The 67,857-nt window shown below is 55.9% G+C and overlaps 4 protein-coding genes and 1 long non-coding RNA gene across 16 annotated transcripts in view; 2 read left to right on the top strand and 3 right to left on the bottom strand.

Annotated features, from left to right (window-relative positions):
• Nucleotides 1-11,289, bottom strand: part of PLA2G6 (phospholipase A2 group VI) — a 56,948-nt gene extending 45,659 nt beyond the window's left edge. The window contains exons 1-2 of one of the 8 annotated variants that reach the window (XM_040490851.1): nt 11,198-11,289; nt 1-238 (exon numbers count right to left, since the gene is read on the bottom strand). The exon at nt 1-238 is cut by the window's left edge and continues 16 nt beyond it. In XM_040490851.1, coding sequence (XP_040346785.1) covers nt 1-193 — 193 coding nt within the window. In that variant the 5' untranslated portion in view covers nt 194-238; nt 11,198-11,289. Of the gene's footprint in view, nt 239-338; nt 369-4,269; nt 4,569-11,197 lie in introns of those variants that run through there. The other 7 variants (XM_040490854.1, XM_040490855.1, XM_040490853.1 and 4 more) reach the window with 7 other exon arrangements.
• Nucleotides 11,290-21,262: 9,973 nt separating this feature from the next.
• On the top strand, nt 21,263-32,505 carry MAFF (MAF bZIP transcription factor F). 4 transcript variants are annotated; one of them, XM_040490846.1, is made up of 4 exons: nt 21,982-22,233; nt 27,378-27,614; nt 30,443-30,508; nt 30,773-32,505. In XM_040490846.1, the coding sequence occupies exons 3-4, from the start codon at nt 30,473-30,475 to the stop codon at nt 31,223-31,225; spliced, it is 489 nt and encodes a 162-aa protein (XP_040346780.1). In that variant the 5' UTR covers nt 21,982-22,233; nt 27,378-27,614; nt 30,443-30,472; the 3' UTR covers nt 31,226-32,505. The 4 variants fall into 4 exon arrangements, with proteins under 4 accessions (XP_040346781.1, XP_040346780.1, XP_040346779.1 ...); XM_040490847.1 differs by lacking the exons at nt 21,982-22,233; nt 27,378-27,614 and adding an exon at nt 21,263-21,361; XM_040490845.1 differs by lacking the exon at nt 27,378-27,614 and having other exon boundaries at nt 21,985-22,233.
• On the bottom strand, nt 22,037-22,963 carry LOC121041005 (basic proline-rich protein-like). Its single transcript, XM_040491827.1, has 2 exons — nt 22,879-22,963; nt 22,037-22,578 (listed from the first exon to the last, which is right to left on the bottom strand). The coding sequence occupies exons 1-2, from the start codon at nt 22,961-22,963 to the stop codon at nt 22,037-22,039; spliced, it is 627 nt and encodes a 208-aa protein (XP_040347761.1).
• A 737-nt stretch (nt 32,506-33,242) lies between the features above and the next one.
• LOC121040356 (uncharacterized) lies at nt 33,243-34,284 on the top strand. The gene is made up of 2 exons (XR_005795243.1): nt 33,243-33,449; nt 33,968-34,284. It is a non-coding gene; the product is annotated as an uncharacterized LOC121040356 (long non-coding RNA).
• Nucleotides 34,084-58,910, bottom strand: TMEM184B (transmembrane protein 184B). 2 transcript variants are annotated; one of them, XM_040490844.1, is made up of 9 exons: nt 58,626-58,910; nt 57,014-57,179; nt 44,769-44,859; nt 44,214-44,289; nt 41,052-41,143; nt 39,912-40,081; nt 39,274-39,468; nt 37,454-37,474; nt 34,084-36,601 (listed from the first exon to the last, which is right to left on the bottom strand). In XM_040490844.1, exons 1-9 carry the CDS (start codon nt 58,815-58,817, stop codon nt 36,360-36,362), a joined length of 1,245 nt encoding a protein of 414 aa, XP_040346778.1. In that variant the 5' UTR covers nt 58,818-58,910; the 3' UTR covers nt 34,084-36,359. The 2 variants fall into 2 exon arrangements, with proteins under 2 accessions (XP_040346778.1, XP_040346777.1); XM_040490843.1 differs by lacking the exon at nt 37,454-37,474 and having other exon boundaries at nt 58,626-58,874.
• Nucleotides 58,911-67,857: the final 8,947 nt, after the last annotated feature.

Here is a 67,857-nt window from a genome sequence, read left to right as displayed (position 1 = left end):
AGTTCCTGGGGTTGACCAGGACGCAGTCCCATGTGCGGCTGGGAAAGTTCTGGAACAGAACCAGCTGCCCTTCCTCCCGAATCCGGCCACTCGAGACGTAGTCCGCCACAGCCACCTCCTTCACCCGGAACGGGTTCGAGAACAAGTTGGTGACGCTATTGAGGGTGTTGACCAGGCGCCCAAAGAACTGCATCTTCCGCGGGGCAGGTGGGGAGGCCCTGCCACCTGCCCCCTCGGTCTGGAAGAAAACGGGGTCTCTGGTCAGCTGGGCTCGGTCTCCCATGCCCACCTCACCAAGGGTAGCAGTTTCCTGCACAGGCTCCCAGATCGCTCCCCACCAGTGCTGCTGGTTCTGGGCCTGGAGGGACCTGGAAAGGAGGGAGAGAAAGAGAAATGACACTGGGTAGGGGGTCAGAAGGCCTGATGGGAAGCTGCCACCACACCCAGGGGGCCAGACCCCTCCTGCTTCCTGACCAGTTTCCCCAACGAGGCCTCAGTTTCCTCGTCTGTAGTGTGGAGCCGTGTCACTCAACGAGGCGGCAGACAAAGGGGCGCCTGGGTGGCTCAGTCGGTTAAGTGTCCGACTCTTGATGTCGGCTCGGGTCATGATCTCACAGTTCGCGAGTTCGAGCCCCATGTCGGGCTCTGCACTGACAGCATGGAGTCGGCTTGGGATTCTCTCTCTCAATCTCTCTCTTTCTCTCTCTCTCTCTCAAAATAAATAAATAAACTTAAAAAAAAAAAAAAGAAGATGGCAGACATGAATACACATAGACGATACTGCTCTGTCCAGATGGAGGGGTTCTTGCTACCTGAGGTTCAGAGTCAGGATTTGAGCATTCAGAAAGCTTGCCATGAGTCATTTCAATTCTGCAAACGAAGCCAGCGTCCCGTCTCTACAAGAAGCCGCAAGGGGACCAGGATCGTCCCACACTCCATCGGGGGTGGGGGGACTGGAAGCGTTGGTCTCCAAGTGCCTCGGCTTCCCAAGTGCCTCGGCAATGAACGTGAACGTCAAGACTTACACACCACAAACGTGTGTTTGGATGGAAACACATTTACGTGTCAGATTCAAAGGGTCACGGTTTCTGCCGTGGAAACTGTTCCCAGTTGGGACGACAGAATCAGACGTCTCACTGTTGCCTAGGCTCCCAGAAAGCATACTGCGTTCCTGGGGCAGGGCCACCAAAGCTGGGTGACATTTAGCTACAGGCTGCCCTCTGGCTCCGGGTCGGGAGTGTGGGCACCCCGGGGGAGGGTGGACATGTGAACGGACACTGGCCACACTCTGGCCCAGCTCTTGAGGAGAGGATCGAGCTTGGGGATAAAAAGAACAAGAAGGTGACGATAATTACACCAGGGGATGTTTACTGAGCCCTGACTGACTGGGCCACAGGCCCTGAGCCAAGCATCTTACGTGACTGTCTCATTCCATTCTGAGAAAACCACACGAGGCAGGGTGCCGGAGCAAAACTGTGTTCAAATCCTTACCAGCTGTGTGTCCTCGGGCAAGTCACTTAACCTCTCTGTGTCTCAGTGTCCTTATGTGCACCGTGAGAACCGTAACGGTGCCCAGTAACAGAACCTGCAGACAGCGAACGTTCAATAAACGTTATTAGTCCTCTTTACTCCGATCGCCCTCCCTCTGACAGATAAGGAAACTGAGGCTCGGAGACCGTGCTTGCAGAGTTTTGAAAGTGCTCTAGAGCTGTGCAGCAGCCTTCCTCTTATGATCAGTAATAAGATGTGGCGGGAGCAGGCTGTGAGCCTCAGTGTCCCCTTTAAAGTGAGGACAGTGCTCACCTCTCGTGTGCTCTGAGGTTAAATGAAAACTTCCTTAAGAATGTTTAGACCTGGGGCGCCTGGGTGGCGCAGTCGGTTAAGCGTCCGACTTCAGCCAGGTCACGATCTCGCGGTCCGTGAGTTCAAGCCCCGCATCGGGCTCTGGGCTGATGGCTCAGAGCCTGGAGCCTGTTTCCGATTCTGTGTCTCCCTCTCTCTCTGCCCCTCGCCCGTTCATGCTCTGTCTCTCTCTGTCCCAAAAATAAATAAAAAACGTTGGAAAAAAAATTTAAAAAATAAAAAAATAAAAAAAAAAAAAAGAATGTTTAGACCTGTGCCAAGGTCCTTCTTTCTCCTGCCCTTGGGAGCGGAAAGGACAGAGGTGCTGTGGGGGGGGGGGGGCCCGCGCCCCCCCCCATAGCCAGAGGAGACGGGAGGGACCCCAAAAGACGGCATGGGAAATTGTCCCTGGAAAAGACGCCTCCGAGACAGAAGGCGTGGCACACGCATCAGTGTGCGCGGCAACAATGTTTGTTTTCACCCAGAAACGGAAGTAACTTCTACACCCAACATTACAGGAATCGTAAATTCCGCCGTGTTTACTCCAGAGAGCCCCTGGAGTCACGAGAGACAGTGATGGTGACCGTTACAGCTCAGGAAGCACGCGGTGGTGTTACAGGCTCTGTGGCGTCGAGTCCTCGACGCTCCCTGTGCTGTCTGTGAACTGCAAACTTGACCGCAAGGCCCCTGCCTCTCTGCGCCGCCTCTCCCGGTCGGTCCCACCCACTGGGCTCCAAACCTCACAAGGTTCCAGAAAGCAGGGCTGTCTCGCACTGCCTTGCCTGTCCACTGTTGAGCTGTCTATCTGCTATGTCCTTCCTCTTCTTGATCCTCCTGCCTGACATCACACCAGCCAGACCAAACACTCATGTGCCTCTCGGTGCTCTCTGGCCCTGGGTCAAGAACTTGACATATATTCATCTTTAATCTGCACCACCACCCTATGAAATTGTTACCATTATCATCCTCGTTGCACCTATGAGAAAATCAAGGAACAGAGAGGTAAAGCAATGGGCCCAAGGTCACACAGCGAGTGGGTGAAGGACAAGAGTTAGAGCCACACACGCTGGCTCTAGAGAGAGTCTGAGCTTCTTAAGGACAGGTGCTTGGTCTTTTCGCCAACGTGCACTCACCCCTGGCACAGGCGTGGCCCACAGCAAGCCTGTGAAAACATAATTTAACTGAGTAAAAATTATGCAACAACCACGACGGAAGGGATAGAAAAATACCAAAATACTAAGGGGAGATGAGGATATTGGGTTCATGGGCCATTTTCTCCCCCTTTTTCCTATTTGTCAAATGGAATGGAAAAGGATTTTGTGTGTGTGATGATTCTATTTTTTTAAAGAAAGTAGGAGTGCAGGCTGAGCCCCTGGGGCCCACAGCTGGGGATATGGGGACCCACGGGGGTCAGGACCAGCTTAGAAAATCAACACAGGGGCGCCTGGGTGGTTCAGTCAGTTAAGCCTCTGATTTCAGCTCAGGTCACGATCCCGCGGTTCGTGAGTTCGAGCCCCGCGTCGAGCTCTGTGCTGACAGCTCAGAGCCTGGAGCCTGCTTTGGATGCTGTGTCTCCCTCTCTCTCTGCCCCTCCCCTACTCATGCTCTGTCTCTCCCTCTCTCTCAAAAATAAACATTTTTTAAAAAGAGAAAAAAAAAAGAAAAAAGAAAAGCAGCACAGAGGCTTCCCAGAGAGCAGGCGGGTGGCACCAGGAGAGGGGCTCAGAGGCAGTGGGTACAGTCCAGAGCACCAGCGCCCATGAGCCCACTGGAGGTTGAGGGGAGAGTCACCACGGGCGACCAGCTGGATGGAAAAGCAGACATCCGGCCCCAGAGGAGAAGACGCCTTCCTCAGGCTGGTGGCCGGGCTGGTGGCCGGGCTGCCTCCCACATGCTGACGACAGCCTGGCCACAGAAAGGACAGGTCTGGCCATCACCCGGAGGCTTCCAGGGTGGGCGTGAGGGTGAAATGACACAATGGAGGGAAAGCGTCCCAGACGCTGGCCGACCGTGGGCACACAAACAGGGGCCATTGTTTATCACAAGGTAGAAGAAAGGAAATGAAACCCCTGGGCCACATCCTGGAACAATCATAACAGACCAGCCCGGAAAGCAGCAAGTGAGAAGCAGACAGAGCGCATGCCTGTGCTTCCCTCTTGCTTCGCTTCTGCGCTCTCCCTCCCATCCTGCCCCTGACCTTGGAGCCCACGTTGTTTCCAGCGAGGCTGCAGGGGGGAGCACGCGGCTGCAGCGGGGGGCACGCGGGGCTGGGGAGCAGGCTGCCATGGGAACAGCGCCCCCCCCACCCCCCTCACCCCTGCCTTCCTTCCCGCTCTGGCTTCTCACAGCTACTTGCCCTTGACCTCCCTCCCCAGATCATCAACACTCGCTTTCATCTGCTGACACCCGGTCTCTATGGCTCCTCACCTGGGCTTGCTCCCTGCACGTAGGTGGTGGCGCAGGGGACACCAAGGTCATCTGGCAGGGACTGTCCGCTCCTGGGCACCTAAGGCTCTGAGCAGCTCTCAGATGCCACACGCAGAAAAGCAAGAGCTTTTGTGGTGAGGGGGACGCTGACAGTCCCGCCTCTGCACTCCTGCGATTTCCGGGTGTCACCTACGTCTTCCCTTCAGTGAGGCCGGATTTCTCTGGCCTCTTCTCCTTATTTTTGCTGACCCATCCCCTGTCAAAGGCCCAGCCCGCCTGCTTGGTTTCTTCAGGGAAGACTCAGAGAGTCTTCTTCTGCTGGGTGAGGCGCCCCTAGGGGAGAGGACCTGTCAGGCAGGAAGGACGCGTCCTAGTGTCCCCATTTTAGAGATAAAGTAACTGAGGCCCTCGGAGGCCTCAGACTGTGGGTGTGGGAAGGGCAAGTTCAAGTGGGACATACCGATGTCCGCCAAAAAAGAAAACAAAACAAAAAAAGAAACAGTACTGGGGTCACAGGCAGATTGGAACCAACGGGTGGCGTCTCTGGTGAGTTCCCCGGAAGCGGCCGGTTGGGTTCATAAAATGAGCAGCCCCGGGGGGACCCAAGCCCAGTCTCTGTCCCCTGGTGGGGGGGTGGGGGGGGGGAAGAGTCAGGAAAGGAGGACTGCAGGACGTGATTCTTGAGCTGAACTTTGCAGGGGGGCCCCGGGTGAAAGGCCACCCCACAGACGGAGCACAAGAGAACCTGTGGGAAGATAGGGAGACGGCCCGTATGACGTGTCCGGGGACGAGCACCTTCACGGGGCCTGGGCGGTGTGGATGGGCACCACGGGCACTGCTGGATCAACATGAAGACTGGTCGCCACGGAGCCACTCTGCCAGCATCTAATTTAAAGCCGTGCTCGGGGGACGCCTGGGGGGGCGGGGGGCAGGCTCAGTGGGTTGAGCCTCCGACTCTTCGTTTCGACTCGGGTCACCATCTCACGGTTTGGGAGTTTGAGCCCCACGTCAGGCTCCCCCGCTGTCAGCGCAGAGCCTGCTTGGGATTCTCTCTCCCTCTCTCTGCCCCTACCCTGCTCGCTCTCTTCTCTCTAAATTAATTAATTAGCTTGCAGACGACACAGCTGAAGAAGTGCCATAAGGAACAGGGAGCACGTGGGCTGGTTACAGCGGTGGTTGTGGAGAACTCCGTCCCCAAATGTCTGGTTCCACCTCTGCCGGGAAGTCCCCGAGGGACCCCAGGCAGGGGTCAAGCAAGGGAGGAAGTGCAAAGCCGCCAGGTCCTGGGCCCCGTCCCCCGTCCTCCTCCTTGGGACAGTTCTCTCTTTCAGAGACAGGGGTGGCCCCGCGTTTTCAAACTGTCTACCTGTCCTACCTGGATCGTCCTCTCCCTGCCCCCGCCACCACTCTCATCTCTGTCACAGCTTCTGCTTGTCCTTCAAGGCCCAGCTGCCCCCTGTGGAGACTCAGGGTGCCACACAGGTCCCCCCTGCAACACTCCCAGCTTGCACTATATCCTTTCGCTGCCCGTGCGACACGAAAGCCAGGTCGGCCTGTCCAGCCCTACAGCCCCTCTGTGCCTACCGCAGGATGCAGATCGGATGCCCCCACCTGCCCACAGACTTCCCACCACCTTCCAGAGGCAGCCCAATTTCCGGGCCAGGGAGGCAAGTGCCCACAGGAGCTGGCCGAGCCCACCTCCTGCACCCCTCCTCCAGCCACGCTGCACCAGAGACCTCCTGGAACATGCCCCCCCCACCCCAGGCCTCCCCGCACCTGCACACACACCCCTGCCTAGACTGTGTTCCCCTGCTTTCCTCCTCGGCCTCATGGTACGCTCGCACCGTCAGACAAACGAAAAAACCCTCCGCGTCCTTCAAGAACCGGCTCACAGGACACCGCATCTAAAAGTCATACCCTAAGCCTCCCCTACTCTCAGCCCTGCGGACACCCTCACACAGCCCAGCGGCTCCCCCAAAGGAGCCTTTCTCCCGTGATGATGACGGTGCATCTGTTGGCTTGGGTTGCTACCCTCTATTTTTTTTACCCAAGCACATGGCACGCTGCTCCCAATGAATAGTGGATCTTTAATACATGGTTCGGGGCGCCTGGGTGGCTCAGTCGGCTGGGCGTCCGACTTCGGCTCAGGTCACGAGCACGGGCACCTGCTGGGCTTCCCGAGTGGCACCGAGCTTTGGTCTGGAAAGTCTGGCCTTATACACCTGAAGCTGAGCTCATTCCGAGTCTAAGCAGGGGACCTCTTTAAGCCCTCTGCTTCCTTCTGGACGAAGCCCAGCCAGAGGCCCGGGACAGCTGCCCGGGAGAGGTGCGTGACAGGATCCCACAGGCAGCCGGGCCAGGAAGCTGACCTCACAGGCCTGGCCTCGTGGGGGATCCTGGGAGCACACACAGGACCGCTCGAGTTGTAAATCAGGCTTCCCGAGCCCCGGCTGCTTAGGACAGGATGTCCCATGATTGGAACAATTGGCACGGGCCAGCGATCCCTCCTGTGCGGCTGATGTGTCCCCCCGGTCCACTGCCCGGGCAGGGTGGTCAGGGCACCGAGCCCAGGCCGAGCACCACCTTCCTTCCTTCGGCCCCGCCGGCCGCACCTCTCAACACGTGAGCGCACCGCCTCATGAGGCCCTCTCACGAGACCACCCCACTTTATGGCTGGCAAACACGTCCCACCTCTGTTGGCTGTCCCAAAGCTCACGAACACCCGAGAAGGAAGGAAGGTGCGGGTGCTGTCCCTGTCTGGCACACAGGGAAACCGAGGCCCAGAGAAAAGAAGTGGGAGGTACTGCCTGGTGGCTGGACTCATGGCTTCTTCTCCTTTTATTTAATTTTTTAAATTTTAAAGTAGGCTTCACGCCCCAGGCGGAGCCCAACACGGGGCTTGAACTCATGACCCTGAGATCCACACCCGAGCTGAGATCAAGAGTCGGAAGCTTAACCGCCTGAGCCACCCAGGCAGGTGGCCCTTGGTGGCTTCTTCTTTGGACTCCTGAACTGCGGTACGCACAGGGCCTGCAAACAGTCGGTGCTCCATTAGTGCATGAGACAAGACTGGATGTAAGTAGGGGTAGGTCAAATGTCCTTTCTTTCCATCCCCCCTTTGGACCGCCAAAGCTGCCTCCAAACCAAAAGGTTCCTTCAGATGTTCTCTTTGATCCCAGCGCATCCCAAACTCCTGATGTGAACGAGGAACAAGGAGAGCTGGCTCCCGTCCCTCAGGAAACAACCCTGCCACGTGCACTCAGCACCCACGGGGCACCCAGCACCTCACCATGTGGCTGAGGCAATCATCGCATTTAATCTTCACGACTCTCCTAAGAGAAGGTGTACTTCTATCCACGTTGCACACGGGAAACCGAGGCACAGGACGTTATGTAACTTGCCAGGCTCTGCACCCAAGGGGTCGGCCGCTGGCACGCCATCCATCTCGTCATCCTCAAACTGCCTTCAAGGAGAAAGCCTGAACGGAAAGTGGCCGCGTGGCTCGACAGTCAACCTCTTGTCCTCCGAAAGCTAAGGCTCACGTCTGAAAACGCAGCGCCATTCACACGCGCCAGAGGCAAACGCCCTTCAAGGGAGGAGAAGGTTTCTTTTTTCATTTGCTCTGCTTGGCTGGACCACAGCTGACAGCGGGCTGCCCCAGATGTGTTGCTGGGGCTCCCAAGGACGGGAGACACCGATCGCCTGAAGAGATCTTTGGGCTCGTGCCTAGGTACAGGGTGGCCCATTTTATGAATCACTCTATAAATATTTATCGAGGCCCTACTCTGTGGCAGGCATTGTTCTAACAGCAGAGATTCCGCTGGTGTGAGCAACATAGACAAAAACCCCTGCCGTCCTAGAACTTCTATTTTAGAGAGAGCTATAAAAAAAAAAAAAAAAAGATAAATGGGCAACACAGATACGTTGGTTTTAGGTGCTACTTAGATGCTGAGAAGAAAAGTCAACCAAAGAAGGGGGATAGGAAGTGTGGGGGTAGAGACTGAAATTTTGGACAGGGTGACCGGGGAAGTCCTGACGAAGGACGTGACCTTGAATAAAGACTAAAAGGAAATGAGGGCAGAAATGGTACGGACACCCAGGTGCAGAGTTTTCCAAGCAGAAGGAAGAGCGAGTGCAAAGGCCCTGGGGCTGCAGCATGCCTGATGAGTTCCGGGCACAGCAAGGGAGCCAATGAGGTCAGCGGGGTAATGGAGCGCCAGGCATGTACAAGTGAGAGGAGAAGCCATTGCAAGGCCTGGAGTAAAGGAGCAACATTAACAGATCACTGGCTGGACGGCAGGGTGTAGAGAGGCTTCAAGGATAACCTCACAGCCCTGGTCTAAGCAACTGAAGAAGAATACTGCCATTTTCTGGGGCACCTGGGTGGCTCGGTTGGTTCAGTGTCCCCCTTCGGCTTAGCGGTCTGTGAATTAGAGCCCCGCGTCGGACTCTGTGCTGACAGCTCAGAGCCTGGAGCCCGCTTCGGATTCTGTGTCTCCTTCTCTCTCTGTCCCTCCCCCACTCGTGCTCTGTCTCTCTCGGTCTCACAAATAAATTTAGAAAAAAAACAAAAAACAAAACAAAACAAAACAATATCGTTAAAAAAGAAAGAACGGGCACCTGGGTGGCTCAGTGGGTTAAGCGTCCGACTTCGGCTCAGGTCATGATCTCACAGTATGTGGGTTTGAGCCCCGTGTCGGGCTCTGCGCTGACAGTGTGGAAGCCTGCTCGGGATTCTCTCTCTCTTCCTCGCTCTCTGCCCCTCCCCTGCTCACACTGTCTCTGTCTCTCTCAAAATAAATAAATAAACTTAAATTAAAAAAAGAAAAGAAAAGAAAAGAAAAAAGAATACTGCCATTTCCTAAAGATAGGAAAGTAAGGGGCAGGGACGAAGGGAAGATTTTGGGGGAAGGTGGGGCAGGGCCGAAGGGGACGCGGGAGATGAATGTCAGGAGCTTAATTCTGAATGCTTTTAACTTGGAAAGGCCTCCATTTGAGGTGTTGAGCAAGCCAGGTGAGTCTATCATCCAGGGGAAAGACCTAGACTGGACTGGAGACATAAATTTGGGAGTTGTCAGAGTAGAGATGGTGCTTAAAGCGATGAGACCGGATGAGATCGCCCGCAAAAATGAAGACGGATCAAAAAAGACAAGAGGCATTTAAGGCACGGGTCTATTAAAATGTTCTCCCAGGAGCCACCCTCTATGAAGTGAAGCTCGTAACACAGTCCCTTCACTACACCCCCTCACCCCGTTCATACACACCCAGCACATGTTTGCAGACCCACACACAGCACTTCCTCTCTCTTGGTGACGTCATTCTGCTGAGTGAAAAGGAAATTCTCCTTTGAGGATGCTATCCCTTAACGAGAAAGCAATCCACAGGAGGGAGAAAAAGTGCCCTGGGCCCTGAGACAACACTAGTGACCCTTGCCCAGCAGGGCAATCACCCGGGCGTTATAAAGTACGGTATTCAGGGTGGGACTCCAGTCTCCTCTCAACACCTGGTGCCTCTCTTCCTTACGTGAAATAGGAATGACATTGGCTACGTCAAGAGGAGCCCAGAACGCAATAAACAGTCCATAAGTAGTTGTTCAATAAATGAGGAATGAACGGATGGTAAAAGCAGCAACACACAAAAGAGCCTAACTCACAGCAGATGAGCCATAAATACGGCCAAATGCTAAATGAAAGACAATGTTCCTCCTACTTGCCTTTCCTCCTTGCTTTTTGTCTTTTTATCCCTTTCCCTTTCCCGCCTACGACACAATAGCCAACCCATGCATTTGCACAGGACCGTGCCGATTACGAAGCTTCATCTGCTACATTTTCTCAAAACGTCAACCTCACGGCAGCCTTCTGAGGGCAGGAAATACAATCCCCCTTTCACAGATAAGGAAACTGAGACTTGGGACAGAAAACAGCCTCCACGCTCCAGGAACATTTTAAAGCAGAGACAATAACAGAAACACTGCGTTCAGCGCAAGGGTGGGGCGTCTGTGTTGCCAACCCAAACCTGCCTAACATCCTGTTGGGTGGGTGAAAGGGCAGGTGAGGGAAAGACCCAGAAGCTCAGGGGAAGGGAAGGTATTTGTTTATGCGTAGTCCACTAAAAAAAAAAAAAGAAAAAAATGGGCACAGATCCCTGAGCCCTGTGCCCTCCTTGTCCCACACTCACGGGCCTGCCCATCTCAGTTGCATGGTCACACAGGTCATGCACTCCCTGTCACCAGATGTCAGGGCATCTCTGGGAGCAGGAGCTGGACACGGATTGGTGGGTTGGGAGACCCTGGGTGAGGAAGCTATGGGGAACCTGGTGGGGAGCAGGGACGGATGAAATCTGGAGACACAGGAGAGACAACAAGCAAGGAGAAGCGAGTCAGAAATGGGGGAGAGTAAAATGGACAACAAGGGAGACACAAATGGAGAAAGGCAGAAAAGAGGTGAGGTGAGGGATCAAGTGGGAATACAGAGGCAGAAAAGTGGGGAGCACTGACAAAGGCACAGGAAGGAAACGGGTCGATCAACGCGGCCCAGAGTGAAAGCTGAGGGCATTGAGAGGCACCGGAGCTGGAGGGAGACGGGGAAGGCCTCACTAAGGAAGTCAGGATAGAGGAGAGACACATCAAGGAGACCGGGGTACTAATGACGGACCCAGGGTCGAAGGTGGCGACCCAGGGGGTGGGGGTGTCACAAGCTCGAGATGAGACAAGAGCTGTCACAGATGGAAGTTGGGGACGCTGAGGGATCCCAGGGCGGAAGTTGCGGGCACTCAGGGGGTCACACGAGGGCCAATGGAGGACACGACTAAAAACCGGGGAACACAAAGGAGGTCCGAAGGAGGGTCCGGGTGGAGACCACCGAAATTGGGGCGCGGAGGAGGTTTGGGAAGGGCCCTCAAGGCCCGCCTCCCCTGGGCCGTCACTCACCTCGGCTTACTCAGCACATCTACTTCCTCCTACTTCCGCAAACAAACGTGCCCGAGGCCACGTGACGGTCCGACCACGGCCCTCCGCCAATCACCGAAACCCTTACCCGGGCCGCCGCTGCGGCCCCGCCCCCGCGCCGCGAGGGGGTGGTGCGAGGAAGGCGGGGGCGGGGCTCCGCCATGTTTTATAACTGCCCAATGGAAGGGGCTCCCAGCGCCAAGGAAGGCCGGGCTCTGGGTTGGAGCCAATCCTCCGCGGCGCGGCGCGGCCACGTCTGTGCGGGGCGGAAGGTCCCCGCGCCGGCTCGTTGGTGGACATGTTGATGAGGGGCAGGAGTCTCCGCCTTCTCCGCCTTTCGCCTCCGGAAAGGGTCCGGAGGTCTGGAGTCTGAACCTAGTGTCAGGGAGACGTAGGGCGTCGCGGGGAGGAACTTGCTTTGGTTTTGCCGGGGGACCCCCAGATTGAGCAAATAAAAATATGAGACGTTCAGTTAAATTTGAATTTTGGCTCAACCACCAATACTTTTTCAGTTTAAATAAAAAAACACTAAGTGCATTTGTGCTAAAAAAAATATACATATATATACACGAATATATACATGTATATGTATGTGTGTGTGTGTGTGTGTGTGTATTCGTTGTTATCTGGCAGCCCTATAGCAAGCTAATCTCGGGAAATATCTTTTAGTAGAAACTTGAGCAAATGACTTGGTCTCTGTGGACTCCTCATCCTTAATAAGGATGTTGTGACCTGGAGATAAATTAATCTCTGTGCCTGCACATAGTGGAATTTCAACAAATGGTCGTTGTTATGATTAGTAATGCTGAGAAAGGGACACAGAAGAGAAGAGAGGAGCCTGGGTTGTAGTGACAGATTTGCTTGTGACCAAGCAGATCACGTGAACTAATACCCATTACAAAATAATTTGACTTCACATCCATCATCTCTGAATTGTAGTTTCTTTTCTTTCTTTTTCTTTCTTTCTTTCTTTCTTTTTCTTTTTTGTTTTTTTGTTTGTTTGTTTTTGAGTTTATTTATTCATTTTGAGAGAGACAGTGCAAGCAGGGGAATGGCAGAGAGAGGATCCGAAGGATCCGAAGCAGCCTCTGCACTGACAGTAGTGAGTCCTACGCCGGGCTTGAACCCACAAAACATGAGATCATGACCTGAGCCCAAGTTGGACGCTCAGTCGACTAAGCCACCCAGGTGCCCCTGCAGTTCCTCTGGTTTGCATTTTACAGGTGAAGAAAATGTCCCTAAACCACAATTTGAATTTTGCTCAAGAGTTTCAGCTTTGAGTCGAGAGAACCAGGTGAAGACTCAGACTTCTCACTGCAAATATTTTGCTCTCCACGCCCCACACAAGTGGAGTTAGGGCGATGGTTATCAGGAAGCTTGCAAAAGGCCAGGCATTCCTCCCTCTGCGGAGTAATCTGACCCAAGAAAACATGTAGGTTCAGCGGGACGAGTCCCATTCTTCAGCAAACACCCACTCGGGTATTCAAAGTGGGTCTGAAAGACAAGTTTGACAACGCAGACGCACAACCGAACCTGAAATGCAGAAAAGGCCAGGGGAGGCCGGATCAATTGTTCGAAACCCTCAGAGATCCATGAAAGAAATTCACAAAGTAGAATCTCAGGGCCTGATGAAATCGAGTGCCCCTCCTCTAGGTATTTCCGGTGAAAACTGTTAAAGGAGTGGCTAAAGCAGGAGATGAAGTATAGGGGATGATTAGGTAGCACTGAATGCTGAAGCAATGGGAGGGCCGGGGGCAAATGAGTAGGCAAGGGAACACACTCCGTTGGGTTTCTGTTGGATTTTGCATTGGGGCCGTTCAAGTCCAAGAACTTCTCTTGAGGGGCTGTGCTAGAAACATCTCGGTGGGGCTGGCAGCTGCAAACATCGCAGAGCAAAAGGTCTGCTTTCTAGGAGCCCAGAAGCCAGAGAATCAGGCTAGACCAAGTCCTCTGCCTCGGAGTGGGATGGAAATGTAACTGAAATTTACCAAATGGTGCAGTTTTCCACCCTTACCTTGTCTGATCCTCACAACAATGCTGAGAAGTAGTTACTATTATCCTCCACTTTATTGTGTTTTTTAAATGTTCGTTTATTTATTGTGAGAGGGAGAGAGCACACACGTGAGCAGGGAAGGGGCGGAGAGAGAGGGGGAGAGAGAGAATCTCTCTGAGCTGTCAGCGCAGAGCCTGACACAGGGCTGGATCCCATGAATTGTGAGATGGAGACCTGAGTGGAATTTAAGACCCAGGAAGCTTAACCAGCTGAGCCACCCAGGCGCGCCCCCTACTCTGTTGTTGCAGAAACCTAGGTTCTGCAGTGCGAAATGATCTCCCAAGTCACGGGTCAATAAAAGGCAGAAGCAGAATCAGGACCTTGTCTTCTCTTTTCTTTCCCTACTCTGTAGACGTCCCCACTGGGTGCCAAGTAATGTTCTTGCTGCTGAGGAAACCACACTGAACAAAATAGGTAAAAACCTCTGCCCTTGTGCTGTTTGCAGTCTTGTGGTGGGAAGACAGATGATAAGATAAAGCCAAACACGGAGTGCGTTTTGCTAGAGTCTTCGGGTGAAGTGTCACGATGTTATTAGCATCTTTCCAAATACCTTGCATGTTGAATCTGGGGTTGTGTATGTGAGTGCCGTCGTGTTAGTCCCTCCCTTTTCTGTGTGTTTGAACATTTTTATAATTAAAAAGCTAGGGAAGGGGCACCTGGGGGGGTCAGTCGGTTGAGGGTCTGACTCTTGATTTCGGGTCGTGGTCCCAGGGTCGTGGGATCGAGCCCCGCTTCAAAACTTTGGCTTTCACTTGGCGGGGAAATGGGGAGCCACGGGAGCGTTTTTTGAGCACAGTGACCTGATTGGATTTACATTTTAACAGATCATTATCTGTTCGGGCAAGATTAGACCATAAGGGGCAAAGCAGAGACTGGGAGGCCGGTGAGGAGGCTGTTATAGAAATTGGGGTGAGAGACGACGGTATGGCCCGTTATCCCATCCGATCACCACGACCGCAGAATCATTACGGTTGGGGTTTGTGTCATGGCAGAACGCGTAAGGTGTAGAGGGCATTGCAAGAAGGCATTGGTGAGGTCTGTCCAGTGGGAAGCTTTGTGAGATGATTCTTGAACGGGGGCGGGCAAAATAACCCCCCTACCACCTGGTCCTCCGAAGTTTTGTTGGAACTCAGCTACATCATTCATTCACACGCCTATGCTTTCTACAACGGCAGAATTTTGAGTAATTGTGACAGAAACCATAGGGCCCACAATGCCTGAAATATTTCTCCCTGGCCCTTTACAGAAAAAATTTACTAACCCCTGTTCTTTTTTTTTGTTTGTTTGTTTTTAATGTTTAGTTATTTTTGAGAGAGACAGACAGTGAGCAGGAGAGGGGCAGAGAGAGGGGGAGATACAGACTCCAAAGCAGGCTCCAGGCTCTGAGCTGTCAGCACAGAGCCCGATGCAGGGTTTCAAACCACGAACCACAAGAGCATGACCTGAGCCGAGTCAGACACCTAACTAAGCCACCCAGGTGCCTCCACTAACCCCCCGTTCTTAAGTGGGGTTTCAAAGGTTGAATAGGAGTTTGCCAGCTGGGTTAAGAAAGTGAAAACATGGGGCGCCTGGGTGGCTCAGTCGGTTGAGCAACCGACTTGGGCTCAGGTCATGATCTCACAGTCCGTGAGTTCGAGCCCCGCGTGGGGCTCTGTGCTGACAGCTCAGAGCCTGGAGCCTGCTTCTGATTCTGTGTCTCCCTCGAACTCTGTCCCTCCCCTGCTCATGCTCTGTCTCTCTCTGTTGAAAGGAAAGAAAGGAAAGAAAGAAAGAAAGAAAGAAAGAAAGAAAGAAAGAAAGAAACAAACAAACAAACAAACAAACAACATGCCAGATGGAAAGAACTGTATGAGCAAAAGTCAACATCATAAGATTGTGCGGATCGTTTGGGGCAACTGCAAGAGGCTGAACACTCCTGGAATCTGATGTGTGACCAGGTGAGTGGGCAGTGAGCCACAGAGGCCACGCATGAAGGGTCTCGAGTGCCAGGCTGAGGATACGGATCTTGTTCTGCAGGCAGTGGGAGCCCCGGAAGGGTTACAAGCAGACAACTGACGTGGGAAAAAAAAAAAAAATCCCCCTGATTACATGAGAGAGGTGACTGGAGGGCACAGAGGTCACAGGCAGCTGTGTAATGATTACACCAATTACATGGCTTCTGACTTGATGCCGGGGGTGGGGGGGTGGGAGGCATCGGGGCTTGTGCCCTCTTCTGGAAGGAACTGAGTGCAGGTGACCTTGGGCTGTGCAGCTACGTGTGTTCCCATCCCAAGGAGGAAAGCCGGTCCTGGCCAGGTAAGCCAGGATGTCCCCGCTCTAGGGGCCCCTCAGCCCAGCTCAGGGGCTCACAGGAGAGACCGTGGCCTCAGGGCCAGAGGGCCAGGGACGCTTTGACAAGAAGTTAGCCTGAACCTGGATCCTGAAGGCTGGTGAGGGTTTGCAGAGGCTGGGCAGAGGGCATCTCGGGCAAAGATGTGGGACCCGTGCCAGTGATCATGCGGAGTCTAGCCTCTCAGGATGGGGGTCTAACGTGGGGGTCACAGTGTGCAACGTCTTCCTCCCTTTCTTTTTTCTCCGGGGCTCCTCACTTCAGTTTCTCCAGCCAGTACGGATAAAGCACCTACTATGTGCACAGCCTCACTCTTGGCGGGGTGGGGACACGAAAGGTCCTTCTGTTCCTGTCCTTAGAGTTCACAATTTAATGCACACTTGCCCCAGATACACAGGTCATTTTTTATTGTGACAAAGCCCTGGACTGTAGGCAAATATGATTTTCCTGGCGAAATCACAAAATGACAAGGGATCGTGTTCCACGGGACCAGGCAGGGATAGCCTAGGGAATGTCGCAGTCGTGAACAACGATCTGGGAGTCATCAGCACCGATGGCCCCTGAGATCTTGAAGGGGAATGAGATTCCCCACGGACAGCAAGAGCAGGCAGAGGCCAGCTCGGAGCATCACTAATCACTGAGCTCATGGGGAAGCAGGGATAGAGACTGAAAAGGTAGGACGGGAAGCCCAAGCCTTAGAGGCAGAGCCAAGAGAGTGTTTCAGAACGGAGAGGAGGGAGCCACACGGTCCAATGCTGTCCAAGGACAGGCCTGGGACGGAAAGGGACCCTGGATTCAGTAACCAGGAGGTCCTGGGGAGGCAAGGGGGCAAGAAAGCACAGAGGGGGTGAGAGAGATCTGGCTGTAAAAGGGAAGAAAAGGTGGGGCTGGGGGCTGGGGTGATGGGGGGGGTAAAAAGTGGGGGGGGGGTGGGGATTGGTGATGTCAGCCGCTTGGGGAAAATGTTGGTGCTGAGAGAGTGGACGGGAGCTGGGGGGGTGGGGATGGGTCCTCTGCCACCGACTGGATGCGTGGATATTGGGCTGGTGGTCTTGCCTCCCCTCCTGGCGTTCAGATTTCTCGATTTCTCATCTGGTGATGATAACACCTAGCTGCTCAAATGGTGGAGAGGACCTGTGGCAATCAGGCCCAGCACATCCAGCAACGGGGTCCCCTCTGGGCAGCTGGCGAGCCCGTAAACTGGTCCGTGTCCTCGCCTTTAAAATGAGGCTGATCATTTGTGCCCCACTGCCCGCCTGCCACGTGGAGGGCTTTTGTGAGAAGGAAAGTGAAGTTATAAAGACGCTGAAATGCGATAAAAGCACAGGTGATTGGGGGGGTGGGGGGATGGTTGGTGGATTTAGCAGTGGGAGAAAAGATCCGGGGAAATACACACTGTGCAAACAGGTCTGAGGCACTTAGTGCTGTGCCTGGCACATAGGAAGCGTCCCCTAAACATAGTGATGAGTACTAAGCAGTAATAAGGTGGTAAGAGGCACGCGACGGGTGAAGAACTGGGAACAAGGGCCAGAAATGATCCCTGTGACATCACTCCCACCCAGCAGAGGAATGCACCCGAAATGCGGCACCTGGTTCAGTTGATGGAGGGTTGCCCCCCCTAAGGGGGTCTGGGAAGGCCCCAGTGTCCAGGGACAGGAGCTCTTAGGGGCCTGGCAATCAAATCTCAGGGCAGGAAGCGCCTCCAGAGAACACTCGCCCAACCAACCGGGAGTCTCAAAGCCAGCACCGGTGCCCCTTGGCAGTGAGCCTCCAGGCTGTTCTACAATGTGGGACCCACACGGCAGAGTCAACTTTCCTTCGAAGAAAGTTTAGTGGGTTTGAGATTGTTTCAAAATCACTGACCTAATCCCAGGCTGTCACTGCAGATGGGGAAACTGAGGCTGGGAGCGAGGAATGCCCCACACCGGGGTCAGCCAGGGGTGCGAGTGAGCTGAGAGCCCGGCCTGGGTCAAGCTGTCACCGCGCACCTGCTATTGAGCAAGGCACGCCCTGTGGGCTGGGGTCCCACGGAGATGTGCTTGGGTGCTATTTGGTGTCTTGGCCAGGCGACAGGGGGGTGGAGCTTCGCAGTCAGTGTTCTGCCTGACTCAGCTGGCTGAAATGCTCCCTCCCTAGAAACTGGCAACAGGGCCCCGCCCCGCCGGCCGGCAGGAGGTGGGGTCTCTGGCCCCGGGGGCGGGGTCCTCACTGTCTTTGTGTCACTCGCCCAGGGAGGAAGCAGGTTCCTCTAGGGGATCCCGGAGGACTCATCTTTCTCTCACCCAATATCTATCAGTCTCTTATCCCGCACTTGGCACCGGGCCACATGCTTTTAAGTGTGAACACATTTAAATTGTTTCTCAACCCATGAGGTCGGCACTATTTGTAAACCCAGTTTACAAAGGAGGAGAGTGAGGCAGGGAGAGGTTAAGTCACTCAGCCCGTGGAGGGGTGGAGGCCAGGATTTGAAGCCGGCAGACTACCCTGAGAGCCCCTACTTAAAAAAAAAAAAGAAAGAAAGAAAGAAAGAAAGAAAGAAAGAAAGAAAGAAAGAAGAGAAAGACAAAGGGAAAAAATGGTATTAAAACAGAAATTGCAGGAATGACAGAATTTCTGTATGTGCGTCACCCAGATCCCCCAGCTGTTAATGTTTTATCACATTATCTTTCTTTTTTTTTTTTTTTTAATGTTTATGTTTATTTTTGAGACAGAGAAAGACAGAGCATGAACAGGGGAGGGGCAGAGAGAGAGGGAGACACAGAATCGGAAGTGGGCTCCAGGCTCTGAGCCATCAGCCCAGAGCCTGACGCGGGGCTCGAACTCACGGACCGCGAGATCGTGACCTGAGCCGAAGTCGGACGCTCAACCGACTGAGCCACCCAGGCGCCCCTATCACATTATCTTTCTAACTCCCTTCTGTCTTGTTCTGAACCATCTGAGAGTAAATTGCAAGCCCCTTCACCTCCAAATATGCCCACACATGTTTCCTAAAATCGAGGACGCTCTCTTGCCTGACGGCAGGACAAGGACCCCAGATCAGGAAATTAACACCAGTGAGATTCTATTAGCTGGTCTCCAAAGCTCACTGGGGTTTTACCAGCTCTCTTCACAACGTCCTTCATACCAGCAGGAAATCCTGGACCCCACACCGCCTTCGGTTGCCGGTTGCCGTGTCTCCTGTCAGCCTGGAACAGCTGCCCTCTCTTTTCGTCTTTCGTGATCTCGCCATTTCTTTCAAACGTTTCTTTCAGCGTTAGGGTGGTCACACGTTTTCCTCACGATCACCTTCACCAGGAGTGTCTGGATGCCTCGTCCTTCTCAGTGCATCATTTAGGGGATGCACGTGTCGATTTGTCCCCTCACTGCGGATGGGAACTTTGATCACCTAGTGAAAGGGGTATCGGCCAGGTTTCTCCACTGTAGGATTACTATCGTTCCTTTTCTAATTAAAAATCGTATTTAGGGCAATACTTGGAGGCTACACAATTTCACGCTGCTCATCAAATCTTCGTATCCATTGACGATTCTTCTTGGAATCCATTGTTACTAGAATGCTTGCCTAATGGTCATTTTCTCACCCTGTCATTCCTTCTACTGGAAGGAGGAGCTTTGTCTTATTTATTTATTCATTCATTCATCTATCCATTCATTCATTTATTCACATTAGTATAGACTCATCGATTCTCCTTTTATTTAATGGGTTCTGATCATCATTACTGTTATTTATTTTGATGTTCAAATTGTCCTGGGTTTGTCCTGTGGGAGCCCCCTTTCAAGCCGCAGAGCTGCTGCTTTTAAAAACGACGTTGCGGGGCTCCTGGGTGGCGCAGCCGGTTAAGCGTCCGGCTTCAGCCAGGTCACGATCTCGCGGTCCATGAGTTCGAGCCCCGCGTCGGGCTCTGGGCTGATGGCTCGGAGCCTGGAGCCTGTTTCCGATTCTGTGTCTCCCTCTCTCTCTGCCCCTCCCCCGTTCATGCTCTGTCTCTCTCTGTCCCAAAAATAAATAAAAACGTTAAAAAAATAAATAAATAAAAATAAAAATAAAAATAAAAACGACGTTGCTGGGGGCACCCGCGTGGTTCGGTGGGTGAAGCCTCGGACTTTGGCTCAGGTCACGATCTCACGGTGCGTGGGTTCGAGCCCCGCGTCGGGCTCTGGGCTGACCTCTCGGAGCCTGGAGCCTGCTTCGGATTCTGGGTCTCCCTCTCTCTTCCTGCCCCTCCCCCGCTCATGTTCTTTCTCTCAAAAACAAGTAAGCATTAAAAAAAATTAGCAAAAAAATAATAAAAAATAAAAAATGACATTGTCACTCGACCTTGACCAGAAAGGGAACCATGTCTTCGGGGAAGCAGTCTCTGCTGTGTGGGCACTGAAGTGCTGACCCCCTGACGAGGGCAGGCTGGGGATGGGAGCAAAGGCTTCAGGGAGCATGGTGTCCAGGGGTGTCGTGCAGGCCACCGGGGATTCACTCACTAGTTCATTCACTACTATGGCCTCAGCTCTTGAGATGCTCTTAGAAAATGGAGGTGGGGAGAGAGAAAGACCGCCAGCCACAAGGGCGCAGTTTGTAAAATCAAGAACTTTTGTACCCCAGGGGTAACATGAGGGGCTCTGTGAGCCGTGTAAATGTAGGGCAAGTGGGCAATCTGCTGGGGGGTGTGGTTCTTTAAGCGTCAAGTCAAATTCGCCACAACATTTGGTCACTTGGGAAGCTAGTGGGCCAATCTGCATAGGAAACCCAAGGCTTTCAGGAAGTGAGAGATAGTTGTCCCCATCCCAGATGGACCTGGACCCAGAGGCGGGAAGGCATAACAAGGGCTCTCTCATTCTGGAGCCCAGTGCAGGGCTTGATCCCAAGAACCATGAGATCATGACCTGAGCCGATATCCAGAGTCGGATGCTTAACCAACTGAACCACCCAGGTGCCCCCCAAACTGCCCCTTTTGAGTGGAGCTCCAGGCACTGAATACATCCCTCCCGTTTATACTGGGACCCACTCATTTGGGTATAGTGCCAAACGTCTGGACCAGGAATCAATCAGGTCTGGGTTCAAATTCCAGTTCTGGTACTTCCTAGCTAGGTGACTTTGGAAAGTCACTTTCTCTCTCTGAGCCTCCACTCATATATGTCCTCAGTATATGTTTGTTGAGGGCTCACTATGTGCTGAGCACTGTTCTAGGCTCAGGACATGCAGTGATGAACAAGGTAGACAAGAAACTTACATTCTGGTTGGGGAGACAGACATCAAATAGTGAGCAACTATATAAGCAAGGTAACACCTTATAGGAGATATTAAGGTAATATAAAAACATATTTCAGAAGTGGGGGCTCTTTTAGCTAGGGCAGTCAGGAAAGGCCTCTCTGAGACAGTGACATCTAAGCCGACCTGAGAGATGAGAAAGAGCCTGGCAGCGAACGGAAGAGGAAACAGCTTGTGCAAAGGACCTGTGGTAGGAACGCGCTAGGCGTGTTTGAAAAACAGTAAGAAGGGCAGTGTGACTGAAGGATAGTGGGTGAGGGGAGAGTGGAAGGAGGGGAGGCTGCAGAATTGGGTAGAGGTCAGGTGGCTTAGGGCCCTATAGACCAAAAGGAGGAGTACAGTTTATATTTCCAATGCAAACGGAAGCCGGTGAGGGAATTAAGCCAGAGAGCAGGAAGTGTGTGAAACAATCTGATCCTTGTTTTAAGAAGAACTTTGGTGCGTGAAGAAAGCCGTTGGGAGCAAAGTGGGGAGGCCATCAGGAAGCTTGCTGTCATTGTCGAGGTAAGCTGAGGGTGCCTGGACCAGGTGGGGGGACGGGGGATGGAGTAGAGTGGTCAGATGCAGGGCGGCATTGGAGGGAGAGCCAGCCTGACTGGTGGGGAGGAAGGGAGAAAGAGGAATGGAGCAAAGCTCCTAGAATCGGGCTTGAACAACTGAGATCGGGGAGTCTGGGGGTGTGGGGGAGCTGACGTAGTGTTGGTGGTCAGGAATTGGATTTTTGCGGTCCTCCTCTGGCACCCGGGTGGAGGTGCAGAGTGGGCAGTCTCGAACTCTTTGGAGAAGCTCTTTGCGGATCCTGGGCATATGGATGGCATTTAAAACCACGGGACTGGATGAGATCAAGGCAGAGGGTGGAGGGTGAAAGGAGAAGAGGTACGGGGCTGTCGACTGCAAAAACGAGACAAATGACACCTCCGCCCACGCGGCTCTCGCGAGGTATCACGTGAACGCACCCAGCCGCCTCTGCCTGGGGTTGAGCACGCCCGCCGCGCGGAGGCCCGCAGATCAGGCCTTGTGTGGGCGGGGCCCGATCGGGGCGGGGCCGCCTGGGGGCGGGGCCCAGAGCCGGGAGGCCGCTCCGGGGCCGTAGGGGCCGCCAGGCGGTGACGTCACCGCATGACTGGGTTTTTATGAATGAAAGGAATCCTGTGAGTGAGTAATTCCGGGAAGCTCGCCTTACAACTCCGCGCCGCCCCCCGCGCCGCCCGCCCCACAACAAAACTCGGCGCTGCGCTCTCGGGAGCCCGGCTCGGAGCGACCGGCGGTCGGGACCGGAGGGGGATCGGACAGGAGGAGGGCGCGGGCCGAGACAGCAACGCCGGGACGGCAGCGGCAGCCGCGCGTGCACGGGGCGCCAGGCGAAGCGGCCGCGGGTGAGGGACGCGGGTCCGAGACGGGGACGGGCGCGCGAAACCCGAGGCGGCAGGGTCTCCGTGCCCGGGAACGTGCCCGGGGCGGGGCGCCGGGGCCCCGCTCCGTCGGCGCTTTGGTGTGTCCTTCGCCCGGACGGCTGGCGGGTGGGGGGGGGGGGTGCGGGGGCCAGAGGTCCGGGAGCTCCGAGATGGGGCCCAGGCGAGCTTGGCGGGGTGCGGTGGTGACGGGCCCCTTCTGGGGGAGCGCGCGGGAGGCGGCCGAGCGGGGCAGGAAGGGGCAGCGCAGGCCGACGAGCGTCAGCGTCCGCCCAGGCGGGACCGGGGGCGGTGTGTGCACGTACGTGACTCGGTGAGAACAGTCCCTGGACCGGTGCCCGCGAGCAGTGCGTGCGCGGTTTGTTTACGTCCGAAGGCGGGCGTGCGTATGTGTTCCCGGGCCAGTGTCCCGCGTATCCTGCCCGGTGCGTGCGTGTGTGCGTGCGTGCGTGTGTGTGTGTGTGTGTGGTGTGTCCGCCGCGCGCGCTCCCAGGGGGGTGAAGACCCCGGGGCCTGTGTGTGCCTTGGAGAGAGTGCGCCCGCATGAATAAATGTGGAATAAGGACCCGACCGAGGAAAGTGGCCAGTTCCAAGGTCACACGGGGGTACGGGAATTCTCCCTCCGGCTGTCCCCTTTCGTCCAGACCTCCGCCAGGCCCTGGCTGTCCCCGGAGTTTCCCAGGGACACGGCCATGTGACTGCGGTGTTTGTCCCCCGCCCAGAGCCGGCGCCTGCAGCCCTAGGGTGGGGCAAAGTATCAAAGGCCCCATCCGGCTGGGCTGGGGGGTGAGATGAGTGGGCCACCCCTCCCCCGCCCCAGCACCCTGATGCCTCTGTCCTTGTCTCCAGGTTTTCCAGCTGCCCCAGGAAGGCAGACCCTAGGGACTCTCCTTCATCTCCCCGGGGTTGTTCATCCCCTCCCTCTCGGGAGGAACAGGAAGGGCCTGAAAACCCACCACAAAGCTGGGAAGTAGGAAGGAATCCGTGGCTTCCTCTCTTTGGTGGCTCCTCTGGCTGGTCCTGGTTCTGGAGGTTGTACCTGCTGGGTTGGGGAGGGTGAGACCGGGAGAATGGGGTGGAGCTGGTTTCTGCTCTCCTGGTGGTTTCAGTTCCCAGGTGGGATTAGTCAGACCTATGGATGGCTGGACCTGAGGAGCTAGTTGAGGGCCTGGGCCAGGCCTAGGACCCAGAGTCCTCACCCTGGGCTAGGCATGGTCAACAGGCAGTGGAACAGGTGATCTTGGTCCTGAGCAACGTATGAGGGGTGGGGCCCGGAACTCTACCCCCCCCCCCCCCCCCCATCCGCATCAGTCTCGTGGAACGGGATGGGGTCTAGGGCGTCCTTGGTCCTATTCTGCCCTCCCCCTCCCACCACAGGGCTTCAGAATCGGCCGCGGGGTGGGAGTGGGGGGGCAGTGATTGAGCTTGAGGGGGTGAGGAACCGGACGAACTTTTAACCTTGAATCTTTGAGCCCTGGTGAGCCCTGCTTCCACAGCTCAGAACTTCAGTATCTCCATCTGCAGCAGGGACTAGGCAACATGCAGGGCGGCAGGATGGGTGTAGAAGGGGGTGGGGTGGGGTGGGGTGTGGCAGCCTCCACATGCAGCCTATGGGAGAAAAAGAAGATCCAACAGCCCCAGGCTGGACCCAGGGATGTCCAGGAGTATAGGGTTTGGGTGAGGGAGGCGGCAGCCCGGAGCACAGGAACCAGGCACCCCCCAGCGATGGAGCCTGTCATGGGCCAGATGCTGGGGATGAGATGGTGAGCAAATCAGATCCCTCTGGAGCTTCCAATCGAGGAGGGGGAGCCAAAGTTGAAGGAAGAGCTACCAAACTCGATGCAGAACCATGGCTGAGATGGGTAGTCTGGGGCAGAAGCCACTGTGATTTGAAAGCATATAAACAGGGCTCCGACTTAGCCAGGGCAATCAAGGGAGGCTTCCCTGAGGAGGTGACCAGTGAGCTGGGTTCTCAGATGGCGTGATGGTCATCTACGAGGCCCTTAAGGGCAGGGACTGTGATTCATCTTTGGGCCTTCGGGACCCAGCACCGAGCCTGGCACAGAGTAGGTGCTTCTTGGATGGTTGCTGATTGAATGAAGGAATGAACACTAGGCCCGTGTCCCGAAAGAACTCCACAGGACTTGGAAAACAAGGCCTGGGAAACTTCCAGTGAAGCAGGGAGCCCGAGTGGGCTATAGGGTTCTTGAAGCAGCCTCTCAAAAGTGAGCAGACCCTCGGGCAGCACTCGGTGCGGGACAGATGGCAGGGCCGGCCGTGGAGGCAGCCCAGACTGGAAGCCAGCGAGGAGGCAGCTGCAGTCCTGGTTCAGCTGAAAGGGGAAGTGGTCCCTGGCTGTGCAGGTGGAGCAGAGGGATGGTCAAGGCCGATGGTCTCCGAGCTTGTGTTCTCATGCCCCTGCCTCCAGGGAGCCTTCACTGATTTCCTTTCCCAGGGCGTCCACTCTGCTGGTGGTTTTGGAGCTCCATTCAGGACCAGGAATCTGACACTCCATAAGACTCCCAAATCATCAGTGCTGGGAGGTACATTGGGCTTGGGGGAAGTTCGGCATGTTGGGAAACTGAGGCCCAGAGAGAGAGGGGAGGGACGGATTTGAAGTCACATTGGTGAGCGTGAGGGGGTGGCAGAACTGGAGCTAGAATGCAAGGGCCCTGCTTCCATGGGGTGCTGGGCTCTCCCAGCTTTGCTCGGCTTCCAGCAGGGAGGAGGCTCCAACCAGTGCTGGCGGCCAAGGCCCAGGAAAACACATTTTTTCCCTCTGTCCTCACAGAGGAAGCAGAATGGCTCAGCAGCCAGAGAGGAGCCCATGCCAGTGGGTGGGCCGTCTGCAGGATGTCTCCGGAGTGGACTAGGGGGCCCGGGAGGGGGGGCGGGTGCAGCAGGGTTGGCAGCTGCTGACTGGGCGAGGCAGCTGTCAATCAATCCCCGAGAGTAAACTCATTCTCATGCCTCCCAAAGAATGTTGGGAACCTGCAGACCCTGGAGGTCAACTCTGCTGGCCTCCGAGGGAAGAAGAGGAGAAACTGAGGAGGTGGGGGGAGATGTGGTGGCCGGCACTGAAGAAAGGGCCCCGAGCTGGGGGTCCTGGGAATCGGGACCCCTGGGTCCCAGCCCATCACTGCCATCAAACAGTCGCTTGGTTGCCTCAGTTACAGAGCTGGTTGGACCTGCTGCTGTCTCTGGCCCAGGGTCCCCCAGACTGGCAGAGGCAGCCTGGGGGAGGACCCACGCCCCTTGGCTTAGAGCCCTGCGACCCCTGGCCTGGGCTTGGAGAGTGAAAGCCTGAGGTTATCAGACAGTTCCCCCTTCTTGTGACTTTCCCTCTGTGATTACCTGACTTTGCTGAGCCGGGACATTCCTGGGCAAACAAAGGTGCCTCTGCTGACATCCAGGATTTGCTTGAAGGGGCTGAGGCTAGAGCAGGAGAAGGAGGAGAAGAGGGAAGAACAGGTTCACAGTGTCCCTAGAAACTGAAAGTATTTAGAATCCCAGTCAGCTGAGTGGATGGGAACTTCAGCCGTTCTATAGAATAGCAGATGGCCAACAGTTTCCGCCTCCTGGGCGTGTGTTGTGTTGAAAAGGCTTCTTTTTTTTTTTTTTAATTTTTTTAAACACTTATTTATTATTGGGAGACAGAGAGACACAGAGCATGAGCAGGGGAGGGGTAGACAGAGGGGGAGACATAGAATCTGAAGTAGGCTCCAGGCTCTGAGCTGTCAGCACAGAGCCCGACGTGGGGCTCGAACTCACAAAGTGAAAGATGATGACCTGAGCCGAAGTCAGTCGTTTAACCAACTGAGCCACCCAGTCGCCCTGTGTTGAGAAGGATTCTGAGGCTGTCTTTTTTTTTTTTAATTTTTAAAAATGTTTATTTGTTATTATTATTATTATTATTATTTTTTTTTTGAGAGAGAGAAAGAGAGACAGAGTGCAAGCAGGGGAGGGTCAGAGAGAGGGAGACACAGAATCTGAAGCAGGCTCCAGCTTCTCAGCTGTGAGCACAGAGCCCGACGCAGGGCTCGAACTCACGAACCACGAGATCATGACCTGAGCCAAAGTCAGACGGTCAACCGACTGAGCCACCCAGGCGCCCCCCCCCCACCAAAGCTCAGTGGGGGAACAGTGCTGTGATTGATTAGTGATGCCTGCAGAGAGAGTGGAGGGGGTGGGGGTGATGGGGAGGTAAGCCAGCCATTTGCAGCTCCTGACCTTGTCTAAGTCTCTTGTATCTTACCTGCTTAGACTGTTATGATTGTCCCCACTCTACAAGTGAAGAAACCAAGGCCCAGAGATTCCCCTCTTGTCTGTGGGTCAGGCCGTGCTTCCGAGGTTCTGCATCAGCCACAGCACCCAGGGCTCAGCACCTAGCACCCAACGGGCTCTCAGTTAACCTGCTTCACCTCTCCTATCAGGTCTCTCTGTGGGTGACCCTGGACTACCCTATTGACCTCTCTGGGCATTACCTCACAGAGCCGTCAGGAGGACCAGGCTGATGCTGGTATGAAAGGGGTCCGGATCCAGCTCTGGGTCCTTTACACGTGTTCAGAATCCACCCCCCCCCCAACCCCCGCCAACTTGGGGGGGAGGCAGCCACTCACCTGCCGTGTGACTTCAGGCAAGAGATGCCCCTCCGTGGGTCTCCACCTCCTCGTGGGTGAAGTGAGGATGCAGGGCTGGATGCTCTCCCAGGGCCTTTCCCGTGTGACCCCAGCCGGCCTGGGGACCCTGAGTCAAAGCAAGGTCCCAGTGTGGGCTACCAGCCTGACCCCTCCTGGACGGACTCAGCGATTCTAATGACCCCCAGGTGCTCACTGACCTCTGCATTCTATACCACTTGGTTCCTCCAAAACCCTGCTCGGCGGGTATCGTTCTGATCCCACAGTAGGAAAAGTGGGGGCCCAGAGAGGTGCAGTGCCTTGCCCGAGGCCACACAACCCAGAGAAGACAGAGATGGGACTCAAACCCAGGCTCGACTCCATCCAGTGCTCCTTCCTTCCCATAGCCCACCTGGGGGCCCAGCATCGTGAGGGCAGAATCCCTCCTGCTCCCTTCCCGTCTCCCTAGCCTCTGTGTTCTGTTCTTGCCAGGCAGAAGAAGGCGGCAGGTAGAACGGAGGAAGAGTTGGAGACGGGCACAGGGAGGTTTTCTCCTGGACAGTGTTCAGCTAGGCTCGGGCTTGGCATTCGCTTCGGACACTGACAAGCCGGGTCGTGGTGTCAGACCACCCACCCACGTCTCACCAGCGCCTGCTCCCTGCCGGGCCCGGGGCTGGTGGCCTCGGCACCCAGAACTGCCCCGTTTTCTGCCGCAGAGCTCCCTGTCAGGTGGGGAGACAACGAGGAAATAGACGATCACAAGATTGGGGGGTGGGGGGGATGTGCGAGGGTGGGCGGCACCCATGACGTTCTACGGATCAGGGAGGGCTTCCTGGAGGAGGAGTTGTCTGGGCCCAGGGCAGAAGGATGAGCGGGAGTCTGCCAGATAAAGTCAGGGGGAGACGTGTCACGGGGCGTGGGGTTGCCCAGGGGCCATACGGTGTGGGAGGGAGGAAGTGAAAGAAACTTCGCGTGGCTGAGCTGCCAGATGGGGGCGGGCAGCGATGGCAGACGGGCCTCAGGTGCCACGCAGGTGGGCCTGGACCCTGTTCAGGGATAGTAAGGGGCCATGGAAGGTTTTCATCTGGGTGGTGACGTGGTCACAGTCACCGGTGGAAAGAACCTCCAGTTGCTGTGAAGAGGATGAGCGGAGGCCAGCAGAGAAGCATTCTAGGCCCTTCCCAGGTGTGTGTGTGGCGGGAAGGCTATTTAAGAGGCCCGTGTTGAAGGGCAGGATTGGCAGGGGTGGCTTGGGAGGGTCTCAGGGTAGTGTCGGTGAAAGGCCAGGGTCCTACTTGGGACTTTCTGGAACTCAGCTACACCGCAAGGAGCCTGGGTGGCTCTGAGGACCCTCCCAGCCCAGCGGCCACGGTGGCTGCCCCTCTCAGGGGATCTCTTCAAGTGCCACCTTCCCCCTCCTGTCCCACTCCTTGCTTCCCTCCGGGGTGCCAGAGCCCCTGGCTACATGGGCCCCAGGAGCTGCTGGGGGCTCCAGAGAAGCTTGGGGCTTCTCTGCACGTCGGCCTGAGTCACAGTGAGAGTTCCAACGGTAGTTCGGCAGGAATACGTGAGCACCTGCTGTGTGCCAGGCCCTGGGCACTGGCACACAGGCAGGGGGCAAGACAGAATGTCTGCTGTCGTGGAGCTCGTGCTCCAATGGGGAGGCAGACACTGAACCTATATGTGCAATAGATGTCATAACAATTACATATAGTGGAAAGTACCATGAAGAAACGTGAGGCAGGAAAGGGAAATGGAGAGAGAGAGAGAGAGAGAGAGAGTGTGTGTGTGTGTGTATCCAGGGCTGAGAATTCTAAATGGAGTGAGAACATGAGATTTGAAAAGAGCCCCGAAGGTGAGGAAGCAAGCCTTGTGGCCATCTAGGGGAAGAGAAAGCCAGGCCAGGAGTACAGGCAGTGCAAAGGCCCTGGGGAGGAGTGGGCGTGGTTTGTTGAGGAACAGCAAGGAGGAGGGTGTGGCTGGAGCAGCGCCAGGGAAGGGGAGCCAAGCAGAAGCTGAAGTCAGAGGCGTGTGCTGGGGCCACATCATGCAGTGGTTTGTGGGCCATCGTGATGACTTTGACTTTGACTCCCAAGAGAGATGGGGGCCACGGGAGGGTCCCGAGGGAGAAGTAACATGAGTGACCTAACACACTCTGTGGGGGAAACTGAGGCACAGAACAGTTACCCGATCTACCAGAATCGGAGGTAGTGAGTGGAACCGCCATCAAAAAGCTCCAGGTGTGTCTGGCACCCGGGTCCCGGCACTTGCGTTTCTCGGGGCCCGTGGGAAGGTATCAGAGGCTGAGCTGAGGCTGTGAGGTGTGTCCCTCAGAAAGCTCGAGAAACCAGGGCTTGCCCTCATTTGCCCCTGCGGTCATACTGGGTACTGCTAATGAGAATCGATAGGGTGCTGCATCTGAGGTCACAGGGCGTCTTCCCGCCCTGTCCTCTGTGCTCCTCACCCCCCCCCACTGCCTCCCTGTGGGTGGTAACAGATGAGGAAGTGCGAGCTAACAACGAATGGGGGAGAAGATCCGATGTGCAGGGACAGAGAGGACTGCTGTTTTAAAAGGGGGCTTGGGGAGACCGTCACCTTCGTGGGCACTGGCCTCTGGAATGCATTCTCCATATCTCCCCCATGTCAGTGTTTGGCATACCGTAGATGCTCAATAAATAGTTGCCGAAGGAACATGGAGGTTTCAGGCCTATGGAGGGTACACTGAAGGCCCCTGGGCCCCTCCTCAGTTGAGGTATGACTGCCCTGTCTGACCAGGGTGGTGCTGAATTCGTGCTCGCGGCTGCCGGGCAGAGGAAGCTTCTCCAAGACAAACTTTGGTGAGGAAGGCTTGGGCTGCGGAAGAGGGAGGAGGGGACTATGTTTTTTTTGGGTGTTTTGGGGTTTTTTTAAGTTTCTTTATTTATATTATTCATTATTTTTAAATGTTTATTTCTTTTTGAGAGAGAGAGAAACAGAGTGCAAGCAGGGGAGGGGCAGAGAGAGAGGGAGACACAGAATCGGAAGCGGGCTCCAGGCTCCTTCCTAGCTGTCAGCGCAGAGCCCGACGCGGGGCTCAAACTCACGAACTGCGAGATCATGACCTGAGCCCAAGTCGGATGCTCAACCGACTGAGCCACCCAGGCGCCCCTATTTATTATTATTTTTTAAGTAAGTTCCATACCCAACATGGGGCTCGAAATCACTGCCCTGAGATCAAGAGTCACATACTCTACGGACTGAGCCGGCCAGGTGCCCCACATATGTTTTGGGTGCTTTGGTGTATGTAGGTTATACTTCAGTGAGAAGTTAAAAACAATCAAATAGACATATCTGGACCCCATGTGGAAGGATGGCTGGTATGGGAAGATGAAAGGCAAGAGAACAGTAAAGAGAACAGAAAGTGCAAAGGTCCTGAGGCTGGAATGGGCCCCTGGGACAGAGAAAGGTGGTATGACAGGACTTCCATAACAGCAGAGGCCTTGAACGCCGAGGCAGTGAGTCTGAGTTTTATTCCAAGTAGAGGAGAAAGTAACCTCGGTCTCCTCTCTCTCTCCTAGGTCTCAGCCCAGAGGGCACCTTCTGCAAACATGTCTGTGGACCCCTTATCCAGCAAAGCCCTGAAGGTGAGGATGCTGCCTCTGTTGTCCCTGTTCCCCCCCCTCGCTTCTGGCTTAGGCTGGCCCATCCCAACTGCCTCTTCAGTTACTGGCATCCTCAAGGGTGGCTCAGCAGGCTTCAGGTGTTCGTGAGGCCCCGGGAAGGGCCGTGGGCTGGAAAGCAAGAGGCCTGATCACAGGCTGTGTGCCCAGGGAGGTGGATGGGGGGGGGTGGGGGAGGGGGCGAGCAGGTCACTCAGTTTCCCCATGCGCTCCACGTGCTGTCCCCAGATCAAGCGTGAGCTGAGCGAGAACACGCCGCACCTGTCAGACGAGGCCCTGATGGGGCTGTCGGTGCGCGAGCTGAACCGGCACCTGCGCGGGCTCTCGGCCGAGGAGGTGACGCGGCTCAAGCAGCGACGTCGCACGCTCAAGAACCGCGGCTACGCGGCCAGCTGCCGCGTGAAGCGCGTGTGCCAGAAGGAGGAGCTGCAGAAGCAGAAGTCGGAGCTGGAGCGCGAGGTGGACAAGCTGGCGCGCGAGAACGCGGCCATGCGCCTGGAGCTCGACGCGCTGCGCGGCAAGTGCGAGGCGCTGCAGGGCTTCGCGCGCTCGGTGGCCGCCACCCGCGGCCCGGCCGCGCTCGTGGCGCCAGCCAGCGTCATCACCATCGTCAAGTCGGCCCCCGGCCCGGGCCCCGCCTCCGCCCCCGCCCCCGGCCCCGCCCCCGCCGCCTGCTCCTAGTGCCCGCCCCGCCCGGCCACGCCCATTCCAGGCCACGCCCCTCCGGCCCCCGCTTCCTTCCCAAAGTGCCTAAGCGTGGTCTCTGCCCCTTGGTGCCATTTCTCTGCAGCCACCAGCTCTTGTGGTGAACACATGTTCCCTCCCGAGCCTGCTGTCTTCCTCGTTGTAGCCCCTATAACCGGGACCCAATAGGTGGCCCTGGGGTGGGGCACCTTTGGTGAGAATGGTAGGGTGGGGTTGGCGCCTGGGGTCTCTTTTGGCGGAGAGTCCTGCCTTCTTGGACTGGGAGGATGGAATACAGAGCAGATTAGAGAAGGGCTGTCGGGGAGAAGAGGGCCACCCCTCATTGTGTAAACTGTTTGCTCAGATCGTGCCACGGCCCCGCCTCCCCCCCAGGATTTAGGACTATGTCCTCTCCTGGGGCTGAGAAGGGAAGGGCAGTTAACAGATGGGGACACCGTCCTCCAGCAGACATGCCAGTGCCCAAGGCCACCTGTGCTTAGTGGTTGAGCTGGAAAAGCTAGGCTTTCTTACTGCTGCCCCGAGATTCCAGCCAGGAGATCCCGCCGGGGGTTGGCAGGGGGCTTGTGGACACGGACTGGAAAGGGTGATGGAAGGGCCTCCCTGACCCGGGAGCCGCCTCTGTGAGTTAGGGGAAGAGAAGTAGAAGGCCAGAGAAGGTGATACAGATGGAAGAGATGGAAGGAGCTGGCCAGCCAAAGAGAAAGGGGACCAAGGAGGTGACCACCCACTGTGGCAGGTGGGAAGATAGATGCTCAAGTCCTGCAGCCAGGGGTGGGGGTCCTGAGAAGGGAAGGGTCCCACCCCTCCCCCTGGGAATGTCCACCGTGGCTTAGGGGCTGGCCACTGTCATTGATTGCCATTCTCCTGGGAAGCCCAGCCCCAGCCCCAACCCTCCCTGCGCCTCCCTCTCCCCCCCCCACAATACGGTTGTCCCTCCCCACTGTTTATTTATTGCACGAATCTAAGTTATTCTCCCCAGCCAGAAACCTAGCACCCACTCCCTGGGAAAAGCGGTGTGTGGCCCTGCGCTGGACTTTATATTTTATATCTGCAAATGAATCACATTTTATCTTATATTTAGGGAGAGCCGGATGGCAACGACCAAAAAATGTTAAAAAAAAAAAAAAAAAAAAAAAACGCAAAAAATTCGCCCGGCCCCTAGAATTTATTTATTTTCTGACTTACAGTAAGCGACTTATCCGCCTTCTGTATTTTGTAGACTTTCTGAATAAAGTCGAGTTCTCTTTTTCCACGGAGAAGTACACGTCTCTGGGCTACGGTCTTTTGGGGGAGGGGGTGGTGGGAGAGGTTCCGGACGAGGGGCCTAAGCTGGAGTCCAGCTTTCAACCCCAGCCGGGACCCTCTGCTCCGACTCGCAAGTGAAGAAACTGCGCCATCAGCCCTCGCTCGCTCACTAGCACCGGGAGCTCAGAGGGCAGGCGGTTGCCAAAACCTTGGTTCTTCCGTCTGGTTGCCCGGAGCCTCCCAGGGGAAGAAAATACCAGGAGGACAATGAAATGTAGGGTTAAATTCCCTGGCATCCCTTCAGTGAATAAACAGTCCCGCCCAGAGGAAAATTCTCGGATTTAAGAGTAATCTTTCCAGCACTTTCCCACCGAGGTCTGATTTTCTACAGCCAAGTAGAAAATATTTTCCCCATGTTCCGGAAGGCACAGGGGGGCCGAGAGAGAAGTGGCTTCTTCAGTCCCGGCCTGCAGGCCGAAAAGGCAACCCTGTGTCTCATCTTGGGCTCCGAACGCGCTGTCATTGATTTCAACCCAATCCACCTGCCTTTCGGGGTCACCCTGAGAAGGAGGGGTCAGGGAGACCGGGGTTTGAATCCGCGTGACCTTTGGTGACTTAGCTTCTTGCAGCCTGGGTTTGCCCACGGGTAGGACGAAGGCACCCGAGGGGGCTGCAGGCTGGAACATGCAGAGCAAACGTCTCCAGCGGCACAGACAGCTGCAGCGAGGAGGGTTTCTGTCCACACAGATGGCAGGGCTGGGCTCGGGGAAGGACACGTCTGGGGAAGCTGCCCGCTTTGAAAGTCGGGGAGGGGCCGAACCACATGGGTTGGCTCCAACCTCGGGCCTTTCTCCCCCTCTCAGGTTGAGGCCCTCGATCCTGATCCCTGACCCCGGGATGCCGAGCTCAGGCCTGCGAAAGGGCAGCAGGAAGCCAGGGGCTGGGACAAGTGGAGGTTAGTGGCTGGCTGGGAAGTCCCCCCACCCACGCCGCATTCCTGAGTGCTCCTGTCAGCAGGCCAGCTCCTCCTCCCCAAAGGCCGGTGGTGCCCCGTGAGGCTAGGCACCTGGCCTGGTAGGCCAATGCCCAGCGGGCCCTGCTCCGGGCCTCCTTACCCCGAGGGGGAGGTACCTAGGGTCCCACGGTGGAGGGTGGGCTCAGGGAGGCAGGAAGATAGCCCGGGAAGAACAGCTGCCCTGAAAATCCCTTCGACCCCTGGGGGGAACCTGCAGGAATGGGGTTGCCAGCATTTGGGTCCCCCCTTCGCTGGCTGACAGAAGGGGGAGCTTCTGCACGCACCAGCCCTGTGGGGTGGGGAGGGGGGGGGCCCTTGGGACCAAAGCTGCCACCGTGTCCCACCGGCTGGAGGAAGAGGAGACACTTGGTCCGGTGGGAGCCCGGACCCCAGTGTCAGCCTCTGGCAACGTGGGGTTTTTTTCCCCCATTATCTACACGTCACATCCCGTCTCCTAGGATACCCCTGCCCACGACCACTCGGCCCACCCCCAAGCACGAACACGGAGGCCGGGAAGACGAAGGGAAAAAAAAAACCTCACCCACAGGCAGAAGAGATTTCAATACAATCTATATTATCTCATATATAGATCTCTCACTTTATTTGCTCACTTCTGTCACGCATTTAAAATGTCAGAGACCAAAATAGAGCGGCTTTCTGGTGGAACTCATGGCAGTCATACACGAGATACAAAACTAGGGGACTCTGTCCTCTCATACATCATACAATTAATTTTTCAAGTATCTTTTATGTACAAAGAGCTACTCTATTGGGGGAAAAAATAAAAAACAAAAACAAAAACAAAAAAGACAGGTAGGTTATGCATCCTAGGAAGGAGGGGTGGAGTGGGCGGGCCCGCATTCCTAGGCCCTCATCTCCCCGGGGGGGCCGCTAGCTCCTTGCCGCGGAGTCCCCCTCCGTGTCCCTCCACGGACCATGCCAGCCGGCCAGTGCCAGGGCGGGCAGAGACCGAGGGGGCAGAGAGTCGGCAGGGAGTTTGGCCTGGAGGGAGAGTCAGAGAAACAGATTCGCGAAAGCAGAGGTGGGAGTGGGGGAGACTCTCCTCAGACAGCCCGCTCCCACTCGCTGCCTTCCTGGGCACTTTGGTCCCAGCGAGCCAGGCCCACCAGACAGGGCCCGAGAGCTGGCCTCCGGGACCCTTGCACGCAGGCCTCTGTGACCTGGGGGCCGGCTGGGTCACAAGGGCCAAAGGAAGCCTGGGAAGACGGCTGTCGTGGACCCCACCCCCACCCCCATCCCAGCAGACCCTTGGCACAGTTCATTCCAGTAACGAACGAAAAGGAAGAGACTCCAGGTGAAGTTCTGGTGCCACAGGCCAGGGCCCTCCTCACCCTGTCACCTTCTCCAGGCTGTTACAGCCCAAACCCCAGCGCCCTCTGGGTGTCAAAGGACAGAAGGCTCCGCCTGTACGATCGTTACATCGTTATCTGTCCAGAGGCTCTTCCGAAGAAAGACAGTGGCCTGCATAAGCCCTGCCTGCCTGGCGGGGCGGGGGGGGGGGGGGGGGGGGGGCAGGATCCGGCCCTAGGAGGCTCCAGGTGTATGGGCGTGGAGGTGAGCGAGGGGAGGGGACCGGTGATCCTGGCCACCCCTAAGGCCCGTGTCCGAGGGCGCGTGGCCCAGCACTGCAGGATCCTGAGCGCCAGTAGCTTGATAGGGCGCCCCCAGAGGCTGTCTGCGGCCAGACAGACTGAGGGCCTAGGAAGGGGGAGCTTTCGTATGTGACTAAGGCACAGAAGAGATGGGCCGAGGGGCCAGCCGAGGCAGGACACCAGGCCCTGTGTGGATACGGCGCCAGGAAGAGGAGTCTGGGGTCACCACTCCCACTTCCCAACTCCCTGCTGCATGCCCCATCCTTCCGTCCTCCCTCCCACAAGACCGTGTTCCTCCAGAAGCTGGTCTGAGATGTGGAAACTCAGACCCTTCCCCTGAGGTGGGAAGGAGAAGCCCTAGGGAGAGGCCAGGACCCTGTGGAGGTTCTCACTGCTCAGCCCGCGAAGGAGGGTTGGGAGCCGCCGACGCTTTGAGCAGCCGGGAAGCAAGGGCCCTGCCCAAAGTGCTCTCAAGAAGACAGACCCCAAGCGCTAGGGCAGTTGGGCTGCTGGCTGCCCTCAGCAGGCCAGGAGGAAGGGGCACGAGGCAGGCAGGAGGGGCCGCCACGGAGAGGACACCCAGGGGCCCAGAGACCCCTGCTTGGAGAGGTCTCGTCAACAGAGGAGGGGCCCAGATGCACCTGAGCGCCCTTCTGACGTGGGCCATGTGGCTCTTGGTGTCGCTCTGGTCCTTGCAGCATGCCAGGCAGGCCCTGGGTCAGGAGAGGCCACCGGGAGCATCTGGGTTCCCTCCTCCCCCTCCTGCCCGAGGTGAGGCTAATCTAGCAAGGACAGAGGGCACAGGGGAGGGAGCAGGCAGGAAAGAGCCCAGGTCAGATTATTGCACGGTGTTGGGGGCAGGGCTGGAAGTCTCGCGGGGGAGCGCGTGACCCGCGTCGGGGCTGAGAGGGCTGCGGCCGCCGGTCCACCATGGCCACATGGCAGGACGAGCCACGGGGGCACGGGAGTCGCTCCTCACATCCTCTGTCCCTCGCCCAGCAGCGCGGGGGTGGCCTTGTATAAATATTCCTGAAGGCTCGTCGTGAGCCTGGGCTGTCCCCTGGGCAGACAGCTTCTGGCTGTTCTTTTGGAAGCGACATGTGAGTGTTTCTGGTCCAATAAATTAACGGGCGACGCCAAAGCGGTGCCAGCCTGCCTCCCCGCCCGGGCGTGAGGCCGGAGGGGAGCACAGCCTGCCCTGAGCCGAGGCGCCAGTCCTCTCCACCAGCAGCAGCGCCTAGAACTCGTCGTCAGAGCTAAGCAGGAGAGTCTTCTCGTTGTCGCGGGCGCCACTGAGGCTGTGGGAGCGGGAGAGGCCGTGGGCGCCGCCGCGCCAGGCGGGCCCGGGCTCCAGGGTGGACTGCTGGGTGTACTGCTGGTAGGCCGGCGAGAAGTTGTGGATGGCGTCCTGCACAATGTCGTGCGGGTTCATGGTCTCCTTGAGGCTGCTAGAGATGCTCTTCATGGGGGCGCAGCGGCCTGCAGGGTGGGAGCCCAGAGGCAGGGGTGAGGGGCTGGGGCAGCAGGAGGCCCCTGGTCCGGGGACTGCCCCCCACCCCAAGGCTCTGTCACCCAACCCGCCCCCTCCTGCAGCAGAGAACGGGGTCCCGGACACAAGGAGGCACAGGCAAAGGAACGGCTCTCTGGCCAGGGCACAGAGTGGGCGCTGAGCTAAGCGGCCACCAGAGGCTCGTGAGCCCGGCTGGCGGGAAAGGACCCAGGGTGGAGAATGGCATCCGGCAGACGAGGAGCCTGGCGTGTCCCCGGGAGGCTGGCGTGCTGGGGGAGGGGCCCAGCTCCACTCTGGGACAGGCACCGGAGTCTGCCTGACCAGCTCTGTCAGGGCAGGCGGCCAGGGGCCCGGGCCCACAGAGGGGCTGACGTAAGTCTTCACCGGCTCCCCTCCGAGAGGGCGGAAGCCGCCAGCCCTGACGTGCTTCCTCCCGACTCCCTCTCTAATGAACGGTCCCCGTGGGTTAAGGGGGGAGAACTGGCCCAGGCCATAAAACCTAGAGGTAAGGGATAAGCCCGGGTCTCCAAATTCAAATTTGGCATGCTCTTTCCACCTTCATGTTCTCGGCCATAGATTTCCCATTCGCAAGCCCCCGGAACCCGGCAGGGCACATTCCGGAACAATGAGAGACCAGAGTGGAAGCAGGCAAACTCTACAGAGCGCAGCCCTTGGCAGGCAGGTGCTCTGACCTCTGCTGCCCGGGGGGTGCCTGTCGGGGAGACAGGGACACAGAGAAGGGGCTAGGGGGAGAGGCATGCTGGTGACAGTGACCAGGACTGACGTGCAGGACAGACGCGTAGACCGAGAGCAGAACCTACCGTAAGGGCCGTATGTTGGTACTGCCCGCGGCCAAACCCGGGGCAAAAGCAGGGCGGAGAGGGGAGGGGAGGGGGAGAGAAGCCAGAGAAATAGAGAAGACAAGAGACACGGCTGAGTCACACCGTCTGCCCACCACCGAGGCCGGCACACCGAACCATGCGCCCGTCCCGCCTCCCCGCCAGGCCCCACCTAGCACCCGGGCAGCCCCGGCTGCCCCCTGGAGCCTGGCACCTGGCACCTGGCAGGGCATGTCTCCCAGGGATGACTCCTCCCACAGGGCTCACACTTCCGGTGGGGGGTGGCGGGGGGGGGTGCTTACTTGTGCAGAGCCCGCAGGCGAGGTGGCTTTGGACCCAAGTCTGATTGGAGGGCTGAGGGGTTAGCGTGTGGGCAACAGGCCCGAGCCCAGCACAGAGGTGGGGTCCTGCCTTTCCCCGGTAGGGCTGGCCTGGGGTCTTTGCTAGAGCCGGATTTCTAGCCACGCTCCTTTTCGCTGGGGTGGATGTCTGGGAGCAGTGGGTGGGAAGAGGGCCACGGCAGAGCCACCACGTGGGCCTTTTTAAACCTCAAGGGTCCAGAAAGGGTTCTCTGCTATGGCCCCAGGGTCCAGGCACAATGCTGACTTTCCTAAGGGCACAGGCTCTTTCGGGACCAAGTCCAAGGGACATGGCTCTCAACACTGGGAGGGTGTTTACCAGGTCCTTCCAGTGGGGGGCCCAGTGGGAAGCGGGTGGGACACCAGCTGGCAGCAGTGGGGCATGGCCAGCACAGCGCCTGGCACCGAGCAGGGGTGCCTACAGCCCTCGGCCGGCAAGCGTGCTGGGAGAACACGGTCGGGCACATAAGAGTTGAGCGACCCGGTGTGCGGTTCAGTCCACAGGCATCTAGCGGGTCTCTCTCCAGCCAGGAAGAAGGGGAGGGGGCCGAGGGGCTCTGCTGCCGCCCTCCCCACCCCCACTCCCGGGGCCTGTGGTGGGCCTGGGCGCTAGGCCTGGGGAAGTGGGGTTCTCTCCTCCAGCCACATGGAAGGGAGCCGCCCAGCAGCCCAACCTCCGGGTGGACGTGTTAGACCAGGAGCTTCCCCTCCCCAGACCCACAGAAGTCATTTCAGGTGAGCCCGGCCTCCTCTTCCCACCCGCCTTGGCCATCCCCCCTCCGCCCAGCGGCAGCCAGAGGCAGGTCCCCTGACCCCAGGCCCCAGGGAGCTTGGGAAGCACCCCCTACCGCCAGGCCCAGACCACTTATTATCGCAGGATCTCGGAGGGTGGGCTCACACATGGGATTCTGAAAGGGTCTCCGGGGCATTCTAATGTACAACGGCGGGTGCCAACCTCTTCTAACATAAAGAGGAAGATGGGCAGGTGTAAAAAGAAAGCTGTTAAAATCGATTATCATCTGAGCGTGTTTCTTAGAAGTAAACCGGGCTAAAAAGAACTTTAGAGAGGAGGCAATTACAGCACAGAACGCAAAGCCGTGTTTGGCGTGAGGAACCCCGAGGAACTTGTCTATTCTAGGGTCTCCACCCTGGCCTTCCCGTGGGGATATTGTGCTGTAGCATCTCGGGGGTCTCCATACTCCAGGCCTGCTGCAAGAGACAGGTGGGTCTCCAGCTTCCAGGACGTCCCTGCGACCTTGTGTTGGGGGTGGGGGTGGGGGGGGGGGGGGGAGAGCCCCGACCTGTGTCCCCTCTCCCACAAGTAAGCTGGAGACGCCTGACCTGTCACCACCTGTCAGACACTGGGGGGCAGGAGGGGCCCTGGGGCGGGGCCGGGGAAGGCTTCTCCCGCTGGGGAGTCATCTCCAGGACCCTGGCTCATACCTTGCGCATCCAGCCTCTTGTCAGCATAGACCTTGTAGGTGAAGGCGTGCCGCAGGGCGAGAGCCGCAAAGAACATCTCCACACAGATGATGAAATCCTGGTAGCCGGCGGCCACGGTGCCCTCGCCCACAGACACGCGGGCCGAGTGGATCTTGGGGATGGCCCCACACTTCTCTAGGATGGCCAGGAGCATGCCTGGAAGGGGAAGCATGGGCATGTGGCCCTAGACTGGACCCCTCCTCTGGTCCCCCCTTCCTCCCTGGAGCACTGCCCGAATGTCACTCCCACCAGGAAGGATGACAGCCGGGGTCCACGGTTGCTCCCCCTGGGTCAGGGATGCCAACACCAAGCTGAGGCCTCAGGAAACCCCACTCTATTGGCCACTTGCTGGCCACCAACACTGAGATGTCACCAGTTACATGGGGTTCCCTGGATCCCCCGTCCATGAAGCGGCCCCACCGAAGGTCCCCCATGGCCAGGAGGTGCCCAGTGGACAGAGACCCTCTGGGCTCCAGGCTGGGATCATCCAGGGACAGCACAGGCCCCATGGGCACTGGGACAAAGAGCAGGAGGAGGGGACATATCTTAGGGGACAGGACAGCATGGGCTGGCCTCACAGGGGCTGGGAAGAGGCTCACCTTGCCAGAAGGAGAGAAAGATGACGGACTTGACCATGAAGAACTTGAGGACAGGGCTGTAGGGGCTAAGCAGGTCCCGGGTGGCAAAGTAGAAGAGGAAGAGGGCGTAGAGAGCTAGGCTGACGGAGATGTTGTAGATGATGGTCACGTAGAGGTAGCCGCTGGTGACACTGTGGGGAACACGGAGTGTTCTCTGGCTTGGACAGAGCTCTCCGAGGGACAAGGGGTCTCCCTCCCTCCTCTACCCCTCCGGTATGCCAAACCGCACGGCGGCGCTCAGCAGTGGCCCCCAAGCTGTGCCCCACGAGCCACTGAGAAAGGGCTCAAAGCGACCAAGACATCAGGGGGCGGAGGAGGAGAGGCGTGCAAGGGTGTGCACCCGGGGTGCAGCCGGCCCTGCCGCCTCTGCTTTGCTCACAGGTGTGTCCAGGCTGCAGGCCTGCGGCTCTGGTGCCCAGGCTCCCGGTGGGGACACCAACACGGAAGCCAACAGCACCAGGGTTGGGGGCGGGGGTTCATCCCGACGGTCAGGCAACAGGCGTCAGAGTGACACGGAGTTCGGCTTTGCTCTTTTCTCTTGAGCCAAGTCACGTCCCCCTCTGAGCCTCAGTCTGCTCACCTGCCCCGGTGGGGCCATCACGCGGGGTACGGCGGGTCTGCACAAAGCGTCTGCAAGCACAGGGCCTGGGTACGCGGGCACCGTCACTAACCCGCAAAACGGAATGAAATCCGCGTGGGAGAAGTCTTCTACCCGGGGGCTCATGACAGGCCTCTCAGGGCTCGGACCTTCTTGCTCCCTGCCTTGGGGGTGGTCGCTGTCCCTTCTTGACCCACCCCTGGGGCACCACTCTGGAGGCCGTCCGTGAAGGGGATGTGTGCGGAGGGCTGGCTCCTGGGCTGCAGGCGGGGCCGGGTGTGATGGCTGTCACTGCCAGGCTTGGGCCTTGCAACTTGGGGGTGCAGGGAGGCGTGAGGAGGGCCGCGCTGTGCCTGGCCTCCCCTCTAAGGAAGGTCATGGGCGTGCAGCCAGTCTACAACCACTCCCTTCCCTGAGGCAGGGCATCAGCCTCTGGGCAGGCCCACCCACTCCTGCACCCACACTCCTCCCCCCGACGCCCCTCAGGGGGACCCGCTGCTTACTCAAAGTCACCATCCCGGTACTTGCCGAAGGCCTGGAGGACCACGGTGCTGACAGCCATGAGTGGCTTCACCACGCAGAACTGCAGGGTGGCCTGTTGGGGGAGAAGGTCAAGAGTTGAGGATGAGTGAAGGAACTGTGTGACAAGCACTCCTCCGGCCAGCTGGGCCTGTGCTGGATGCTGGGGGGCGGGGTGGGGGGGCCCCATGTCCTGCCCCGAGGGGACTGCCTTCTGGAAGAGGAGACAGATTCTATGGGGGTCAGCAAGGCAGTTGTGCGAGCAGACGTTAGGAAGGAAGGAAGGAAGGAAGGAAGGGAGGGAGGACAGCCACTGGAGGGGCGTAGAAGCACAGAAGAGCCCATCAGAGAGGGCTCCTCAGAAAAGGGGTCAGAAGGAACGTGCCAGAGAGACGAGGACAGCAGAGCACGCAGCTCCTATAGACGGAGAGGCTGCGAACAGACACAGGCAAGCAGGTAGATGCTGGTGATGGACAGCGGGCAGGAAGGGGGCCAGGGTCCCGCTCGAGGCCTCCTCATCCACCCCCGGGTCTGGCTCCTGGCCCCATGCTGCTTTATGCCGAGCTGGGGGTCTCCCTGGGGCTGGAGGGGACCTCCAGGAGCACAACAAAGGGAGCAGCCCAAAGCACAAGGTCTGGAGTCCCGAGTCCGAGTCTGAATCCTGGCCTCACTACCATCTGGGGAAGCTCAAGTGAGCGGTCACTTAGCCTCTGAGCGGCCACTTCACTGGTAAACGGATGTAACCAGCGCCACGTCGCAGGGCCGAAGGACACATCGGCGTCTTCTGGGAGCTCTCCCCCCTTTCTGTGTTCAATAAAGGCCTCCACTGATCTGCTAGGCCACTGGCCGAATTCCTAAACCGGGTCCTCCCAGGGCCCTACCAGAGGTTCCAGTAAACTCCAGGACAACCCAGGGGGCCCAGAAAACCACCAGAATCACCAATCTTTTGAAATCAATAAACCTAAGGCCAAACCACAAGGCCCCTTCGGTAGAGGTGGGAGCAGCTTTAAAAGGATAAGCCAGGGGCACCTAGGGTGGCTCAGTTGGTTAAGCGTCCACCTTTGGCTCAGGTCATGATCTCACCGTTTGTGAGTCTGAGCCCCACATTGGGCTCGCTGCTTGTCAGTGCAGAGCCTGCTTCGGGCCCCCTGCCCCCCTCTCTCTGCCCCGCCCCCCCCCCCCCCCCCCCCCTCGGTCCCCAAAACAAACAAAAAAAAAAAAAAAAAAAAAAAAGGAGAAGCCAGTGTGGCTCGAAGCCAGGCAAGGACCCTGGGGCAGGGACAGTAACTTGTTGAACCCAAAGTTTCTGCCCCGTCGGGGACCTGAGTGCAGTTTGTGGGGAGTCCCGGGGGAGGGGGGAGGGTTGAGCTGTGGGGAAGCACGTGTGACGGGGACAGAGGTGCGATGCTGCCACCAGCCAACCCTCACACCTTGAGGGAGCAGGACCAGCACGTTCGGGGAAGAGGAAAGAGCCCAGGGAGAATTAAGAGCCCGCCAACAGGCCGGTGCCGTCCTGGTCAGCTGGGGAAACCAAGGCACGGAGAAGCTGAAGGGGCAGAAGAGGCCGCAGAGCCTTCGCTCAACCACACCCCTGGATCGGGTCCGAGATCAGTCAGTGGTTCCCAGCCAGGCTGGACATCAGAACCACCCGCGGAGCTATAAACACATTCCGGGCCCGGAGCTCCCTAACAGACCTTCTCCGTCAGGCTGGGGTGGGGGTGGCTGGCCAGAGAGTGTCTACCCTGAACCGGCTCTCCAGGAGATTCAGATACTGGGCGCCGGCCCTGCGTTTCTCGTTTCTCGGGAGGAAACTTTCTCCCAAGCGAAAGGGGTGCTGTTGTTATCCTCTTTCCTCTTACGACCTCTCCCTGCCACCTCCAGGAAAGTCAGCAGGACGTCCGAACCCACAGGGCTGGGGAATCATTTACAACAAGGCTACGCAAGCTAGCGATCATGGGATCAAAACTTTGTACACAATATGCTCATCAAAGAAGGCAGTGAGTCACAGCTGGGCCCTGGGCGGCTGGGAGGCTGGTAAACAATGGCTCTGAAAGGCCCCACCCACCGTGACCCCAGGACAGTTTTAACTCTTGCCCTCCGGGCCCAGGAGGGAGACTGGGGATCTAGAACACCCAAGGGAAGGCAGAGCTGGAAGCAGCAGTGAAGACCCGGTACGTCCAGGTAGGTGCTTTCGTGGGTACGTCCACACTGCAGGCAGCCCCCGCCCCCACCTGCCCTGCACAGAGGGGAGCGGAAAGGCCAGCCCTCTGGTGGCCACAGTGATCAGCTGGGGTTTCCATCGCCCCTTGCGACTACTCTCTAGGTGACGCTGGAGGGGCTGGCAGAGGTCTTGGCACCAAAGGGGAGACTAAATTGAGGTCATACTGGCGAGGTGTGGCACCTCTCCGAACAAGAGACAGCGGGCTCCGTGCCAGTCTGTGTCGCTTGCTTTGTACCCACCGCCGCACCTGTTCCTTCAACCATCCCTCAAGAAGTATCATTGTGCCTATTTTACAGAAGGAGAAGCTAGCTAAGTAAGGCTCAGAGAGGTTACATAACTTAGCCAAGGTCACACAGTCAAGAGGAAAAGCTGAAAATCAAACTCAGATGGGCAGACACCCAGGCCCATGCACTTAACCACAACACCACACTGCCTCCGCCCAGGCTACTCGAGACCACAGGGAAGGCAGCCGAGGAAACCGGAAGCTGGTGGTCTGCCAACGGAGACATGGGGAACAGACCAGACACTGCACAGGCCCGTCTTGGCATGTATCTTTCATGCAGAAGCCCTCCTGGCCTCCAGCCGCAGCTGAGGAGAGGTTTCAAACGGAGATTCTAGAATCCCCACGCGCTTTCCGATTCCCCCCCAGCCACCGAGACTTGGTCAAAGTGAGCAAAAGTATGGGACCACTTCGCGCCCCAGGGCCGTTCCAGACATCTTCAGGACACCCGCCGCTGCCCCCTGGAGCACACCCTGCGAACGCGCGTGCATTCCTGCCAGCGTGGGGAGTGGGTGCCGGGGCTGGGAGGTGGCGGCCCCACAAGTGGGTCCCCAGGGCCCTACGTCCGCCTCTGCCACTTGACAACCAGGGGCTCCCGGCCCCTGGCCGGTAACCCTTGCCCGGGGCGGCCACGGGGGCACACACCTGCTTGCAGAACCGCAGGAATCCGATGGAGTAAGTCTTTCCCCAGAGGCAGCATGTGCCATACACACAGCTGGACCTGGAAGAGACAAGCAGAGAAGGGGGTTGGCAGGCAGGCAGCCAGGATTCAGGAATGGTGGGGCTGGGGAAGGCCGCCCTCCCTCACATACACACGAGTCCGGGTGGAGGGGACTGGGCTGGGAACGGGGCACAGAGCCCAGGCCGAGCACACAGAGAGACAAAGGGAGGTGTGTGCGCCTGCGGGAGGGCTCGAGGGAGCGGGGCTACGCTGGCCGGGGCGGCAACAAACCAAGGTAGAAAGCAGTGAAGGGAAAAACCGCCAGAGGGAAAAACAGGCAGACAGGAAGGGACGGGAAGAGAGAGAGAGAGAGAGAGGCCCTCCTCCCCCGAGTCCCAGTGAACAGTGTGGCTCAGGAAGTGTGGCGGGGCGCCTCAAAGCCAGGTCGAGGGCAGAGGCGGTCCATGCGTCCAGCTGACGCCAGGACAGGCCCAGGAAACGGGGTGCTGTGGGGGGCTCCAGGGAGACTTCATACTCACTCGATGGGCTTCCCTCTGATCTCTGACATGATGGAACTTTCTCCCCCGAGGTACTCATAGCACAGGCTCAGGAAATTATAGATGACCAAGGCTGTGAAAAGCATCCAGAGAAAACCACTCAAATCAACAGGATGGGTAAACAGATAGTGGAATTCTAAACAGCCACGGAGACGAAGCGCCCCAGTCAGGGGCAGCAAGGCCGCAGGGACGTGAGGACCCACACAGGGATTCCATTTGTGACCGAGATCAGGCAACGCTAAGTCATGTTGTTTCGGGCTACGCACATGATGCTGCTGATCGTACCAGAAACACAGGGAGGCAATCGGCACAAAGTTCCAGATTGCGTGGGGACGCCGCAGGAGCGGGAGACCAGGACGGGCTCACAGGGCTGGTGGGAACCAGCCACGGGCACATTCTGGGGTTCAACAGGTACTGGCTTCATGACTGCTTGTTAGTTTCAGACACTTTTCCGTTTGTGTGGTGCCGGATCACAGCTTTACAACACAAGAAGCACAAAACATTCTCTAGAGGGATCTCAGGAGAAGTTTTTACAAGATTGAGACAGGAGCACCTTTGTCCGTTCAGCAACCTGCAGTGATGTGATAGTGTGCCCACATCACCATCAACTCTGCGGGTGCACAAACATTGTGGGAAGCTGGGCCGGCTCATTCTGGATGCGGCTCAATGTCACCGCAAAGACACAACTCAGCAACAGTGACCGACGGCACAGAAGTATGTCGTCCATGCTACAATTCTAGCAAAACGCTGTGAGCGTGTCTCCTGGTCAGAGGATTTCTGCGGGGCCAGCAAGATGAAGGCTGCAGCCTGCCGGGTGCTAGGAGCCCGGGGACGCACCAGGGGCAAGGACGGGGAGAGCGGAGAGGAGCAGGAGGAACGCAGCAGAGGCCGCCGGAGGGAAAAGGCACAGGAGGAAGATTGAGCAGAGCAGGGGAAACTCCAGAACATCCAGCAAAGGATGGACTGAGGGTCCAAATGGGATCAGGGGACAGGAAGGGCAGGGTGGGTACCAGTGGCCCTGCCTCCAGAGGGTTCCTTCTCATCTGCTCCTTGCTGTCCCCCCGTAGTACAGAGGCTTTGAGGCTCCTGGTGCAGCCCTTGGCTTGGTGTTCGTTTTTCCACAGCGACCTGGCCCCCGCCCACCCTTCCCAGCAACTAGATACCCCTCTTTCCCGGCAGGCTATGATGTTCTCCATGCTTTTGCCTTGCCGATCCCCCTACCTGGGGCGCCCTTCTCTCCATGCTCCTGGTCCCCGTGAAACCTATCAGACCCCCTGAGAAGTCTCTGGCCCCTCGCCACGGAGGCTGGTGTGTTCTCACCCACGGAACTGCTGATCCGCAGACGCTGTGCGGTACTTCCCGCCCCGCAGTGTGGCTGAGCGTGATCCCTGACTGCTGTCACTGGACTGCGGCCCCTGGAAGGGGCCCACTTCTTCCCCAGAGCAGGACACCGCGCTCGGCACTGATGCGGGACTACCTTGAACTGGAGCACATCCAAGCCTGGTGACAGAGCTATAGGCAAACAGTGGCTTCCAGCAATTGGGAAAAGGAGTATTTTTGAGGTGCTTCCTATCACTCAGTTGCTCTAACCTACTAAGGGCTCACAGCAGGGATGGGTAGCACCCAATATACACGACCCACAGCACCCACCACACTGTGCTGTGACCATCCCTGTATGGACACACAGCAGAGGTTTGCAACACGGGTTTGCCACCGGTTAGCTGTGGGCCTCTCTGTGCCTCTGTCTCCCCATCTGTTAAATGGGGACAGTAAAGGTACCTGCCTTGCCAGGTGGTCTGAGTATGCCAAGGACTCAGAAGAGGGGTTGGCACTCAGCAGTGCTCACTAGGTGGCCAGTACTGTTTACCTGCTTGTCTTCCATGAGGGCTAGCATCCCTGGATGGGGCGGAGGACACTGTAAGCTGCCTGCCTGGCATGGGAGCAGCTCCGGATATGTGGGGACTGCAGAAATCTCCACCGAGCCCCAAAGCACTCTTCAGTGACAAGAACTTTGGGGCTAAAAGAGGGTGGGCGTCAAGCCAAATCTGACAGCAGTCTGCTAATGTCCAAAACCACACAAGGCCAAGTAGACTGGATGTGTCCATTCCAAGCTGGGTCCAGCTACATTGTGGCCAATGGTACTTCCCAAAGATGGCCACACCCTGGGACACTGACACCCCTCTGTGGGGAGACAGGGTCTTCCTCCCTCTCTCTGCATCTGGGGGGACTGCGGTGCCTACAGCAGAGGCGATACTCCAAGACGTCTGACGCTGGGGTTAGAGGAGGCCTCTGTCGTCTGGTTCTTTCTCTGGAGATGCCTGCCCTTGGACACAGCCACCACGTTTCAAGGAAGGCCAAGCCAGCCCACGTGGTGAGACTACCCAGAGTGGCTCACGCAGGAGGAACTGAGGACCAGCCGATGCCAGCATCGACTGCCAGACACATGAGTGAACCGGACTTCGGATCCCACCCCAGCTGAAGGTCCCCCAGTGGAAGCCCAGATAGCAAGGCACAGGGACAGACCATCCCCACTGTGCCCTTTTCAAATTACTGAACTGCACTGTCCATGAACAAAAGAAATGGTTGTTTTACACTAGTCTGTCTGGGGTGATTATTTATGCAGCCATAATAAATGTATACATATACATATGTGTGTATATATGTATGTGTGTATATATATGTATATATGTGTGTGTTGTATAAATATGCATACATGCGTATAATGCGTGTGCATATATGTGTATACGTATTTGTATATGGGGGTATATAATATACATGTGTACACGTATATATGCATGTGTATGTGTATTTACGTGTATGTGTGTGTATACATGTGTTTTTGTGTATATGCATATACCTAAATGTGTGTATATTTGTGTATATGCATGTATGTATATGTGTGCATATATGTATATGCGTACGTGTGTATAATGTGGACACCTATGCATATACATGCGTGTGTGCATGAACATGTTTGTGCACGTGTGCATATGTGCATATATGTGCACACAATATGTGCATGTGTGCATATGTATTATATGCATGTGCATACACATGTAAGTGTGCATATACTTATATATGTGTGTATGTACATACATATACATACATGCGTGTGTGTGTGTGTGTGTGTGTGTGTGTGTGTGATATAAAACCACTCCTGGAATTGCCAGGATGTGCAACGGGCTCTCACACCTCTGTGGCAGCCTGTTCTGATGCCTCTGCTAACTCCCAGGGGCAGGCCCTGAGGTGCCACCTCTCCCTTGGCAGCCCTCTGTCCATTGCCCGGCTCGCTCCGCACACCACAGTCTCCCTATTGATCCGTCCGATCCTTCCTGTTCAGGGGCAGCATAATGAAGCAGGACAGCCGTGGACCCTGGGGCCAGGCTACCAGGGTACAGATGGCGGGCCCACCACCTATGAGCTGTGTGACCTCAGGCAGGTTTCTTAAGTGCTCTGTGCCTTGCTTTCTTCATCTGTAAGCCATGGAAAACAGCAGCTCCCTCCTTGTGGGGCTGCTGTGAGGAAAGGGCCGAGTGTGACTCCTCTGGTAAGGCTGAGCTCACACTGAGCAATCCACAGTGTGTTACCTACTGCTCTTTCGAGACTGTAAAGTCCTTGCAGGCAGGAACTGAGGCCTACCCCTGACTACCAGAGGGCCTGGCACTCACACTCAATCAGCACAGAAAGAAGAAACAGACGGACGTGGGCCTTAACTTGGGGTGAAGCTCGGAGAGGCGGGCAGGCGGGGCCGGCACATGGCCTGCACCCCGTTCTGCACCCACAGAGCTCACCCTTCCTGGGCTGCACAGCTGCGCCCGCGCCAGGCAATCAGACTCTGGTTCCCAAAGACAAAAACCCTCGAGAGAAGCCACGGGGGCAGAGGCTCATCAGCCCCCTTGCCCGGAACCACCCTCCAAAGCCAGGCCGTCTTGTAACCCACTCCTGAGAGGAACTTGGTGTCTGAGCTCACATCCTTTCCTGTGTCACAACACACGTCAGCACCCTCCTGAGTTACGTGGCTGAGCTGTCTATCCACAGCCAGCCCTGCGTTCGACTGGCTAGAATCATCAAATTTCATCCATCTCTCTCAGTGCAAGGTTCTTGACCTTTTACCAGTGCTCTAGGGCCAGCTGGTCTGTAAAATACCAATTCACTGACGGTTTCCTTTCAAGAATCATTAGTGAGTCAATAATGCACTCTTAGAGAAGGGAGACGAGATAGAATCTCCTCGAGAGGACTCAAACAGCCCACATCGGCACCCATTGACCATCTGCACAAATCAATCCCCTCCTAGGAAATTACAGAGCTAGGCAAAACACTACCCCCACCCCAGCAAGGGTGTCTGCAGTGGTCAACTTTTCCACCCCCGCCCCCTCTGCCGGCCCCCCACCCCGAACAAACGTGAAAACATGCCGGCCCTGGGCCTGAGAAGAGCAAAACTGCTGAGTTGGGGGTCAGCAGTGCACTTCTTAGGCAACAGTCTGTTGCCCGCCTGCCCTTCTGACCACAGCTCCAGTTCTGCCCCAGAGACACAAAGTGACTCTATGCCTCCCTAAATACTAACGACAGCTTGGTGCCAGGCTCTGTGCTCGGCCCCGTGGACACATAAGCGACCAAGGGACCCACAAACCAGGCCCTCCAGTCTAGAGGGGGAGCATCCGGCATGAGGGAAGGGATGGTCCTTCTCTCTGTCCTGCCCTGGACCATCGGGCACCTGGAACTTTCTGCTCCATTCTAGATACGAAATCTTAAATGGACTGGAGCAAAGGTACACAGGCAAGAGCAAAGGAGATGGAGATGGAGATGGAGATGAAATCAAGATCATACTAGAGCCTTGAGGCCCGGAGAAAAGACAGTACGGTCACTCTCTTCATATAAAGGACATGATGTGGTCCAGAGAGTCAGACGGGACCCGCCTGTCTGACAGGGGGCAGATCCTAGGCTTTCGGCCTCATGTAAGAAACAACTGCCAACAGGCCATCTTCAGAGATGAAAGGTAGTGAGCTCTGTGCCAGTGGAAGCTAGCAATCAGAGGCTGGGGAGTCTCTTAGCAGACATTATGAAGGACTCCTAAGAGACCTAGTCTTTACAGGTCCCTTCTGTCCCTGAGACTCGGGCCCTTCTTTCCTCACTGGAGGCTTCTCTAACCCACAGCTGCCTGGACAGGAGTCCTCACAAGCTCCCCGCTACAGGTCAAAACGGGCACATCTGTCTGTTCGTTCAGTAACCTCTCACTAGACACCTCCGATGTGCCACGCTCCGTGTGCGGAACCTCGGTGACCCTGGGGGCAACCTACTGTTGTTCCAAACTCGCCGCCTCCATGCACCTGCAGCACCTACAGCTGGCCCTGTGGCCCAGCCTTCTTCGCCGCCCCACGTTGGGCTCTGCGCCGACAGTACGGAACCTGCCTGGGATTCTCTCTGCCTCTTCCCCACTTGCTCACAAGCTCTCGCTCTCTCGCTCTCAAATAAACAAAAAAACTGAAAAAAAAAATATGTGTTTTCAATTTGAGAGAGAGAGAGAAAGAATGCAAGTGGGACACAGGGGTAGAGGGAGAAAGAGAGAATCTTAAGCAGGTTCCACGCTCAGCATGGAGCCTGATGCGGGGCTTGATCCCAAGACCCTGGGATCATGACTGGAGTCAAAATCAAGAGTCGGATGCGCAACCGACTGAGCCACCCAGGCGCCCCTGCAAAACTTAATTCTGACCACTTTGGACCAGAATCTTCTGTGCTCAGGAAATAGGAGCTTCAGAACATGCTTCCCCCTCTTTTTCAACGATCACCATGGACAGGAATGGATGCCCCTCGCTGCAGCCATGGTGGGCCGGGGGTTTGCCCCGAGCTGCTCCAACAGCAGCTCTCTCCAACTCCCTTGTGGCTTTTCTGTCCTTTCAATTCTGCTTACGGCTGCTTCCTGCCATCCAGATCACTGTTTCTGATGCCTCTTCTGACTGGTTTCCTCTCAATACCTTTCTTCATTCTGATCGACAGCTCCTGTCATTGCTGGCTCTGGCAGCACCCTGGACAGCCACCCCTGGTCCACCACAGCCAGCGAGTGCCTGGCAGCACCCTGGCCGGTGAGTCTCTTGTGACACCTGCGTGTGTGGCCCTCGGCTGGGTTCGGGTGACCCTGCTGTACCCTCTCTGCCTAGGAAGACACTTCACTTTGGGCTGGATTCCAGGAAGCAACGTTTGTCCAAAATCTGAAACAGGGTGGATGAAGCATCATTCTTGAACTGTTTCTTTCCAGGCACGTAAAATCTCCTCTCCTAACCAGAGCTCATGATTTTCCACCAGAGAAACCCATCTTGCACTCCTCCACCCAGGCTGACACGCAGGGCAATTCTGGGGACCAAAGACCCTGGGGTGAGTCTGGCTTCTGGCAATTACTCTCCAGGTAATCGTAAGTTTCTTCACTGACTCAAATTCTTTTCTCCGCACGTGTAAAATGGGGATGATCGTATATCCACCAGGTAACTGGGAGGGGAGAATGAGCTAACAGTACCGAAAAACAGGTGGCAAAACTGAAATGCTACACAAACAGGATTAAGAAAACAGTGCTTGGGGCGCCTGGGTGACTCCTTAGGTTGAGCATCCGACTTCGGCTCAGGTCACAAACTCATGGTTCATGAGTTCGAGCCCCGCGTCAGACTCTGTGCGGACAGCCTGGAGCCTGCTTCAGATTTTGCGCCCCCCTTCTCTCTGCTCCTCCCCTGCTTGCGCTGTGTCTCTCTGTCTCTCAAAAATAAGTAAACATAAAAAAAAGTAAAGGAAAAAAAAAAGAAAGAAAACAGTGCTTGCATAAAGCGATGGGAGAAGTCAGGTCTCCCTCCTCTGAGCTCTGGCCCCTCTGCACCCCTGATCACAGAGCTCCCCAGGGCGGTCTCAGAGTCATCATTAGGGGCTACCCTCGCCCTGAGCACGAGCACTACATACATGCAGGGGGCTCGTTCTGCCCTCCTCTGTCTCCCTGCCCCGAAGGCACAACCTAGCGCCACGTGAATTACAGCCCTTGCCAGATGGGAGAGATGTGACCCTGGGTGAACCATTTACTTCTTGGAGATGCAACCCCCACCTTGGAAGACAGCAATACTGCCATCAATTTGCGGGGTTCAGTCCTACTTGCTGTGCCCCCCCTCCAGTGAAACGCCACTGAAGTGAGAACAGGCCCGGGGGTGGGGGAGGGGAGAGTACAAACCTTCACGCACAAGGAGACAGCCGACCAGAGATGCTGCCCACAGCTCTGGAAGATACAGTGTGGTCACCGACCCGGAGATGGGGGGAGGCCAACGAGAACCCCGGAGAAGCCCTAAAACTGGACACGCTGGGCAGTTCTGATGGCTGTGGGTGAGGGTGCAAACGGGAAACTCAGCTACAAGTCTCCACATGGAGCTACCGGGTTTGTACTTTCAGAGCAGGTAGAGACGGTTCTGTCCTCGGAGAACATGGCTCAGCAGAGGGCAACGAGATGGCCAGGAAGTGGGCAACGCCTGAATGCGACGGGCGAGATGCCAGGTCCCTTGCCCCATCTGCGCCCTCAACTCAGCCTGCCCAGCTTTTGCCTCCCAGGCTGGAAGCGAGAACACTGTTCTCTGGGGAAACAGGCCCAGAATCAAAAAGTCTTCATTTGGTGCCTGCCCCCTGCGCTGCTCCCCTGCATAAAAATGGCAGAGGGCACATCACGTTACCCAACTGGGAGGCCCAGCAGTTTTAAGCCCCATTTTCTTTTTTTTTAAAGAGAGAGAGAAAGAGAGATAGTGAGCATAAGCAGGGAAGAGGGGCAGAGGGAGGGGGAGAGAAGAGAGAGGGAGAGAATCTCAAGCAGGTTCCACACTCAGCACTCTCTCTCTCTCTCTCTCCCTTTCTCTCTCAAAAATGAATAAACATTAAAGAAAATAATAAATAAATAAATAAAGCCTTTGATAGAAAAGCTCAAGGGTAAAGATTAAAACAAAACAAAACAAAACAACAGCTCCTTGAAAACAGAACAAAAAAAAAAGCTCGAAAATTATAAAGAAATTCTGAGGTTCTGGGGCGCCTGGGTGGCGCAGTCGGTTAAGCGTCCGACTTCAGCCAGGTCACGATCTCGCGGTCCATGAGTTCGAGCGCCGCGTCGGGCTCTGGGCTGATGGCTCAGAGCCTGGAGCCTGTTTCTGATTCTGTGTCTCCCTCTCTCTCTGCCCCTCCCCCATTCATGCTCTGTCTCTCTCTGTCTCAAAAATAAATAAATGTTGAGAAAAAAACAAAAATTAAAAAAAAAAAAAAAAAAAAGAAATTCTGAGGTTCAATCCAGAAGCACAACATCCTACAAACAGGAATTCCAGAAAGGGAGGATAAAGTGGTGGGGGAAAGTTACCAAGAAACATACAAGAAAATTGCCCAGAACCTCAGGACAGGGGTTTCCACACGGAGAGGGCCCACAAGATGCCCCGCACGAGGAACGTCCCATTACCTGGGAGATTCTCAAACACGGGGGATAAAGGCACGGCCCCAAAAGCAAGCCTTAAAAAAGTAGGTCACGTACAGGCATCAAGGATCAGAATCCAGCAGACTTTCCCCAGACAACACTGAAAGCTAAAATACAGGGGGAAACACGTCTTCAGAATTCAGAGGGAGGATGGTTTCCAACTTAGAACTAGATTCCCGTCAAACTCCAAATAGGACAATACAGTAAAAATAGTTACAGATAATTTTCAGATTTTAGGCTTTTCAGGCACTTTTTTTTTTTTTTTTTTTTTTTTGCCAGGAAGCTCTGGGAAGGTATGTACTGACCAAAAAAGGGGGAGTAGACCACAAATAAGGGGGAAAATGGCATCCAGGGAACAGGCGATTCAGCAGAGGAGGCAAACAGGATTCCAGAATGATGGTGATGGAGAGACCCAGGACAGACGCTGAGTGGTAAGAGGCCAGACAGGAGCCAGTCCAGACCAGAACAAGAAAAGCAAGGCCCGGGGGAGTGCCAGCAAGGGAAACCCAGAGCTAACAGATTCACTGCTGTGTCTGCACGGAGGAGAGGTTTCTCTCTGTTATTCAGCTGAAGCATTTGGGAACAGATTAATGATAGATACACAGCAGAGCAAACCAAAAAAAGCAAGACAGGCAGTAGCCAGAGGAAAATAAAAAGTTATACAGGGATATGTAGTCTCAGAACTCAGGCTCAGCTGTGATCAGTATTGACAGACAGGTAATAAAGCAAATGCTGAATGGAGACTTAGAAAAAACGGTGATCTAGTCACAATGAAGAAAAGAGCACTGTGTGGATGGGGCGGGGGATAAGGTGCCTAAATCAAAGCCTTGTACAATAGGAGGTCACCATGTAGCACTATCTAAAACCGAAAGATCAAGAAACAATAGTATAAGCATATTTTTAGGTTATTCTAGGAACAAAAAAAAAAACAGTCTACAGAGTTGAAAATGCAGTGAACTTGGGAGTGAGGAGGAGTCAGGGTCATTTTATCTTTCAACTGTGCGCACTATGAGAGTTACAATTTTAGTTGTTTTAATTTTGTTAAAAAGACAATCGGGGTGTCTGGGTGGCTCAGTTGGTTAAGCGTCCGACTTCAGCTCAGGCCATGATCTCACGGTTCGTGGGTTCGAGCCCCGCATCGGGCTCTGTGCTGACAGCTCGGAGCCTGGAGCCTGCTTCGGATTCTGTGTCTCCCTCTCTCCCTCTCTCTCTCTCTCTCTCTCTCTCTCTCTCTCTGCCCCTCCCCTGCATGCACTCTGTCTCTCTCACTCTCAAAAATAAATAAACATAAAAAAAAACTTCAGAAAAAAAGTAAAAAGAAAAGACAAGCCAATATCTGTGCAGTGCCCAGTGAGGTGCGGGCTGCCTGACTCCGAAATAGGGGTCGCCCGGCAGAGCCCTACTCCTGTTCCCCTCTGTCCCTTCCCGGGTTCGGGGGGTACTGAGAAGGAAGGGTGGGAGGGGAATGAATGCGGGGGGGCCTCTTTTTGAATTTTAGGGACCTACTCTTATCGCCAACTCTGCAGGGGATCTTGCACATGAAAGGACAAGGGGAGGGGGTCCCAGACGCTGAGCAGAGATGCAGAAAAGGCCAAGCCCACCAACCCAGACACTAAAGCTGGTGAACCCTGGGGCGGCCTGGACTTCCCCGCAGCTGCCTCACTGTTTGTAAACTCCCTGGGAGAGGCGGAGAGGCGAGGGGATAATAGCGTTGCTAGGAGACATGCTTAGCAGGGAGGCAGACTTCTTACCAGGACCTTTAAGTAGACCAGGAGGAAGGCTGGGACAGGAGGGGCCTGAACAAAGAGGCTTCTGGAGTGGGGGGACCCAGCCAACCATCTGCCGCCGTCTCTGAGGATGGTACTGAGGCTCCTCTTCTGCCAGGCGCCTAGTCTTCTGGGCCCCATAGAGGAGGGAGACTACACGGCCCCCGGACCACACAGGGGAGAACCCCGCAGCAGGAAGCACCCTCTTGCTTCCGAGGGAACCAGCGGGCAGAGGCTGCCCCCGGGCACACATTTGTGATCAGAAAAGGATTCTCAACACCAGCCTTGGCAGCTCCCCGGGGACCCAGAGGATTCCCTGGACTCTGCTGCTTCCAGGGACATCAGACATTAGAGCCCCAGTTATGCCCAGAGCGGGTCCCCACCCGGCCTCAGGACTCTCAGCTGCAAGAGCCAGGCAGGGATCCCAGCCCGGGAATTCGGTGAGACCCCACGCGAATGCAAGGCACACAGCAGGTGTTTGATAAAGTCCCTTATTCACTCAAAACACACAGACTGAGTGAGCACCTGGCCTGGCCCTACCACCTGGGCTCTCTGCCCGTTCCTGCTCTCGCAGGAGCAGAGTCTACTCAGGGAGAAGAGGGCAAAGCAGGCACGCACGGTCAGGCCACGAGGGTGGGGCTGGAGGGGCAGGTGAGGGCGAGGTCTGTGGCTAGAGGGGCAGGAGGGGCCCAAAGCGCTGTCAGGCGCCCGCACTTCTTTGCCAAGTCCGAAGGCATTTCCTGAGGCCCACGAGACCTCAGGGATACACAGGTTCAAAGTGGGACAGGAAGGGAGACTCCGCTTCCATGGGGGTGAGCACACTGCACTCCAATATCCACGGAGCCCAGGGCCCGAGGCAAAGCCCTCGCGCAGTCAGGGACATGAACAACTGGTCGTGGTCAGCGCTGCCCCGCCTCAACATGAGGAACCCTGACATCTGGTCACTCTGCCTGAGACCGACAGCGCAGATACGGGAGGAAAGAGAAAAATACACGACCCTGACAGGAGGGGCAGGGGGCATCAGAGTGGGGGATCCTGAATTCAAGGACCCCCTCCCGCCACCCCTGCCGGCCTATGTCGGCCCAGGGATCATGGGCCTGTGACCTGTCTCAGGGCCTCTGGCCTCTCCCTCCTCCACCCATCCTCCACAGAGAGATTTTCTAACCTGCAATTTCCAGTCGCGTCATAGTTTTGTGCATCCACGGTAAAAAAGAGAATCTGATCTAATCTAATCTAATCTCTTCTGGCCGTGGCCAGCCCCCAGCCCGGCTCCCCGCACCTCCCGGCCCGCAGAGTAGGGATTCCCTCCTTGCCCTGTGCATGAGCTGTCCTGTCTGCCCAGGATGCTCTGAGTCTCTGCTCCCTGTTCCTGTGGCCAGGCCCTCGCAGAGAGCTGCCCCGTCCGGTGGCCGGTCAGGCAGGCACCCAGGGGCCGGCTTTCCTCCTCTCGGCCTAGCAGCCAGCAGGGGGGCCTGGCCGGTGCTTGGAGCTCAGCACCAGAGCTTCCATACCACACACGAGACCCGAGGCCCGTGAAAGGCAGCGGGTCGCTTTCTTGGGTGGCGCAGCAGAGCCTGCTCCCGGGACAAAGCCCTCAGAATTAAGGCACGTGGGGGAGGGAGGCTCGCCCCTGCCACTGCCCTGCCATGGGCCCCTGGCTAAACCCCTGACCCATCCGTACCTGCGGTTTCTATCTACGAACGGACAACTTGTTGACCGCTCACCCCTATCAGAGATGCCGGACTGAGAAAGGAGACCCAGGGGCGGGGTCCCTGCTTGCAGGTAACCTGTAAAGGGGCTGTGGGAGCCACGTGGCAGAGTGCTACAAGGCGTGCTGTCCCCTGTCAACTGGGGCCTGGCTGGAAGCCCTGAAGCGGGTAAAGAAGTGAGGGGCAGGCCCCGGAGGAACCCGGGGAGGGGGGGCTTCCGGGAGCCCGGGGGAGGGGTGTGCGGCCCGCCCCGCCCTGCCCCGCCCCGCACGCCCTCCTCACCCTCGTAGCAGTCCCGCACGGTGCCGAAGTACACGTAGTACTGGTCGTTGGTGAAGAAGAGAAGGCTGAGCCAGGAGTCGAAGGCGTAGATGGGCACGATGAACAGGATGCGGACGATGTAGCGCTGCTCGTTGGGGCAGCTGTAGCAGCGCAGGTGCATGTAGATCTGGGGGCGGAAGGGGGCGGGCTCAGTCAGGGCCCCCGTCACGGCAGCACCGCCGCCACCCTCCTCCTCTCTGCCCTCTGGCTCTGCTGCTCGCCAGCTCTGTGAACATTGCTGAACCCCGAGCCTCAGCGCCCTCCTCGATGATGAAACTCCCCATAGGGCTGTTCTGAACATCAAACCAGAGGGCGCATAAAGCTTGCAGGGGCGCATTCAGCGGTGCCCAGGCCAGACTCACAGACACGGGGACCGTGAGAGCATGCCCAAGGCTGCACTGATCAGAGTCAAGGATGGCCGGGAAGTCTAGAGTCATAATAAGCTCCCTGGGGACCCGTGTGCACAGCCGGGCTGGCAACCTCAGGCGAGTGGCACAGAGGAGATATTTACATCTCCTCGCCTCCACCCCAGCCTCCCTGACGCCTGGTCCCAGGGGTTTCAGGGCAGCAGCGTCCACCCCGTGTGTGGGACAGACGGGACCCTTGCTTCCATGGAAGGTGGAAGCGCTTTCTGGCTGAGCGGCTGCAGTGACGTCATCCTGCGTCTCACTTTCCCATCTGTTACACAGAGGCAGCGCTGCCTGCCTCACTGGGAAGCTGGGAGAATGAAGCGCAGTTTTTAGAAAGCGGGGGAAAAGAGAAGCCACACACAAATGCCAACAACTGCTCTGGCCACCCTCCTCAGTCCCAGCAGCCAGCGTCCCGTCCCAACTCTCGTGACTTCACACTTGGCCCTGCCGAGTCCTGGGCTCGGGAGGAAGAGAACAAAACATTCCCCATCTGCTATGAGCCAACTGCCTTGGAAGCCAACGCATTCGAGGAGGGACAGGGACCCAGGACAGTAGGTAAGGAGCGGACGGGGACCCGAATGGGCTCAGCCTCCCCTCTTCAAACCTTCTCCTTCCTCGGACAGCCGAGCCAGGTCTTGGCCCACACCAGCCTCCTGTGGGGATTGCGCGTATGGGGGGACAAGGAGACCTGGCTTCTCTCCCGGTGCTGCCACCAACTTGTGCGGGAGTAGGCCAGCACCCCCTCCCATCTCGAGGTCTCAAGTTTTTCATCTGCAAAGGGGCCGCTGATGTCCATGTGTCCGCGCAGGGCCCCCCACAGCTCAGGCTGCACATGTAACCTGCACACGTTCTGCCCCACGCAAGGTGAGCAGAAGTGACGCGTGTCCTTTCTGGACTGAGACGGTTGAAGAGCCACAACCAGTTGTCAGACGGATGACACCGTGAAGCTACAGGACAGGGGAGCCATACAGTGGGGCCTGAGCCGCACCGATCGGGACATGAACGAGAATCAACTTCTACCTGGTGGAACCCCCAGATTCAGCTTATTTATTACTGCAGCAGAGCTCGGCCTCATACTCTGTTGGGCTAGAAAACCTCTTAGGATCCTTCCAGAGGGCCTTCAGAGGCTCTCTGGCTCAAAGGCTCCTGACCGGCCTGGGTACCTGGTGGCAGGTGATGAGCAGGGCCGTCCAGACGAAGAAGCCAGAGATGGCCTGCGCGGCAGTTGTCATCAGGAACACAGGCTGCTCCATGGCCGTGGGGCTGCCCTCAGGGGTCACAGAGACACTGGGCGAGGCTGCCACGGTCGTGGGCGACACTTGATCCGGGGCCAGTGCGGCCCCCCTCACCGTCATGGTGCCTGGCAGCAGGGGGTCCCTGAGAGAAACTCTTGCAGGAAGCGAGGAGCTGGCCTAAAGAGAGGAAATCGCACTGTTAGCCTCCTTCCCGGGTGAGTGGCAGCGTCGCAAACAATCTTCCGGGTCTCTTCTGTCCACCTTCAAAATGTAACTGGACTCTGACCACGTGTCTCCCTGACCCGGCCACTACGATGGTCCCAGCCCCTACCGTGTCTCCCCTGGATACATGAAACAGACTCCTGAGCCGTCTCTCTGCTTCTGCCTTTGCCCCTACTGTCCAGTCCCCACACACAGCGGCCACATGAGGCTTCTCAGCCGTTAGCCAGACTGGGCCCCCCCTGCTCAAAACTCCCCGGTAGGTCCCATCTCCTTCAGAGCGGAAGCTGCCATCTGTCCAATGGTCCACAAGACTGCCGACGGCTCCCCAAGGCTCTCATCTCCCCTCCTTACAATTCTCACCCTGACCCTCCACTCCAACCACACAGGCCTCCTGCTGCTCCTCCGCTGTGCCGAGCCTGCTCCTGCCGCAGGGCCTTTGCACCGGCTGTCTCTGCTCAGCCACACTGCTCGCTTCTGCACTGCCTGTAGGTCTCTGCCCTGGCCACCCGCTCACACATGGTGACGCCTCCCCGACCCCAGGCACTCCTCACCTCTTTGCTTGATCTCTCTCCAGAGCACTCACTCCCACCTGACCCCCTCTGACAAAGTGTACATTTGCTCATGTACTTGCTAACTTTCTGCCTCCTTCCCCAGAACATAAGCGCCCCGAGGGCAGGGCCTGCGTTCTGCTCGCAGTGGGCTCTCCAGCATCTGTCATACAGCAGGCGCTCGATAAACACACCTGCGCGCTTCCCAGTCTAGCAAGATCACTTTGTTTCTTTATCTCTTCAAAGGGCTGTGCCTTTTCTTTGCCATTTCTCCCCAACTTCCCTAATGGCTGATGCCCGTTCATCATCCATGTGTGCTGCTTTAGAAACTCTGCGGCCCACCTTGTGGGCCTTCAAACCGCTCTTTTAATCCAGTTTTCTGGATCACTCTTCCTAAATGCCTGCCCGCCCTCCTTCCCCCATCAGGGACGTCGATCCCTTTTCCATGCCTTTGGGCTTCTGTGTAACATGCAGCCCTGTCACTTGCTCGTGTGCTTCTCCTCCTGGGGCTGTCCACTCTTCGAGGCAAGACCACATTTCCATCATTCAGTCCCCAGCACCAAGCTCAGCACCAAAGCCATTTACTTAATTGCCTGTTGATTTTCAGTCCTTATTACAAAAAAAAAAAAAACAAAACATTTTTGAGGCTTTCACGGAGAAGCAAACAGCTGAGGAGATTGGCATGACAGGAGCTTCTGGGTGGCACAATAAAGACGGGAGCGGATGGGACACAGGCTGGCGTTCTAGGGTCCCATCCAGTTACCCCACGCAGGCTCTCCGTCCGCTGCCCTTCCCAGCGGCAACTCTAAGACCCCTGGTAACAAATGAACAATTTCGCATTAAAAATTAACCCGGGTGCCCCCAAGGAAAAGCTGCTGTCAAAGCGTAAAGCCACTCTCGAGAGGCTGGCCACAGCAGTGGCCAAGGGCATCGGAGCCCCGCGGCCCTGACAGGCGTCCCTTTCGGTTCTGCCGGCTGCTGACGGGCTGGTCAGAGCCACCCTGGAGCCGCCATCTGCCCGCAGCAGAGGCGCCCTGGGTGCACCCAGGCCCACAGCCTGACCCTGCACGAAGAGGCTCTTTGCCTACTGTGTCCGCACGCTCCGGGCTTTGCCCCCGGCCCCTCTCCCACGTCTCCAGAACCCCTGCCCCCCGTACACGCCACATCTGCTCTTAGCTGTGAGTTTCACCCTACGAGAGCCCTTTGCATTTCTGTTTTCCTGCACAAATAAGTGATCTCTAACACACTGACCAAGAGATGAATCCAGATTAAAAATCAAAAGTGGAGAAGGCATCTATATAAAGAAACTCCAAACTGGAGAAGGTGTCTATATAAAGACCGGTGGCAGTGGCGAGCTCTGAAAAGGAAACAGCGACAAGTCTAAGAATAGCTCCTGTAAGTATGGCTGCAAAATTGGGAACCGGTGCCAGAAATACTTCTTTAAAAAAGAAGATTTGGGTTGTAAATCATCGTCTTTGTCTGTCATCCCAAATTAAATGAATAAACACAGGGAATTGGGTGGGGGGAGGCGCCTAGAGGGAGTACAAATACTCTTAAACCTGCGGCTTCCAAGCAAGGGCGGGCGGGTGGGTCAAAGGCTGTTTTGTTCACCACCAAAGGCAGCGGTGAGAGGCCCTGCATAGGGGCACCGCTGAGCTGACCCTGCTCACGGGGTGGGGACACGCGCCAGGACGGCTCCTCAGCTACGGGAGCCGGGCAAGCCGGGCGAAGGCCCCAGGCCCAGCTTCTTCCCAGGGCTTTGCTCAGGGCCGCTCGAGCGCCCCCCTCTCCGACCCCGGAGAGACAACGGCATGCGGAGTTCTTTCACGCTGCCGTGTCCGTGTCCGTCACTCAGTTCACAGGAGGAGGAGATCCGCTCAGCAGGGTGGGGGACTCGCCCCAACGTCAGGGCCAGGACTCAAACCCAGGTCCTATGTATACATTGTGGCCCCGCACCTTCGGAGGTGGGGGCTCCGCGTGAGCAGCCCCCTCGGCTCCAGAGCCTCCTTCCGGGACACAGCCCCTTCCCAGCAGGCCCGAGACCCTCCTGGCAGGAAGGGGCAGCCGATGCTGGCAGGGCTCTCCGGCCCGGCCGTGCTCGCCGCGCTTCTGGGTTTCCCAGCCACCTCCTTGACGCCAGGCAGCGCTCGTGGTTTACAAATCATCTTCCCAAGCATCGCCTCGTGTTTTTTCTCCCAGCAGCTTTGAAGTAAACACTCGGGCAGTGTCATCTGCCTCGGCCAAGGCTGGGGGGAGAGGGTCAGGAAAGGCTTCAAAGTGACAGGGACTGTGGGGCAGAGTGTTTAAGGAGCACAGCCAAGCTTCAGCTTTGAGGTCACCCGACAGGATTCCTGCCAGACTCCACCATCGGCTAGTGTGGACGAGTGACTTCATCTCTAAGAACCTCAGTTTCCCTATGCACAATACTTCAGGGTAACTACATGAATGCTAAGGGTGTGTCCTACTCTAGAGCAGGCCCATTAATAAAGAGAGACAGAATAACAGAATAAAAAGGACCATTTTGCAACTCCGAAAACAAATACTAGACGTAGACATGGGTCATCAATGGATGATAAAGCCCCTGGCTAACAGGCTGATGGAGAACTTGATAAGGGATGCACCAGGCAGCTGGAGGAAGTCCAACTCTGAACCCACAGTCAAGATCAGCATCCCCAAAATGGGGCAGCGAGAAGTTTCCAGCTTCCTGATGGGATGCACAGGGAGCACAGAGCACCACCCAAGAAGGACCCTTACCCAAAAGTGAAATGGGATTGACACAAGCCTCTAGAACTATGACCAGTATCTAGGAAATACAGAGGGTACTGGGACAGACTAAATGATATCACGAGGAAGCAGCGGGCAAATCCAGACTACAGGACAGTCTATAGGTCAGATGATTTGGTTTCGCCAACAAATCGGTGGCTTATAATCAAAGGTGCTTGAGGGGCTATTACAGAATAGAGACTCAAGATACAATTAAATACAACGTGTGGACTTTGTTAGGTCCTGAGGCTAACAAACCAATGAAGAAAAGATATCTTTGAAATAGGTAACACACAGGAATTCTTAGGTGAGATCGTTCTTAGGTGAGATCGTGGAGGGCGGGTACAAAAACGTCCTTATCACTGGGAGAAGAATCATCTTTTCAATAAACAGAACTGGAACAACTGGACATCCAGAGGCAAAAAAAAAAAAAAAAAAAAAAAAAAAAAAGAATGAACCCTAACCTAAGCCTTTATACCATATACAAAAATTAATTCAAAATAGATCACAGATTTAAATCTAAAATGCAAGGCTATAAATTTTTAGAAGATACATATCTAGCAAATGGCAAGCATCTAGAATACAGTAAGAATGTTCAAGCTCAACAGTAAAACAAACAAACAAACAGAAATCAGAAAATGGGCGAAAGGTATGAATGGATATTTCACTCAAGAAGGATACATGGAGGGGCGCCCAGGTGGTTCAGTCAGTTGAGCATCCAACTCTTGGTTTTGGCTCAGGTCATGATCTTGCAGCTTTGTGGGCTTTGTGCTGGGAGCAAGGAGACTGCTTGGGATTCTCTCTCCCTCTCCCTCTCCCTCTCCCTCTCCCTCTCCCTCTCCCTCTCCCTCTCCCCATCTCCCTCTCTGCCCATTCCCCACTTGTGCTGTCTTTGTCTCTCTCAGAATAAATAAACTTTTTAAAAAAGGATACATGGACAATAAACACATAAACAGCTGTTCAACATTGTTAGCAATTAGGGAAATGCAAACTGAAACCACAAGACATCACTATACACACATTAATACAAAAGGGAGACAACATCAAACACTGGCAAGGATGAGGAAGAAACTCGTTCTTACATACGTTCCTGTTAGGAACATAAAATGGTAGAGCCACTCTGGAAACCAGTTAGTTTCTTATAAAACTAACATGCAATTTACCAGACAACCCAGTGATCACTCTTAGATGTTTCTCCTACAGAAGTGAAACCATATGCTCGCACAAAACCCTACACACTTAGGTTTGCAGCAGCTGTGTCTGTAATTGCCAAAACCTGGAAACAATCAAAATACCCCTCAACAGGCAAAAGGTTAAACTCCAGTACGTCCAGACCATGGAATACTACTCAGCAATAAAAAGCAACAAACTACTGATACAGGCAGAGATCTGGATGGAGCTCAAGGGCATTCTGTTTCGTGAAAACAGCCAACCGCAAAAGGTCACATCCTGTCTAGATCCGTTATATAGAACACTCTCAAAATGGCAAATCTATAAAGATGCAGAACAGATCGGGAAGGTGTGTGCACAAATAGAGGGCAGCACAGGAACCTCCCTGCGGGTGACGAGATCCCTTCTACCTTGACAGTGGTGGTGGCTACATGAGTCTGCAGGTGATAAAACTGTACAGAGCTACACACACACACACACACACACACACACACACACACACACACACACGAATAGTGAAAACTGACTGAGATCTGTGGTACAGTTAATAGTACCGTAATGATGTCCACTTCTGGTTTTGACACCGTCCTACAGCAATTCAAGATGTCACCACTGAGAGAAGAAGGACACAGGGTACTCTGAATACTATTTTTTGCAACTTCCTGTGAGCCTATAATTATTTCAAAATAAAACAAGCTTTTTAAAAAGTCTTTATCAAGAAGACAGACATACTGATTTATTAAAGGGTAAAAAATGACAGGACTTCTGGGATTCGCTCTTTAAATGGAGGAGAGGGATAGAGGCATCTGGGGGGCTCGGTCGGTTAAGCCTCTGACTTCGGATCAAGTCGTGATCTCGCGGTTTGTGAGTTCAAGACCCACGTCAGGCTCTGTGCTGACAGCTCAGAGCCTGGAGGCTGCTTCAGATTCTGTTTCTCTCTCTCTCTCTCTCTCTCTCTCTCTCTCTCTCTCTCTGCTCCTCCCCTGCTCATGCTCTGTCTCTATCTCTAAAAAATAAGTAAACGTTAAAAACAATTTTTTTAAGGGGGAGAGGGATAGAGGCAACCAGACGGCAGGACATTCCTTACTGTTGAAGCGCAGGGACTGACAGGCAGAAATTCATTCTATCATTTGCTCTACTTCCGTGTGTTTGAAATTTTCCACCATAAAACGCTTTAGACAGTAGAACAGAATTTTCCACAAAATTTGTAATGAGATGGGCAGTGACTCAGGAAATCATCTGTTTCAGAGATTTACTGGTTATCTTGTAGAAAAGCAATCAAAAAGACCTAACCGCCTACTTCAACACCTCTTTTGTTCACAAAAAAATTTCCATATTTGTCCTTCTTTCTCTGTGACCACGGGCTATCAGGAATATGCTTCCCAGTTAAGTTTCTGAACCATCTTTAAACATGGTTAACACGTCCCTTTGTGGGAAAGGCGTGTTATCACAACAAATGGGAGAAGAACTACTCTTTCGGAAGCAACCTAGGCTGGCGGAGCCTTCTGGAAAAGGATATTCGGAGATGTTGGGAATGTTCCCACTGCCATAGAGATTTGTTACTGAAAACAATGCAAGTCTGTAACTTAGAAAACTCTCAGACCTGAACTCCTAAAAACCTACGTAACAGAATTTTCTAATCTGTTTAAAAATTTCCAAAGCACTGGAGTGGGTTTTGGACTCATGTGTGAAGAACTTTAAAATAAAATACCTTCCATTTAGTTTACAAAAACATCTGATTGGAATCAGGAAGGATGGAAATGTACCAGCCAAATCTCAACAAATCCTCCGCATACGCAGTGGACAGGGTGGAAAAATGAGTAACCCAATTTAGAAAGAGAGCCAGTGATGCGTTTCCTCTGTGCACAGCTACATGTCTCAGGCAGGGATCTTTTTCAGAGAGGGCAGCCATTAAAACCAAACATCTAAACAAACTGAACACAGAGCCAGACCTTCCAACTGTAGCATTAAAAGCACACTTTCCAGAAATAATCAAGCACATGAAGCCAGAAGGTTTTTGTACCACCAAAAAAAAAAAAAAAAAAATTTTTTTTTTTTTTTTTTTTTAAAGTATCCCATCTTTAGCTCCTGCTTTGGTTCTTATTTTTTGGTGGAGGTCTTAGGATGTACATGGTCTCACAGCGAGGCAATACATGTACGTAGCAATATGCATACGCTGGGGGTGCATATCCAGAACCAGAAAGTTTTCTACCGACAGGGATGCGTGAATCTGAAAAGTGTAGCCAGTCGCTGACAGGGCTCCCTCTCCTCCCCGATGCCTCTGCTTCCCTGTCCTCAGGCCTCTCCTGGGGTCGCACCTGTTCCCTCCATCCCAGGCTGAGTCAGACACAAAGCAAAGTCGAGGCTTGGGCCGCCTCTCTCCCAGCAGCCACCTGCCGGCCAGGTCGCTCCACGCCTGTGTCCTCGCACCGACATGCAACCCCCAGGCTGTGAAGAAGCCAGGCCACGGTCTGTACTTTGTCCTAGGCTCTGAGTCAGGGAAACAGCTGGAATCCCGGAGCCACCACCCAGCTGTGACTGGGCAAGTGCCTGGGTGTCTCTGAACCTGTCTCCTGGGTGCACCGTGCTGTGGCCGGGGCCCCTGGGCCCAAAGAGTTTAGGAATTCAGAGTTTTTTCAGATTCAGAAAGGATTACAGTGCTGGATATGGTGTGCATAGAATGGCACCCCAGAGGGGTGTGGGCAGCACCCAAAAATCAAACACATAGTATTTCCACAGAGAAACAGGAGATATTTTTAAAGACCATAATTAGTCTCACATCAATTCAGGTCAGATTTTTGCCACAAAATTAGTTTGCTGCAGACTTGGAAGAACCTTTGGGATTTTGAGTGTTCTGGATTCCAGAAAGGTGGGGGCCTGGGCTGCCCTCCAGAGCTGCAGGGAGGCTGACATTCGACGAAGCAGGAATCAGCGTGGTCTACTTCTTCCCTTATTTTCAAACGTGACCGTGTCCCTCCTCCTGACCTGAGGTCCTTTGAGAACGAGTCGGGATGTGACGTGGGCGGGCTGCAGCTCCGACTCCTTTGCAGAGAAGCCCGGGGCCCCTGGCAGCCGAGTCCCAGCCTCGCCCCCACCCCCCGCTTAGGGTCCCCGCACACACATGGCCTGAGCCTCTGTGCCAACTTGCCTTCCACTCTGCCCTGGTCCTCTTAAGGAGAGCTGCCTCTTCACTCACAAGCCATCCTAAGCATCACGGCCTCACCCGAGGGCCAGCCCATGCCTGCTGAGCCACACTGCGCTCGCTCCGTGGCACTAAAAGGTCAGCGGGGACACTTCTTGTCTCCCCACGCCTGGGTCATCGGTCTCTAGCCTGGCATTGTGTCAGACACCATCGTAGGGATGTGGAAGACAAGAATCCATGAATCAGCTGACTGCTGCACACCACACAGGCTTTCCATCACTTGGTCCCCTCCCCACCTTGGACACTCTCCAGACATTGGCTGAAGGACCTGGACCTTTGGCTGGAGAGAGGAACGGGGCCGGGTGAGGACAGAGGATGAAGGCTACATCACGCTGTCCCAAACCCATCTTCCAAAGTGGAGAGGCCCCGCCAACCAGGGCAAAGGGACGTGTTCGATGAGGTCCAACAGGAGACACCCCCAGTCCACCTGGTGGCAGCACCAAAAGATGGGTCTGCTGACATGGAGATGTTTTTACAACTGGAACAATCTAGCGATGTTCCGGTTGCTTCTAGAAAAAGGAAGCTCCCAATCAAATGAGGCTAGAAGTCCCCTGGGGCAGGAATACTGACCGAGGAGCCTCCGTTGGGTGGTTCACTCTTACCTGTCTTCTCCCCAGCTGGCCTGCAACCTCCAGGAGCTCAGAGGTCATGTCTTACGTGTAATCGTGACCTGGCACCGGTCTCAGGGCCTGGACGTAGTTCACACTTCCCACGCTTGGGATGGATAAGGGAACAGCTGAATGGGTGTTTGCCCTTTGCAGCTCGTTCCAGCTCTGAACCTCTGTGATGCCCTCCATCACCACCATGCCCAGCCCTGGGGCGTGGAGCATTCTCTTGCTCCCACCCACGGATCTTTGTCCCCGCCAGCCTCGACAGGTATCGCCTTCTACAACCTATTAGAGTTTGCTCTAATCTGTTCCCTTAACATCCTGTGAGTTGGGCTCCATGAGGGCAGGGACCGCGTACCATGCTGGCAGAGTACTTACTGACCGATTGCTCAGGGGGCAGAGGAAACATGAACAGAGGCGTGGAACAGTTTGTGGGCAGGCACTCGGTCAGGAACACGCCCGGGGCAGAATCTCTGCATCCAGCCCCTGTTACAGATGGGAGGGGGGGCGAGGTGGGGGACAGGCAGTGTCTGACTGACCACCTGTGGCTCTCCAGATTGACAAGGCCTTCCTGACAGCTGCGTGAGGTGTAGTTGGAGCATCCAGGCGGGGGTACAGTTCCCCGGGAGGCCACAGGGGGCTCTAGA

The sequence above is a fragment of the Herpailurus yagouaroundi genome, unplaced genomic scaffold (assembly GCF_014898765.1).
Source record: "Herpailurus yagouaroundi ecotype Mexico unplaced genomic scaffold, PumYag 182, whole genome shotgun sequence".
Lineage (NCBI taxonomy): Eukaryota > Metazoa > Chordata > Mammalia > Carnivora > Felidae > Herpailurus > Herpailurus yagouaroundi.
This window is presented reverse-complemented; position numbering and strand designations above follow the sequence as displayed.

What these genes read in the sequence shown, in the direction of transcription:
- LOC121041005 (XM_040491827.1), bottom strand. Translation starts at nt 22,963, where the DNA reads ATGGCCGTGTCCCTGGGAAACTCCGGGGACAGCCAGGGCCTGGCGGAG. An exon ending in CAGCCGGAGGGAGAATTCCC is followed by an intron (nt 22,579 to 22,878) that starts GTACCCCCGTGT and finishes GTTCTCACCGAG; the next exon opens with TCACGTACGTGCACACACCG.
- MAFF (XM_040490847.1), top strand. Translation starts at nt 30,473, where the DNA reads ATGTCTGTGGACCCCTTATCCAGCAAAGCCCTGAAG. An exon ending in TATCCAGCAAAGCCCTGAAG is followed by an intron (nt 30,509 to 30,772) that starts GTGAGGATGCTG and finishes TGCTGTCCCCAG; the next exon opens with ATCAAGCGTGAGCTGAGCGA.
- TMEM184B (XM_040490844.1), bottom strand. Translation starts at nt 58,817, where the DNA reads ATGACGGTGAGGGGGGCCGCACTGGCCCCGGATCAAGTGTCGCCCACG. An exon ending in TCCTGCGGTTCTGCAAGCAG is followed by an intron (nt 41,144 to 44,213) that starts GTGTGTGCCCCC and finishes CTCCCCCAACAG; the next exon opens with GCCACCCTGCAGTTCTGCGT. An exon ending in CAAGAGGCTGGATGCGCAAG is followed by an intron (nt 37,475 to 39,273) that starts GTATGAGCCAGG and finishes GGCCGCGGGCAG; the next exon opens with TACCAACATACGGCCCTTAC.